This window comes from Spermophilus citellus, assembly GCF_964194105.1.
Source record: "Spermophilus citellus genome assembly, chromosome: 2".
Classification (NCBI taxonomy): domain Eukaryota; kingdom Metazoa; phylum Chordata; class Mammalia; order Rodentia; family Sciuridae; genus Spermophilus; species Spermophilus citellus.
Genome location: NC_138183.1, coordinates 192,112,110 through 192,182,884, shown reverse-complemented (window position 1 = coordinate 192,182,884; position 70,775 = coordinate 192,112,110). Strand labels below are relative to the sequence as shown.

At 46.9% G+C, this 70,775-nt stretch overlaps 2 protein-coding genes and 1 long non-coding RNA gene across 5 annotated transcripts in view; 2 read left to right on the top strand and 1 right to left on the bottom strand.

Moving 5' to 3' along the window:
* Window positions 1–25,269: 25,269 nt before the first annotated feature.
* Window positions 25,270–56,458, top strand: DGAT2 (diacylglycerol O-acyltransferase 2). The gene is made up of 8 exons (XM_081260436.1): window positions 25,270–25,617; window positions 40,726–40,854; window positions 45,422–45,529; window positions 45,913–45,983; window positions 51,460–51,664; window positions 52,234–52,408; window positions 53,611–53,813; window positions 55,321–56,458. The coding sequence occupies exons 1-8, from the start codon at window positions 25,497–25,499 to the stop codon at window positions 55,473–55,475; spliced, it is 1,167 nt and encodes a 388-aa protein (XP_081116562.1). The 5' UTR covers window positions 25,270–25,496; the 3' UTR covers window positions 55,476–56,458.
* A 4,406-nt stretch (window positions 56,459–60,864) lies between these two features.
* LOC308630439 lies at window positions 60,865–67,126 on the bottom strand. Its single transcript, XR_014017944.1, has 2 exons — window positions 66,609–67,126; window positions 60,865–64,628 (listed from the first exon to the last, which is right to left on the bottom strand). It is a non-coding gene; the product is annotated as an uncharacterized lncRNA (long non-coding RNA).
* Window positions 67,127–67,302: 176 nt separating this feature from the next.
* The window catches only part of UVRAG (UV radiation resistance associated), a 320,231-nt gene continuing 316,758 nt past the window's right edge, over window positions 67,303–70,775 (top strand). For 2 of the 3 annotated variants that reach the window (XR_014017941.1, XM_081260422.1), the window contains exon 1: window positions 67,303–67,594. Coding sequence is in view for 2 of the 3 variants with exons in the window: in XM_081260422.1 (XP_081116548.1) it covers window positions 67,478–67,594 (117 nt within the window). In the remaining variant the exon portion in view is untranslated. The remainder of the gene's footprint in view (window positions 67,595–70,775) is intronic. The other variant, XM_081260421.1, reaches the window with a different exon arrangement.

Genomic DNA, 70,775 nt, shown 5'->3' with positions numbered 1-70,775 from the left:
CTATTTACTTTTTCCCTATTTCTAATCCTTCACGGGCCTATCCATTTTGTGAAATATAAACCACAAGGCCAGGTATGGTGGTGCATTCCTGTAATCCTAGTGACTTGGAGAGACTGAGGGAGGAGGATCACAAATTCAAGGCTAGCCTCAGCAACTTAAAGAGGCCCTAAGGAAGTCAGCCAGACCCTATCTCAAAATAATAAAATAAAAAGGGCTGAGGATGTGTTCATGGTTAAGCACCTCTGGGTTCAATGCCCAGTACCAAAAATCAAACAAGCATGTATTTATATATCTATCTACTATCTATCTACCTATCTATCAAAAGAAAAATGGAAAAAAGAAAACCAAGCTATAGTAAGCTTTTTATTATTAATTTCACTGGCCATAAAATTGCCCTGCCACCTTTCCCTTAAGCCTCTGAGCAATCCTTCAGTTCTGCACTGATTTCATCAGGAACCAGTGACAAGCTGTTGGTGGATGAACCAGCCCCAGGCCACACAGGAGTAGCCCTGCCCTGGAACTCATTGCTGTGACTCATTGTTGGCTTTCTAAGGTTGTTGTGAGTTGAGGGACACAATATGACTTGGTAAACTTGGATTGGTGGGACTTGTCATCTTAGCCACTTACATCCGGGTAAGTCGAGGAGACCCCTCAAGTCGCACAGCTGGGAGGTGGGAGAGCTAGGACTGGTCTTCTGGCTCTCACCTGGAGCTCTTTCCACTGGCGCAGTGGATGGCAGGATGAGGAGCAACTTGTTGCTTCAGCTACAGGAAGTGCCTTCAGCCCCCCTGATTATGCAGTCATTCCGGCCCTTGGTAGGGTGGCTCTGAAGGATCACTGAAATTCGTCTTTTCCCTTCGGGCCACTCTGCAGCCTCCACTTTCTTCCACCACTGTTAATCCCAAGATGTCCTTAATAAACAACTTACACGCTACACACCATCTCTGAATCTGTTTCCTGGAAAACCCAACCTGTGACATGTGCTGCGTATCTAAAGAGTAAAGTCCTAACGTAAGGCTCAGAGAGGTTCACTAACTTGTTCTTGTAACAGTGGTCCTCTTTATGATTTGAATATAGCTCTTGCTGCTCTGCCACTGTGACTTATTTTCAAAAAAATGTGTTTCTCTTTTTCTCTCCCTCCATCTTTTAATCTCTCCCCTTCTCTCTCTTAATCTCTCCATTTCCCTAGTCTCAGGGAAAACAGTATTACTTTTCTTCCCCATCCTAGTTTTCTGTCCTTGAACACACACTCATCACAGGGACAAAGTAATCCAGACTTTGGGGATGACACCAGAAGATCTCAGAAATGTCTATCTCCCAAATTAAAAAGTGAATTACAACCGATTAACAAATTACAAGTCAGGGCTGCTTTCTGCTCTGGAGACGGCCTGCGTTCTCCCCGGAATGTGTATCTACCTTCCTAAATAAACCTCTGTCTCTGCCTTTGTCTGGCTCATGCTGAAATTCTTTTGCGACACATAGGCCAAGAACCCCTCTGGTCCAGAGTTGTTCCCCCTCTCTTCTGGGAACTCCTTGGACCTTTCTCTGGAGTCATCCCTTCTCCCATGGCTCAGTGAATTCACTTGGTATTGTAGTGCTATCTATATGACATGTTGTGTTGGTTCAAACCCCAAAGTGAACCTTAGTATAGAAGTGACATTTTAAAGATCAATCATGTTGGGGAATCCCAGGGTGGGATGCAGACTATGGTGATGAGAGAATATTAATTGTCATATAAACACATGAGGAAACATCCTAAAGGGAGTGGGAGGAGGAAGGCTGAGCCTAAGTAACTTTGAAAAATGTATTTTGATGGGAAAGTGTGTGACAAATGTACATAAACACTGAAACACAGTTGGTAGTGTTGAATTTCTCGTGGGCCGTAACTTCACCATTCTGAAACTGGACGTGCATATGAGGTTTAACAAATAAATGACTGGATAGTGGCAGCCATGTTCTCACTGCTAGAGAGGGAGAAAGGCTCTATTGGCCCATGTGATCAGGCATTAGTTTATGAAGATACAGAAATAGTTACAAATATGTATATACCCCCCAGTCAGTACACATACATGCTTTTCCTAGCTCTGACTTCTGAGAGAAGCAATGGCACCCAGTAGCAACTAGCACACCTAAACCTCAAATCTTGGCTTCTAATACCACTCTCTAAAAATGGGGAATTCCTGAGATGCTTGGGAAAAATGGCTTATTCTAGAACGGGGGCTGGAAAAATACAAGATGAGTCTGAAGAAAATAAAGATATGCTTAAAACTCAGAAAATAGGTCATCCCCTACAAGAGCTGAATTGAAAGGCTCCCAATGATGTTGGCAGGGACAATTTGAGCAACAAAATTAATGACATAATATTGGGATTATGATCTAACGTATAAAATACACATCCATGGGCATATACTGGTAGACATGATTAAATAATAAGTAAATGGGAGAGGAGAGACAAACCTCCCTTACAGAAGAATCCTAAACTGGGTGAGGTGGTGCATGCCTGTAATCCCAGCAGCTGTGGAGGCTGAGGCGGGAGGATCACAAACAACCCAGCAATTTAGCAAGACCCTAAGCAAACTTAGTGAGACCCAGTCTCAAAATAAAAAAAATAAATAGGGCTGGGATGTTAAGCAGTGGTAAAGCATCCTTGAGTTCAATCCTTGGAACCAGAAAGAAAGAAAGAAAGAAAGAAAGAAAGAAAGAAAGAAAGAAAGAAAGAAAGAAAGGAAGGAAGGAAGGAAGGATCCTAAAAAATCTAAGTTATTTATGCAGATATTCTCACCTCAGGGAGGAGGAGTTGAGCTGTCTCCCAGTTGAATTGAGAGACCCTTAGCAACTTGTCTCCAAGGGTAGAGTATGGAAAGATCAAGGTTAATGTCACCAGTGGTGAGTCGAGTTGACAATACATACTCTTAATAGGGGGTGATGAGGGCAATGCTTCACTCCTGTGGTCTTTCGCCAAACTCCATAAATCACAGCACAATCAGGAAAACATTAGATGAATCCAAATTCAGGAACATTCCACAAAATACCCGACCTGTCTCCCTCAAAATTAAAGGTCATCAAAAAGAAGGAAAAACTGAGAACTGTCACAGACCAGAGAAGGCTCAGAGGTAACAATTGACTGTAGCATGGTCTCCTGGATGGGTTCTCAGAACAGAGGAAAATCATTAGAAAAAACTAGGAGCAAAATATTAAATCATCAGGTTGTCTCTTTAGTTGTGACACATGTACAGTAGTGATATAAAATACTACATAGGGCAGCATTTTAGGGTGAAGGGTATATAGGTACTCTGTCTACTATATTTGCAACTTTTCTGTAATATAAATCTATTCTAGAACTAGAAGTTTATTTACATTAAGAAAATTGCTGTGTGATGTGTATTTGTTTTCGGAGGCTGCCATAGCACAGTACCACAAACTTAGTTGCTTAACATACAACTAGCTCAGGGGATGAGCACTTGCCTACCACATGCTAGGCCCTGGGTTCTGACTCAAGTACAGCAAAACAAAAACAAAAAAATTATTCTCTCACAGTTCTGCAGGCCAGAAGTCTAAAATCAGTGGTAGCAGTGTCATCTCCACAAGGTCTCAGTAGAGCTGTCTGTCTTCCGGAGGCTCTAGGGGAATATCTGCCTCCTTGCCCTTTCCAGCTTCTAGAATCACACATGAACTTTTTCTCTATCTTCAAAATCAGTAATATCTTCAAATCCCTCTGCTTACATCCTGACTTCACCTTCTGCCTGCTGTGTCTGGTAAAATCTTCGTTTTCCTTCTATAAGGACATGACTACATTTAGACCCCATCGGGATAATCTCCTCATCCCAAAATCCTTAACACATCTGCAAAGGCCTTTTTTCCCTTTTTTTCTTTCTTTTTTCTTTTTCTTTCTTTCTTTCTTTTTTTTTTTTTTGCCATATAACATTCACAGGTTCTAGTGAGTAAGTCATAGGTATCTTTGGGGGAAGCATTTTTCAAACTATCAGAGATACCAAGTGAGTTATTCTCTCTGAGCCTCAGATTCCTCACTGGGAAGTTCAATGTGCTAATATAAGTATGTTAGAAAGACAGTTCTGTCACTGGACTGGTTAAAGGAGAAGGCAGGAGCCTGAGGTCTGCTTCTACTGGGCAGATGAGATAATGCTACTCCTTCTGTGTCTTGTTCCTCCCCTCCATGTTGGCTGAGATCTATGGTAAGGCCATGGTGGCATGGGCAAAGGAATGGGAGGGACAGCACTGAGGATTCCAGAGTCCTGAGTTCAAATCCCTGCTCTGTTAGCAGTGTGCACCATGACCTTAAGCAAGTGACTCTCCATACTTGGCATACAGTACAATTCCAAGAGGCATATGCATGTGAGTCTTTCCCTGGGTGAGGGCTGGAGAGGGACCCAAGTCCCTCTCATGCTGAGATGTCATAATTATAGGATTTCATTCTGGTATCTGCCTATTGACAAGAGGGTTTTGTTCCTCCCAATGACTGAGTAATGCTGGATAATGGTAGTAATGGCAGAGGTTCAGGCATTGACAAGGGGACAGTCCCTTGTTTCTTGCCCATGTCTACCCAGGCTCCATTGGTCTAGATCACGGCTCAGCAACCAATTCTGTTTGAATGACCTGTGAGTTAAGGAGGGTTTTCACAGATTTAGATTTGCAATCAATTTGGTGACAGGGAACACAAATTTGAGTCCAGTTAAGTGAAATGTTGTCCTCCATAAAAGAATTTCATCCTTTTTATTAGTAGACCTCTGTTACAAAAAAATTACACTTGATTATTTATTTTGAATTTTGTCAATTAAAATTTTGTGGAAATGTGTGTCCTCTATTCTATGAATCCGTTCATGACAACCTCAACTTTCCCCCTTGGCCTGCAAAGCTTCCACCAGGCCCCATTTAATCAGTTGCTCTATCTCCCAGTCTCCTGTCTCCCCTCTCCAGTGCATCCAGAGGCAGCTTCCCAGAAAAATTCTGACCACACCAGACCCTGGTTCAAACTTCCTGGGGTCCCCACGTGCCTTCTGGATGGTCCAGGTCCCTGGATGTCTACCATCCTCACTCTCTGGTTCCAGTCTTCCTTTCCAGTCACTCCCTCCTCTCTAGCCAGAATGCAATTCTTTCTCTGGGGTGCCTTGCTTCTCCTAGCTTCTGACGCTCATTTTGGGTAAGATGCTTCCTCTGCCTAACATGCCTTTTACCACCAAGTCTAATTCCCCTTGTTCTTTTGAGTCATCCTAGAATCACCTTCAGAAAGCCTTCCCTGATCCCTCCTGCCTTCAGAGCGGGCTGTTAGGTGCTCCCTCTGGGCTTCCACAGACCCTGCTTCTTCTTTTTTTTTTTTTAATTGATTTTTATTTTTTTTCAGACTCTGCTTCTTGCCAGCCCAGCATTGACCAGCTGATCACACTCTGTGGCCTGCACTAGACTGGGAGCCCCTCAGAGCTGTCCCATTCTGCACTATGTCCCTGCTTCCCAATAACAAGGCTCCTGCTGGTTCTAACCACTTGGAGAGGAATCAGGGCTGGTTCTGGGGCTGGGTATCAGGAAGCCCAGTTCATTTCCCTCCTGGATTGCAGTTCCTCATCTGTACAATGAGGGGTGGGGAACAGGGGGTTCCTGGCTGACTCTAAGGCCTCTAAGGTGGGGAGTCCTGTGGGCAGGGGCAGCAGCTGAACTCTCAGACACCTTTATCAGTCCTCCAGAGGCAACTCTAGACAAACAAGAGCCTGGGCTCTAGGACTGGCGTGATCTAGGCCATTCCAGCCAAAGGTCAATCCTCAGTGACCAGATGCAACTGGCCTGGCTCTGGACCCTTTCTGCCCATCCCCCTTCCCTTCCGTTCCCTGAGAGTTAGGGGGGAAAGTGCCTTGACTGGCTATGCTTCTGACTACATGCTCAGGAGCGCATGCACTCAAACGTGCATGCAGGTCTATGGACATGTTTCTGCAAGGGTGTCCATGGTACACGAAGGCTGTGTGAAAGCTTGCACATGCTTGTGCATGAATACAAGTCTGTACACTAGGGCACCTGTGCCCCCATGTGTCAGAGTATGTACAGCTGTGCAGGCTGTGTGCATGGGCAGCAGTGGAGAAGGCAGAGGACAGCCAGGTGCCCTCAGCCCTACCAAACTGTGACATGTAGTTCTTTGGGGATTTCCAGACTGTACCCCCACATTTCAAAGCTCCCATGCAGAAAAAAGTGGGGGTCCTAGTCTATACAGACCCTCACCCCTTCTCCCAGTGATCCAGTGCTCTTGGGGAGAGAGAAGAATCCTAAAATGACGAGGGTGAATTTTGAGGTAGTGCAGGGGCACTGATGTGCCCCACCAAACCACCAGACTCCCTTTTCATTTATTTTTCTTTTCTTTCTTTCTTTCTTTCTTTTTTCTTTTTCTTTTTTCTTTTTTTTTTTTTTTTTTTTGGTACCAGGGATTGAACCCGGAGGCACTTAACCATTGAGCCATACCCCCAGCCCTTTATTGTATTTTATTTAGAGACAGGGTCTTGCTGAGTTGCTTAGGGCCTCACTAAGTTGCTGAGATTGGCTTTGAACTCATGATCCTCCTGCCTCAGTCTCCCAAAGTGCTGGGGTTACACGTGTGTGCCACCATGCCTGTTTCTTTTTAAAATTTTCCTCATGGTGCTGGGCATTGAACCCAGGCCTGGTGCAGACTAGGTGAGTGTTGTACCACTAAGCCACACCCCAGCTCTCAGACTTGCTTTACCATTTCTGAGTGTCCCATTCTGTCACCCCCTGCCCTCACACCTCTCTTGAGCTTGCTCCAGACTACTGAAGACACTTTCCTCACTTGTAAAGAGTGATAAACCCCTGAGAATTACATTGCCCGCTACTACCCCAGGTGACCCTTAGTCAAGACTCAGTGGTTAAAGGCAGCTGCCTGACTTTAAGTAGGAACAAACTCCAGGGCACAAGTCACATACCAGGGCTCCCTGAGGAGTGGACTGAAGCTGTTGGACCTGGAATTGCAGTTTGCTTAGCCTCTTGCCCTTCCCAGCTCTGCTTACCCAGCTCTCTTCCAGATTCTCCTCGGGCTTTTCCCTAAAAAGCCAGTCTCACAGGGACCTCTCATCTCAGGGATGCTGCCAAAAAGGCCAAGGAGGCTGGGCCTAGAGCCATTACCTTGACTGTCTCCTGCAACCCAAAGAGGACACTGAGGCTCCTGAGGGGAGCTAGGCCTTCAGGTTCTCTCCTGCATGCTATTTGCTCACCTTCACCTCCCCTGAAGGCCTGAGGCTCTCTCTGCAACATCCTACAACAGCCCTGGGCTAAGAAGTGTTCTAGAGCCTTCTGGGGTCCCCCAATCCTGGTGGTATATCCTTAAACTATCATCTCTTCTTGGGAAATGAAGCACTTGAGATCAGAAATTCAAAAAAAAAAAAATCTTTCAGAATGGGGGTCAGCAAGGCAAGAATTCCTCTCCAATCTGATCCATATCACCACACTGCCTTCAGTGGTGGGCAACTTGGAGGCAGAGAGTGTTCCAAGTGATAAAATCTAGACCTTCTCCTCAGATAAGGACTTGCATAGCAGAAAGATATGGTTCTGGAAACTGAGAGATTTGGATGCCAACTTTAACTCTCCCATCACCTGGTTGAGTCCCTTTCAGAAGTCAGCTGAAGCTCCAGGGGACTCCATTCCCCACCTGTGGAAGGCCAGCGGTGGAACTCCAGCGAGAGCAGCACCTCAGAGCACAAGACTCAAGCTTCAGTTCCATGCCCTGCGCACACGGCAGTCTCTGTGAATGAATGAACCTGTTACGTATCACGTCTGTGACTTAGTTTCTACATTTGTCAATGGAGACATGGCCACAGGAACAACCTGGCAGACTGCTGTGAGGATTAGCTAGGATAAGGCACGTAGCACACTTGGCAGGCCCCTGGCACACGGTGAGCTTTGAAGAGCTTGTGGCTATTTTTGTTCTTGTTATGTACTGTCCCAGGGTTGTATAACTGGCTCAGTCCTATGGCCTCACTGGCTTGACACGAATCCCAGGCTTTTGTGAAAGTCAAAGGACATTGCACAAAGGAGACCTGGGTGAAGAAGAGCTTAAAGGAATCCCATCTCTTTGTCCCTCCTGCCCAGCCTCCAGTGAATGCCCAGGGTTGGGTGCCAGTGGGTGCTCAGGGCAGGAGAGCTAACCCGGGTGGGGTGGGTGTGTGTCTCTGTCTGACAGGACCCACTGTTTGGCACCGCCCAGCCTGTTCCTTTATTTGCTGAAGTGGACAGAAATAATGCAGGTTTAACCTCCCCCACACGCCCCCTGCCTTCCCCTACCAGTGTTCGTTCACAGAGGGCTTTATTACTGCTGTTTAATTTTATTTCTTCAGGCTAGAAAATGTATTTCTTTTGTCAGATTTCTTTTCCCAATGTTTTTTCTTTTCCCCCCATATTTTTACTGGTGCATTAAAATTATACATAATAGTGGGATCCGTTGTTATATATTCAACATGCACAAGATATAACAATATAATTCGGTCAATATTGTTCCCCAGTATCTTCTCTCCCTTCCCTTGGTCCTTCCTCTAATCTCCTGGTCTCTCTTCCATTTTCTTGTCTCTTTTTCATTGATAAATATGGTGAAATACAGTAACACAAACTTTACCATCCTTTTTTGAAATTATTTTTTGTTATAGATAGACACAACACCTTTATTTTATTTATTTTAATGTGGTGCTGAAGATCAAACCCAGTTGTCTCACACGTGCTAGGCAAATGCTCTAGCACTGAGCCACAACCCTGGCCCAACTTCACCAAGTGCGCAATTCAAGTATATTGTTATGCAACCACCCCCACCACCCATCTCCAGAACTCTCTCCTCTTGCAAAACCAAATTCTGCACCCATTAAACAAAAACCTTCCATTCCCTCCAATCCCCTCTAGTACTGGAGTCTCACAGACATTGAGGGTACTAGTTGTCATTTTGTTTTGGTCCCTGTAGGAACCGGGTCTGGTAGTATGATCCCTTTATAAATATTTACTAATGGCCTCCTATGTGCCTGTGAGGTGCCAGGCCTGGAACACAGCGGATACTCGAGGTTCATCACCACCTCGGAAAGTTTAGGATTCAGTAAGCCTGGAAAAAGAGAGAGAGAGAAAGAGAGAGAAATTTTAAAAATTGTTCATTCAACAAATCTCTTATGACCCTATCAGGCCAATGGGGCCAGGAGGTAGCAATGGAAGACACCCCTTCCCCTCTGGAGGTGCTTCTGTCTGGTGTGAGCCACCTGCAGCCACCTGGGCACCCACCTCCTTGCCTCTCTATTGAGCCAACTCCTACCCATCCTCTAACTGAAAGAAGTACCAGCTGCCACAAAAACGCTGGGGAGCAGGTACCCCAGAGCCTGGAGGCCCCCAAAAGAGCACTGTATGGGAAACAGGAGCCTGGAGTCAATGCAACTCTATGAAATCTCACTGGGTGACCTTGGCCTAATCCCCTCCTGGGATTTCCCTCTGCTGTCCACTTGGAATGAACAATCCCCGATTCACACACCCAAACAACCCTGTCACAGCTAAATTAGATCCTGATATGACTGAACTTTGACAATTAAAGCACTCTATGAACATGAGCTCCCCCAAGTTCTCTGATTGGCAATTTATGTGATTTGTAGATAGTCAGACACCATCTTGGTGACTGACTCCTCTGCAGCCCTCCCTTAACTCCTTCCCCACCCTGCTCCCTGCCACAGATTGAAACAGCTCCAGACAGTCAGTTCAACTCTCACTATAGAAATGGATATATGGGCAGAGTTCACCAGGGACTGGGCCAAAGGTCACAAAGCAAACAAAGTCCTACCCTCCCTTTCCCAAGTGAGTCACTGTACTACCTGGCCTATCTCTTAGCAAAATAAAGAAAAACTCAACCATGTTTCAAACAGCTAGTACTGGAGTCTTGGAGACATGGAAAGTGCTAGCAAGGCACAGTCCTACCACAACTACCTTTACTCTGATGTGCCAGGCATTATGGAGGGAGTTTTACATGGTGCCATTTAATCTTCACATCATTTCTATGAGGTTGGTTTATTATTATCCACATTGGGGACAGAGGAAGTAGTTGAGGCACAAAGAAGTCAAGTAATTCACCTAGGGTCACACAGATGGAAAGGGATGGAGCTGAATTCAATCCCAGGCAACCTAACTCTGGAATCCCTGCCTTTACTTCTTGTCTATGGAGTTGGACTGTTTTGCTGGGGAGGTTGAGGAAATAGTTACCGTAAGGCAGAGACTTTAAAATAACTCTGATTAACAAGTGAGAGGATCAGTAGAAAAGATGGACAACCATATGAACTGAGTGGAGATTATATATAATGGGGGCTCCATGGTGGTAGGGCAGGCTGGTAGAGATGGCCAGAGCTACTGTCTTCACCTAGCAGTCTCCTAATAGAACAGGACTGTCACTCCAAAAGAAGTGGGCCTCTGTCCTCACCCCTAACTCCAGAGCAATGGCTCATAGATTTTATATATAATATATATATAATCTCTATGCTAAATAATAAACCTATATAAATATAGATGCATATATATATATGTATTGAATCAAATGAAATGCCAGAAATAAAAAACTACCTATCAAAGGTGAACAAATTCTTTGATGCACTCACCAGTGGTTGGAAACAGCTGAGGAAAGAATCAGTGAATATTCTCAATAGAAATTATCAAAATGAAACATAAGGAGAAAAAAGAATGCACATAGGAAGGGGAAAATGAAGCATCTAAGAACTGTGGGATAACATCAAAGTCCAGGTTGTATGCAGTGGGCATCCCAGGAGGAGAAAAGAGGAGGAAGAGCAAAAATATTCAGAGATAATAGCTGAGAATTTTCTAAATTTAATGATAGACAACAAATCACAGGTCTAAGAATTCCAGAGAACACTAACCAGGATAAATGCAAAACAGACATGCCTAAGTATAAAACGGCCAAAGACAAAAATAAACAGCGTTAAAGGCAACCAGAGAAAAAAAATTGAAATATTATAAACAAAAGAACAAAGATAATACTTTAGGTTTTTGTCAGAATTTTTACAAGTCATAAGACAATAGAGAGAGATTTCTAGGTATTGAAAGGAAAAAGTTGTCATCCCAGAATTCTATCCCCAGTGAAAATACCATTAAAGAACTAAGGTAACGGAAGATGGAAGGAGAACCTCACTGTTATACAGAATACATATATGATGTTGTGATGAGAAAAAGGAAAAAAAAAGTGTGTCACATTAGATTGGATAGAGAGAAAGGATGGGAGAGGAGGGGAGGAGTAGGGGGGATAGGAAGGACAGCAGAATAGAATAGACATTATGATTGATGTATGTACATTCCATGTATGTATTATATGTCAAAATGCATTCTGCTGTCATGTATGACTAAAAACAAATAAAAATAAATCGAATGGTTAAAAAAAAGAACTAAAGTAAAAGAAAAACTTTTACAGATAAAGGATAAGAGAATTTTTTGGCAGCCCTACACGACAAGAAATGTTAAAGGACACTCAAGAAAGAAAATATAAAAGGTTGTTGGTTTTGTTTGTATCCCTCAGAATTCTTGAGTTGGAACTATAATTCCACAGTGCAGTGGTGTTAGGAGGGCTCTGGGTCATGGAGTGGGGATTTCATGAATGAATTAAGGCCTTTCTTCTGGGAATAGGAGAGCTATCATGAGAATTTGGCCCCCTTTTCACTCTTCCAAACACATTTGCTTGTACTTCTGCTTTTTGACTTGAATCAAAGCTGCATACGGCTCTTTCTCATGGAGCCACACAAACTGTAAAAACTGAATTTACAGTCTCCAGAATCATGAGCCACAATAAACCTGTTTTTTTTTTTTTTAATTACCTACTGTTGGGTATTCTGCTATAGCAGCAGAAAATAGACTAAGATGTCTGTTCTCATTTTTATTTATTTATTTATTTTTTTTAAAGAGAGAGTGAGGGGGGGAGGGAGAGAGAGAGAGAGAGAGAGAGAGAGAGAGAGAGAGAGAGAATTTTTAATATTTATTTTTTAGTTCTCGGCGGACACAACATCTTTGTTGGTATGTGGTGCTGAGGATCAAACCTGGGCCGCACGCATGCCAGGCGAGCGCGCTACCGCTTGAGCCACATCCCCAGCCCCTGTTCTCATTTTTAATAACTTCGAAAGATAATCAACTATCCAAAGCAAAAATAGTGGTATCAAATGAAATAATAAAATGCTAAGTTAATCTAAAAGAACTCATGAAAAGAGAGAAAACAGACAAAAGATGAGATGAAAAAAATCAAACAACAACTTGCAAAGTAGTAGATTTAGATCCAGCCATATTAATAATTTTATTAATAATGAAAAGCAGAAATTGGCAGATTGGATTTTTTTGTTTTTGTTTTTTGTTTTTGTTTGGGGGATTTAATCCAAGGGTACTTTACCACTGAGCTCATCCCTTTTTGTTTTTTTATTTTGAGACAGGGTCTCACTAAGTTGCTTAGGGCTTCAATAATTGCTTAAGTTGACCTTGAAGTTGGTGATCCTCCTGCCTCAGCTTCCCGAGGGGTAGATTGGATTTTAAAAAAAGAAAAAAAAAACCCAACCATGTGCTGACTAGGAAAACTTCACTTTAAATATAAAAACATTGACAGATTAAAAGTAAAAGATTGGAAAAAGTTACACTACCTATCAATAATCAGTGGCCAAAAGAAAATTAGGGTGGTTGTATTACTATCAGACAAAGTAGGTCTCAGAATAGTAGTACCAGGATATTATATGATGATAAAAAGAATGTTATATGATGTTAAAAGAGCCAATTCATCAAGAAGACAAAATAACTCTAAATTCACACAGCTTAATAACAGATCTTCAAAATACACAAAACAAAACCCAAGAGAATTGAAAGAAAAAAATACACAAATCCACAATTAGAGACTTTAGATGTTCTTTTTATTTTATTAGTTGATAGAACAAGCAAATGGAAAATCAGAATGACATATGATAACTGAATAATCATATCAAACAACTTGTTATTACTGACTCTTATAGAACACTATACACAAACACAGCAGAATGACACTTCTTTGAAGTACACCTTAAAGACTGGCAAAAAAAAAAAATTGCCAAGACAGACAATTCATCAAAATTCTATTCGTGAAACAACTCTTAACAAATTTAAAAGAATTGGAGTTATATAAATTATGTTTATAATCAAAATAAAATTAAACTATAAAGCAATAGCAAAAATGTAGCTGAAAATCTCCCAATATTTGGAAACAAACATTTCTAAATAAATAATGGATCAAAGAAGAAATTACAAAGAAATATTAAAATATTAACTAAATGAAAATGAAAACACAACATATCAAAATTTATGGGATGTGGCTAGAGCAGTTTTCAGAGGAAAATGTATGGCATTTACTACTTATAATAGAAAACAAGAAAGACAGAATCAAAAATCTAAGCTTAAGAAGAAGAGCGAATTATATCTAAGGCAAGCAGAAGAAAGGAATAAAGATAAAAGCAGAAGTAAATCAAATGGAAAACAGGTAAGTACAAAATATCATTAAAAAATAAAATTGATAAGCCTTTAGTCAGATTGGCCAAGGAAAAAAGTGGGAAGACACAAATTGTCAGTATCAGGAATGCAAAAGGGATATCTCTGCAGCTCCTATAGCTATTAAAAGAATAACAAATGACATTGAGCAACTTTATGCCACTATATTTGGTATTTTAGATGAAATGTCCTAATAGAGGAACCTCAGAAGAGGCCAGGCCATTTCTTGCACATAGGTCATTTGTAAAGTAATGAGTTTGGGGAAAGATGAGAGGAGAAATGTGGGCTACCACATGTGCAAACTGCAGAAAACAAATCTCGGGTCCCAAATGGGGTGGGGTTGGCTTGGCAGGGAACATCCTGCGCTAGCTGACTGGGTTCAAATTCCCCAGAGTTTATCTCAGGTCTGAGCCTATTTCTCAATACCAGGTATATAAGTGACAGCTGTGGACTTAATTCTGGGGATTTCCCAATGGCAGTGTTGTAAAAATCTCCAAATCCCTTCCTCCCTTTACCCTTTAACTTCCTTCCACTTAGGCCCAGATGAAAAGTAATAGCAAAGGCTTTGGTGTCAGAACAACCAGAATTCAAGTCCCACCTCTTCCTTTACAAGCTATCACCTCTCTAAGCCTAGTTTCTTCATTTCTGTTTTAAGGTTGCTGTGAACACATACATTCAATACATTCACGGTTGTGAAGATTAAATAGGATGCACGCCCAGCATCACACACAAAGAGTAAAGCTAGATTCACATCTGGTCTCCCCACCTAAGGACCCCTTCCTTGAAACCTCCAGTGCAGTCTATATTCCTTCCTCTCAATTTGACTTTGAACTGTGGAAGCTCCAGGAGGGCAGGGACTGAGTCTGCTCTCTTCCTAGTACCTACACAGATTTTTTAAAAAACTTTTCTTTATTTCTTATTTTTAGTTGACATGACAGTACAATGTATTTTGACATATCATGCATACATGGAACATAAATTCCTATTTTTGTGGTTGTACATGATGTGGAGTTATACTGCCTTTGTATTCATATATGAACATAGGAACGTTATGTCAGATTCATTCTGCTGATCTACGCAGATCTAAAAAAAGAGCATATATGTGATAAATGTGTTGGATGAATGAATAAATGGACAAATGGATGAATGAATGGCATCAGTTATTCTAGGTACCATAAGATTTAACAATAAGTCTCACACTGTATTTTCCAAGCCCTCAGAGTGCACATGATTGCAGAAGACAGAGTGGGCAATGAGATGAAAAAGATCCATTCCTTACTCTTTAAAGAATTAAAAAAATATATATGTGTTGATATCCTCCCTGTGGAAAATCTTGTGCTGGGTACTGAGATCTCAGAATCAGCCTTAGCCTTACCCAAGTCAGGTGGAGGAGGAAGAATGTAGATAAATTGACATAGAAATATTTGCATCTCCAAGACATGTTCTATGAATTGTGAACTTCCAGAAGGGAGAGATCCTGAATTATTACCCACAAATCCCCAGTTCAGATCCCAAAGTTAAAGTGAAATTTAAAAAACAGGGGGTGGGTGCCAGGCACAGTGGTGCACAACTGTAACCCCAGAGGCTGAGGCAGGAGGACAGCAAGTTCAAAGCCAGTCTCAGCAGATTAGCGAGGCACTTAGCAACTCAGTGAAACCCTGTCTGTAAATAAAATATAAAGAAGGGCTGGGAATGCTGCTCAGTGGTTAAGCACCCCTGGGTTCAATCCCTGGTATTAAAAACAAAAAAACATTTTTTTTTAAATTTTTTTTATTGGTTGTTCACAACATTACAAAGCTCTTGACATATCATATTTCATACATTAGATTGAAGTGGGTTATGAACCCCCAATTTTACAACAAAAAAACATTTAAAAAATAAAAAACAGGGGTGGAATATGGTTGTAAAGATGGCTTCCTAGAGGAAAATATGTGGAGTTAGGACAGGCAGGAGCGTATGGAAAACTGGAAGCTGGGGGAGGGGGACTTTAGTTCAAGGGACCCAGACATGGAAAAGCACATTCAGGGGCACAGTAAGTTATTTGATGTGACTAGAGAGTTGGGTCCACATTAGAGAGAGACAGTGGGAACAAAGCGGGGAGGGGTCCTCCTCCTAGGAGGTAAGGGGGTCAAGGAGAGAATGGCTGCAAGGTCCTTCTGGAAGTTTGGAGACAGGGGACCAGGGCCAGAGCTAATGTAGCTGTCTGTTAAAAGCAGCATGCCCTGGACAGTGGGGATGGAGAGAACTGTTTTCTGGCTGTTGGAGGTGGAGGCATCAGTGTGTGTGTTTCCAAATGTGCCCATGAGAGTACGCAACTTTCCTCAGAGGGTCAGCCTAATCAGAAATCCCAACTCTACTCAGCTTCATGACTCCCCATCTTCAAAAGCCAGCGGGAGGCCAGGGTTTCCAAAGAGAGAAGCTGAAAGACATTCAGCCAAAGCCTGACTTCTCATTTCTTTCTCTTCAATATGCAGAGTCAACACTCCACTGCAGGCTTTCAGGGACTTCTAATCCTGGTTATCTCATCCAAAATGTTTGCTTTCCTACCTTTATTTGTGTCTCCTGCATGCTCTGAGTCAACATCCTTGTGCAGGTTGCTGGTTTAAAAAAAAAAAACAACAACAAAACCTACAAGGCCAGGCTGAGGGTGGAACCTGGAGTTGTAGGAAGCCTACCCTAGGAGCCTCCTATCTGAGGCTGCCTGTCCTCCCTGGTATGGCCCGGTGGCTCCCCTGCCTGTTCAGGAACTATGCTGTATTCAGGGCCTAGGCCTAGGCCAGGATGGGGATCTCTGAAAGCCACTGGAGAGGGAACCGATGGGTGGCTGCCCCTCCCAGGTGACTCAATCCCAATGCTGTTCTGAGGGGCACAGAACATCTTTTATAGAATGCAGCTTATACCACCAAACTTAGAATCCGGCAGGGATTTTGAAGTTATTATACAGCCTGGGCTCTGAAGCCAGACAGCCTCAGTTTAAAGCCTGGCTTCATCAGCTCCAGCTGATACATACTCAAGTATTTAGCTTTTGTATGTCTCTCTCTTTCCTTCTCTCTGCCCCCGCTCCCCCATACTGGGGATTAAACCCAGGGGTACTCTACCACTGAACTACATCCCCAAACCTTTTGTTGTTTATTTTGAGAGAGGGGCTTACTAGGTTGCTGAAGCTGGCCTTGAATTTGTGATCTTCCTGCTTCAGCTTCCTGAGTAGCTGGGATCAAAATTGTGCATCCCTACACCCAGATGATTTTTTATTATATTTTAAAAATTTAATTCAAACATTTTTTATACTTGGGATTGAACGCAGGGGCACTTTACTACTGAGCAACATTCCCAGTCCTTTCTATTTTTTTTTTTTTTAATTTTGAGAGTCTCACTAAATTGCTGAGGGTCCCATTAAGTTGCCCTGGATAGCCTTGGACTTTAGACTCAATGCCTCAACCACCCAAGTCAACGGTGTCAGCACACTGGCCTGGCTCATTTTTTAAATCTGAAAAGTGGGACTAATTATAGCATCTACTCCATAGAATTGTATGAGGCTTAAAAAAATCTACCCATGTCTGGCTAGAATAGTGATGGGCAGATAAGAAATACTGAAGTTTAGTATGTATTACTGTCTGCTGTTTATGAAAACTGCTGCTGCTTCTCTTGGAAAAATGAAAATCTCTTTTTGCAATCTCCCAGTGTTTATCCAGCTGAACACTAGTGGTAAAGTGCTTGCCTAGCATGTGCAAGGCCCTGGGTTCAATCTGCAGTACTGCAAAAGGGGTGGGAAGTGGGGCGGGGGGGAGTTGAAAAGGAGATTACCAATTTCTGCTGTAGGGTTGCTGGGATGCCACTGGAACAATTTAGTGATTTATGTATTTATTTAATCTTTTACTGCTGGAGATGGAACCCAGGGCTTTGAGCATACTAAGCATAAGTTCTGCTACTGAGCTACATCCCCAGCCCATTAGAACAATTTAATACAGCAGAACACATGCTCTGTTGCGATCTCCTCACTGTAAAGCAGTTCAGGGGTAGTTCTCAAAATGTGGGCTTCCAACCAGCAGCTGCAGCAGCAGCAGCATCTCCTTTGTCAGAAAAGCAGATTATCAGCCCCACCTCAGACCTATTGAACCAGGGGGGGCGGCCAGCAAACTATGTTATAGGGTCCACCTGGTGATTCTGATGCACTCTAAAATTTGAAGATCACTGCCACACAGTATGAGCCTAGTGGATCATTTAATTAGATACGGGCCACCCATTCAATTGCCCCCTCCTCCATAAGGTGTTCCTGGTTTCTCAGGACCCCTTCTTTACTGGCATCTTTAACTTCCTCCCTCCTGTGTTACCGTCATCTGTGCCCAGAAGCACCTCCCTAAATTGCAAGTTTCCTGAGAGCAGGGGTGAGTCTGCTCTGCCCATCTCTGCATCTTCCCTATCTCTTCTGCGTCTGCCCAGCAGCCCAGAGCCTACCACAGTGGACTTTGCTTGGGGAAGGTCTTCTGAGTCAAGTGTGAAACATTTCTAGTTTCCTCTGACTAAGACACTGTCACTGGGCTCTGCTCCTTCCAGGAACCTTGCTTACACTATGTTTTCCATTGTAGTCATCTCCCAAGCTGAATGGCCTTCTTCTGTCATTTCTGCTCCTCAAGGTCCACTGGTTTCTTCCCTCCACCTTTGTTTGATCAGAGACCTTTGGAAAGTTGCCCCATCTGCAATCTAACTGGCCAATTCTTATTTTCTTTGTAATTCTTCTATTAATAGTATTTGTCAAGTATTATATACGAGGCCCTGTGCTGGGCATTGTATGTTCATTATTTCAGCCCTGACAGCAACCTGGAGGGTGGTGCTGTACTTACTCCCATGTGATTAGGGCCCAGGGAAACTGAGGCACAGTAAGCAGCATCAATAAATGCCAAGATCATGCCAGGTGCAGTGGTACAGCCCTGTAATCCCAGCATCTTGAGAGGCAGCAGGTTTGCAAGTTCAATGATCTCTAAATATTTAAAAAGGGCTGGGGATGTGGCTGAGTGGTTAAGCAGCTCTCAGTTCAATCCCCAGCACCCCCGCCCCCCACAAAAAATATGCCAAGATCAGGGCTTTTTCAACCTGAAACTCCTATCAGGGAGATTTGACATGGATTAAGAGATGTGTCTTGCCTAAGAATACTAGCAATTGTTATAGAAATGATCTCACAAACCTCTCCTGATCCCCTATTCAGTACCTATTCAGCCCAGCCCGCTAGGGCTGCACCTTCAGCTTTGTGCAGGAGCATGGGCCTCACTGACTTAAGCACTTACAATCTGTACTGTGGGAGTTTCCAAACTGTGCTCTCCAGAGCCCCGGAGACCAGCATGGGTTGGCAGGACAACTGAGGCTAACCCTGTGGATGGACCCCTGGGACCACCTTTGCTAAGGCACAGTATCACCTATCATCCATGTCACTTTTGGAGCTTCTGAACAAAGTTGTATTTGAAGAAAGTATTTCCCCATTAAAGAACCGGGGCAACTGTTGTTGAACAATAATGGTCTTTTTATTTGTCTGTTTCTTCCCCCTGGCTCCTGAAGAGCAGGGACTGCACCCACAGGATCCAGCACAGGAGTAGGGAGGGTGTCAGAAAGGATGGGCCAGATGAAAGGATGAATAAAAGGGAATGTGGAGCGCGCTCTGTGTAGTGCATGATTCCCCCACCCCCACCCCGGCCCACTTCACCACCACCCACCACCCCACAGGGACAAGGCCTTGGGAGAATTGAGTAAGAAACTTGCAGACAGAATGATGCAAGGGGAGCTTTCTGTACATATTGCAACAGAACATTCTAAAAAGGGGCCTGGGCTGTTCTGATGGCTGGTTCCCAAGGGTCTCTGCTGTCAGCCAGACCTTTCACACAAGATAGGACCACAGGCCATTACTGAGCCTAAGACTGGTCATGGAGCTGGAGAGCAGTCACGCTCTGGTTTGAAACCTAGAGTCCCCCTGCCCTACATCCATATTTCACTGAGGCCTTGAAGCCCCTCTGAACCACTCCTCTTCTCTGCCACTCCTTCACTCAGTCCCAGCTGTGACAGCGTCCACTCTGCTCCCTCCCTCTGCCTCCCTCCTTTGCTTCCTTTCTTCCACCCAGCATCACCCAAGTCCCTCCTGTGCACAGGCCCAAGGGTCTCCAGTCCTGTCCTGTGTTGGGTGCCTCTCCAGGAAGGGACAGGTGTGTAAACATTAGGAGTTACAGGTGCTCTGGACAAGAAAAGTTAGAGGTCTATGGAAACTAGGAGATGGGACAGTTCCTCCTAGGGCCATGTGTTGCATAACTTCAAGTTCCCTCAGGCCAGCTCCCCACCTCTCTCCAGCTGCACTCTGCTGGATCCTTGGATGATCCACAGGGACTGTGTCAAGCCAAGGGCTGTTTTACCCTCTGGGAAACAGGAAGCCCTGGATTAGGCTGGTGGGAAGGCAGGGTCACCATGGGTTGTGCCCATGCTTCTCTCGGGCAGCCCTCTCCACCCAGCTCCCACTCCACGGGGCTTCCTCCTCTTGGTCCTTCTGACCACATAGCCAGACAATGTCACTAGCCTCAGGCTGCACAGGCCCCATCCATCCCTGGAGTTTCTCCTATACCCTGTCCACATCTTTGTAAATAGTCTCTAAATTAAACTTTCTTCAAATTACCCAATTTGAGTGGGCTGTCCTTTCAGGGAAAGACATAGAAGGCAGAGATCATCAGGAAGGGTGCCATAGGGGTGCCAGTTAAAGGTGTTCCTTACACTTATTTTTCTGGGCATACCTCACTCCTGCTAAAAACCTCTCTGACCTCTCATTGCTCTGAGATGAGGTAGCCCGGCATCTGAGAATGTACCCCACCTGGCTCCTGACAATCAAGTAACGTGTGGACAAGTCCCCAGAAGAGGGGCAGTAGGGGGCTTGGAAATGGGGCTGGGGAGTGGTCCAGGAAGGGTAGCCATGCCATGAAGCTGCTCTGGCTGGCAAATTCTTGCCTGGGGAAGAAGGTGGGTGAGTTCTGAGCCAGAGGACCATGCCAGGCTGCCCTCCCCTTGCCTGAACCTCTGCCAAACTTCTTGTCAGGAGAGGTGATCACCTGAGTGAGTTTAACCCCTCTGGGCCCTAGCCCTTGGGCATGAGACTAGTTTAAATCCCACATCACTGACATCTGTCAAGCTCTTCCATTTTCTGAGCTTTAATTTTCCCAACTGCCAAATGGGAATAACCTCATGGACTTGTGGGGGAAGCTTAAAGAAAGCAATGGATGGGGGTTTGCTTCATCAAGGAGTCATGGTGTAGGAGGTGGTCTTCCCCCGACCCCAGCCCTGTGAGGCAGGAAAGGCGTGTGGGTTGCAGGCTCAGGGAGGCTGGGTTTAGCACAGGTTGAGTATCCCTTACTCAAAATGCTTGGGACCAGAAGCGTTTCAGATTTCAGATATTAGGGTTGCTCCGCCTGTGCTTACTGTATGGTCACAGACAAGTCACATCACTTCTCTGCACCTCATTTGCAAAGTGGGGTGATAATCATTCCTTGCAGGGTGGTTATGAAGACCAGGGAAGCTCACATAAGCCAGGGCCTAGAACAAAGCAGGGTGTTTGGTAAATGCTTGTTTCTTTTCTGGGCCTTTCATAGGGCAGGCATCCTGTCTGCCTTGTAGACCAGCCACTTACTCTCTTCTTCTGTGCAATGGAGGGACTGACGCTGCATTTACTGTAATGTGTCTCAATGTGCCTGTGTCACAACCCTTTCAAACTGCAAAGCCACACACATTCCCAATGGCAGCATAATGCTGGTGACTGAAGGTAGAAATATGATGTACTACTCTTGGTAAAGCCCACTCTGGTCAAGCCCTTCTTGTAGGTATGACTCGATTTATCTCTGGTTTGGCCAAAGTGCACACCATGCCTTCCAAACCATGGCCTGGGTTGGGAGGCAATGAAGAAAAGTTGTCCCACGTCCCAGAACACATTTCACAAATGTCCTCCTCACCCCTGGGAAGAGCAGGGCAGGTCAATACAGAAACTCAGGATGAGGGGGTGTGTGGAAAGGGGAGTGCCTCCTGCGAGTCTCCCAGGCCCACCTCAAGCAGGGGAGAAGAGCCCGGGGACACAGAAAGTTTCCAAGAAATATTCTATCTGGGCTTCTCTAATTCTGGGTCTGGTCTTCCATCCAAATCTAATCTGTACCAATGTAATGAAGCAGTTGCCTTGAGTGTAGTTGCTGGAGGAAAGGGCAGGGAAAGTTCCAGAAGTTAGGATGCCAGGGGCTGTTGACCTGTGAGGTGGCCCAGAAATATGTGACTGTGTAAGCCCTTGGATTGGCTTCTGCTTTCTTTGGTGGATGCTTCCACATATGAGGGGTCCAAACTGGGGGCTGGATTTTTTTTGGCTCTACTCCCAAGCCCCCACCTTCATAGTACCAGCTCAGCTTATCTTTCTAACCCACATATCTGATCAAGGACCCTCAGCTGCTCACACCCCTTCCTTGGTCCCTCCCACACAGGATGAAGCCCAGTTTCCCAGTGGGACTACGAGGCCCTTCAGATCTGGTCCCTGTTGTCAACCTTTCCAGTTTTATCTCTCACCTTCTTCTGCCTATATTCCCCTCCAGCCACACCAGGGTGCTCAAGGCTCCCATCTCCAGGACCTCTGTTCAAACACCTTCCCTTCCTCTTTGCCTAAACACCTTCCCTTCCTCTCTGCCTACACATCTTCCCTTCCTCTCTGCCTGACAGAATCAGGCTCATCAGCAGCAATGTCACCTCCTCTTGACCTTCCAATTTACCATTCCCCCCTCCTCTATGATTACTATTCTCATTTGTTGATTAGTCCATGTGAACTGAGTGCCATGAAGAGAGTGAGAAGTTCCTGTCCTTTGGATGCTCCTGACCCAGGAGAGACCAACACTGCAGTGATAGCACAGGAAGGAAGGACAGAATTGGGTGTAGCCTTCCATGATACCTTGCACCAGAGCCTGGTGCATCCTGTGACACTGGCTTTGGGATGTCATCTCTTGACGGGTCTCATGAAGGCAGGAACTAGGTCTGATTCCTCTGTGTCCTAATCGGCACTTGGCCCAGAGGAGGTACACAGGAAAAATGTGCTGAAACAGATGAACTTGGGATCTGAATGTTTCAAGTGGGACTTGTTTACCTTGAAGTCTTGCCATTTATTATCATTAAAATAATGAGATCTTACTTTTCATTGCAAAGTGGTAACACCACATTAGGATTTCATTGGATCTTCAAATACTCAAGTCAGCAAGATAGGAACCTCCATTTCATGATGTAGAAATTGAAACCTAGATAAGACAGGAAAGGTGACTTGCCCAAGGACACTTGGCAAGTTGGTGGTAGAGGAGGGGCCAAAACCCAGGCCTTCTGCCCTCCAGTTCAAGCTCTGCCCCTTAGATCATTCTAGATGTGAGTGGGTAGGTTCCTCCACAGGAGACCCTTCATGAGCAGGCACAAGTCACACAATGACCTGGGGTCTTCCAGTCAAAACAGGAAGTCTGGTCTCTCAGAATGAGACGGCGTAACAATCCACTGGCAGATTTGGCATCCCACGGCTATACTCTTCTTTGCCCCAAAAGTCTACTTCACCTGTCTCCATCCTCTAATCTTTGAATATACCAGTCCCCTTTGTCCCCCAGTGATATGGTATGCCTTTAGCCTTCCCTTGATTTCCTAAAATACACTGAGCTCTTTACAGTCTCAGGGCCTCACTGCATGCTGATCCCTCTGCCTAGGATGCTTTTCCTTCTACTTGGTTGACTCAGTCCTCAGGGTTCAGTGACATTTTCTCAATGAGATTTATACCTGTGGCTGTAAATTGAACAAATGGGAAGTGTTTCTAAGTCTCACCAGAGGTATTAGTAACAAGCTGCCCTGTGGCTGTGACTCCTCATTCTTCTCCCCTCACCTGTGAAGGAATGGGAAAGACCTTAAAATCAGAGGCTTGCTCTCCTCTCATGCTGTGACTCCACAGGCTGCTTGCTCAAGCTCTGCCAAGGAATCCTCTTCTCACTGACATGCTGTTGCCCCCTCCCTCCGTTGTCCAATAAATCACTCCATAGATTCTGTTAATTCTCATCTCCTCCTAGGGGTGTTCTCTCCCTCCCCCCTCCCTCTCCCTCTCTCTCTGGTGGTGCTGGGGATCAAACCCAGGGCCTTGGCAGGCTAAGCACATGCTATACCACTGAGCTACATGTCCAGCCCTTCTGTGCTTTTCTTTAGATCAGGCTTTCCCTGGATTCCTTCTACTACTGCCCTAGCTTGAGGTGCCCTCCCTCACCCAGCTCTTTTCCTCATCCTTCACACTGCCCTCCTGTCCTATAGCCCCTCCTGACCCTTTCCCATACTATGGCTACAGGGCTCTTAAGACTCATCTGACCAGTGTCAGTTCCATATTTTAAAAAGTCTCCTCCAAACACACTCCCACTTCAATGTTTCAAGAGTGGCACACAAAGGACTTCCTAAGATCAAACCTCAGGCTATTTCACTTTGGCTTCCTTTCTCACAATTGCCTGGGCTCCTGCCACTCCAGCTCCCTCTTCCTACATGCTGACTTTTCTAAGACTTTATGCCTTTCCTTCTACCTTGCCCTCACACCCTCCATCTGAAAAACTCCTACTCATCCAGAGACAATGAAAATAATTTCAGAACTCTATGTGCAGGTACTAGCAGTGCTCATTTCGAGTCTTGTTTGGTTCTTAAATCACCTCCAATAATAATTATTATTATTCTCATTTGTAAATGTGAAAACTGACATTCAAAAAGATAAGACCAGGTCTGACGTTAGACACAGGTCTATAATCCCAACTATTCAAATGGATGAAGTAGAAAGAGGGCAAATTCAAGGTCATCCAGGACAATTTAGACCTTGTCTCAAAATCTTTTAAAAGGGGTTGGGGTGTAATTCAGTGTTAGCGTGATTGCCTAGCATGTGTGAAGTCCTGAATTCAATCCTCAATACTAAGAAGAAAGTATGGGACCGCGAAAGGGGGTACGTTTGGGCAGGACTAGAACTGAACTCTAGGTCTGATTCCACACCTTCCATGCACGTCTCTGGTCTCTGAGAAGTGCATCCAGTCCCGAGCCTGAGGAAGGGTCCTCTCTTCTCTGTAGTTCCATAGCCCCCAGCTTCTCTTTTGTCCCACCTTTGTCACCAGTGTACATGTCTATCTCTACTGTTCCCTTCCCCCCTGTAACGTGAGCACCCAAAGGCAGATCCTGATCTCACCTACTGGGTCCCCATCACCCAGCAGTATGTACAGATGCTCTGTGAAGTTTTCTGATAAATGGAAAGGCAGAGGCGTTTGGGGTGGTTTAGGAGTTCAGGCCTAACATAATTTCGATATCCCTTACCCCAGACGAGACCTCTGCATCTGCAGCCAAAGGGAGGCACTGCCAAAATAAGAACACACTTCCCCACACGCCCTTGCCGGGTTCCGCACGTGCTCAGTTTCCCTGCCCACGTTCTAGCTGTCGGGCGGTACCAATCTCTGCAGGGGAGTTCAAGCGGCCAGGCTGAGGGAACAGCTGAAATAACCGGATGTAGCCCTTGGAACGAAGAAACCATCTCCCCTTCCCTCTTTCAGTCGGCTGAGTTCGCGTAGGGCAGACCTCGGCGCTGCCCTGGGTCCGCACCGCGCCGAGAACCAGGAGCTTCTCCCCCGCCCCCCGCGCAAGGACATGGTGTGGGCCGCACAGTGGAACGGCCCGCCTCGCCCCCGCCCGCGTCGCGGCCCGCCCCGTTGTGAGGTTATAAAGTGCGCGCTCCGCGCTGCGAGCGCTGGGGTTGGTGCCTGGCTCTTGTTTCTCCTCCACCCAGCGCTACGCGCGCCGCCTTCCTCTGCTCGCAGTGCAGTAGCCACCTCCGCTGGGCTCAGTCCCGGGCTTCAGTGCTCTGTGCGAAGCCCTGGCCCCGGCGGCCGGGGCATGGGCCAGGGACGCGGGGTGAGGCGGCTTCCCGCAGGGCCGTGACCAGCCTTAACTTCAGCATGAAGACCCTCATTGCCGCCTACTCTGGGGTCCTTCGAGGTGAGCGTCGGACCAAAGCTGCTCGGAATGAGGGCGCCAATGGAGGATCTGCCCTGTCCACCAAGGGCTCTGGGAGATGGGGTGAGTGTCTGTCACACCTGGAGGCTTTCATCCTGTGGGTATGCAACTGCAAGATTTTCAGGAAACGGTTCTGAGGCAAACTGATTCGGAGGAATGGCCACTGCAGGTTGGGATCCCAGTTCCCTTCTTTTATTTTGGGGACTTCCTTTTGAGGGTCTGGGATGAGGGAATAATCATCTTTACCTAGTCTGGTTACCCAGTCAGATCCACGTAGCTTGGCATCCTACTCAAGTCTGAGTTCATTCTGTATCCTGGCACTCATCAATTTTTGCGACATCTGTTGCATCACTTCCCATTTCCCATCTGATGAAGGTGACACCACCCACCTTTCTCAGTTATTAGGGATATTGGAGAACTACTCGCCAGTCCCCAGTACTGTTTCTGACCCCTGATGGTTCCCTCCCATCACCCTTCACCAGGTGGAGCAAGCTTTGGCAACCAGAGACTAGATGGGACTGGGTGGCAAGGGTTTTGTAATCCCCTGAAACAGCCGCTGGCTGGGGAACATGCCTGGCTGGGGAACATGCCTGATTTGGACAGGTGTGCCCCCACTGTCCTCTGCCTCACACCCATCTGCCAATCCGGGGGGTGGAGCCCACTCATTAGCAGTTCTGAACCTTGGTGTGTGTGTGTGTGTGTGTGTGTGTGTGTGTGTGTGTGTGTATGTGGTGGTGGGGTAACCCTGGGTGTCCTCCAGGGTGGAACTGAAGCCTTCAGTGAATTAGGGGTGAAATCAAATATCATAGCTTTTTGCATGAAAGGAAAAACATTCCTTCCACCCCCCACATTCCTTACCTATAGCTGGAGAAACTGAAGTGGGATCATACATGTTGCTTGAGATTTTCTTAACAGATGCCTTATTAGGGGAGGGGTGTTAAATACAAATACTGGAGATCCTGGGAGGTCATCACGCTGTCCTGTTCTGCCAGTGTTTCATGCATGAAGCTTCTTTCCTCCTGAGTCTTTATTCTGCTTGCTGAACCTTTCCAACTTGGGATTTTTCTTTAGTAACCAACAATAGCCTGGTCTCACCTATGTTATAAAACATGCCAATTATGGAAATCTAGAAAAATATAGACAAACAGAAAAAAAATAAAAATTGCTGGTAAATCAGCTATTTAAAGATAGCTTCCTATTATCATTTTAGTATATTTCTGTATAATTTTCTTTATACATATTATGCAGATTAAAGTTGAGAATATGCTGTAGATATAGTTCTGAATCCTGTTTTTTTCTCTCTTAATAATATGTCATCAATATATGCTGCAATAATCAAAATCATTTCTAATATGCTAATAGCTGCAAGTTAGCCCCTGCTGGAGCTGTATCAGTTTTAACTGTCCTGTGCATTGGTGTTGTTCCTTGTTGATTATTGCTGTGGTTTTCTGCCCTACTTGGTTTGGGTTCCGCTCATTGCCCTTAAAGAGGATACTCAGCTGTTGTTACCATCCAGGGAGAAGCAGCCTGAGCTATCCTACGCACCAGCCCACTAGCTTCTGTCTGCCTCTTCTCTCACTTAGAGTGTTTTGTTGTTGTTGTTGTTGTTGCTGTTGTTATTTGCTATGCCCTTTGATGCCCTTAACAGGGGAAAGAAGGGACTTGCCCATGTTCCCACTTTTAAACTGTGTGTATCTCCATGTCATGAGATAGAGGTACTCTCTGTGGCAGTCCTTCCTAGAGATCCCCTTCCTGGGCTCTGCTGTCTATGGGCTGTGAGCTGTGCCTTCCAGGAACCAGTGACCATAGCTCTTATGTTTTTGACCTAGAGTTACTCAGGAGAATCTGTGCTCTAGCAAATGGTTTTGATCAAGTCATTTAATATACCAGGAGCATTTCCCCATGAAAACATGACTTTACAAACTGGGTTCAAAGAATTACATCAAGGAATGTAGCAAGGGCTAATATGAAATGCAAACTAATCAGTTTAGCTCTCTGGGATCTACTTTGGTGAAAGACTGGGTGGGGTAGGGGAGGGTGCTGAAGCAAATTTTGTACTCTCTCGGCATCTCCACTAAACCTGCTTGCTACATCCTTGGTCCTTGAAGACACTCCCCAGTGGCCTAGTTTGCCTCTGCAGATAAGTTCCCACTGTTGTGGGTGGTGAACACCCTGTTGGTGGTGACTCCCTGTCAGCGGCAGTATTCAAGGAGAGACCATGGATTCTGTGAAGGGAAGTCCTATGATGGGTGAGAGATTTCAATAGATACCTTGGTGCCGGGTTTCTCGGTAGGAGCATGGCTGGGTTCGTGCATGTTGGAGAGGAGGTTCTGCATTGGTGTTTTTTAATCTCTGAAGGACTGTGCTGGACCAGGTGTGGAGGCTGCAGTGGTAGCTGTGTCTGTAACCTGCCTCTGTCCCTGGACTAGGGGTTCTTCAGAGAAGAGTCCTTGGATGCTTGCCTATATCCTTAGGGTTCAGCACAGGCCCCAGCATGAGATGGAGGTAGTAAAATTTTGAGCTGATTTATTCTGTGTGACTACAAAGAGTAAGGCCAGAAATTGGGTGGGACTTGGGGGACAGGTTTTGGTACAATAAAGGAATCCTTTCTAATAGCTGTTAATGACTTTGTGGGTTGGGGTGGTAGGGTTAGAGTTCCCCATCCCTGGGGTTATACAAGTGGGGGCCAAGTGGGGGGTGAAACTAAGCAGTTAGCTTTTATTATGGAACTGAGACTTAACTGTGGGGGGGGGGTAACTGTGGAACTGAGACTTGGCAGTCACTTAATGCAATCCAAGTCATAGAATGAGAACATCACTCATGTCCTATCTCCTTCAATTCTTGGTAACTGAATGATGCTAGCCACAGCCTGGAATATAGATCTGAGTTCTAGCCTGGCTTTGATACCCCTGGATGAGTCTCTTCTCTCTGGAGACCTTAGTGTTCCCATCTGCACTATGAGGGTTGGACCCTCCTCCCCTACATTGGGTTAGTTACTAAGGGCTCATCTGAGTTGGGAGAGGAGAAACAAGAGTAATAATTTATTAGTGGACTGGATGACTCAATGGCCAGTGTGGAAATCCTGCCCCCCCCTCCTGCCCCCAAATTCAGCAGCAAGTACTTGAGTCAAAACTTAGATATCTGTTAGCACTGGATCTGGCCCAACCCTTATGGTACAATGGAAACATTGAGGTCCTCAGAGAGAAGGGACTTGTCCAGGGGTATGACACCTAAGATGCATCTCCCAGTCTGTGGCTAGCCTCCGTAAATAAGAGAAGAGTGATGAGGCTGGGAAGGACTGAGAGCTGCGCATCATGGGCACTCAGCAGTGTACTGAACAAGTGAAGGTTGCTCCCAGTCTCCATGATGGGAATGGTGGCTCACCCCTTCTCAAGCTTTATGAGGAAGTGCCCCAAGCTTGCCTGGTGGATAGAGACACCAGCAGCCCCAGGACTTCAGCTGCCAGGTTAACTGCTAGTTTATCCCCACTTTATACTTCCAACCTTCGAAATTCTTTTCTTCCTCCATTGCCATGGTCATCTTTGTCTTTTTTTTTTTTTTTTTTTTTTGGTACTGGGGGTTGAACCCAGGGAAACTTGACCACTGAGCCATATCCCCAGCCCTGTTTCATATTTTATTTAGAGACAGGGTCTTACTGAGTTGCTTAGCACCTCACATTTGCTGAGGCTGGCTTTGAACTCACCATCCTCCTGTCTCAGCCTCCTAAGCCGCTGAGATTACAGGGGTACACCACTGTACCTGGCACCATAGTCTTCTTGATCCTCCAGTTGCCCCCAGTTCAGTCCTATCTCAGGGCCTTTGCATGCCTTCCTGCCTAGATCTTTGCATTGCTCACCTTGGAACATTTGGTCTTCTCTCAGGTCTTCCCTGGTCATCTTGCCTCGAAGCCACCCCAGTTGCCACATCTTGTACCTCTATAGCCCTTATAATTACTTAAATTCTCCCATATGCTTATCTATTTAGGTAGTTGTCTCTGTCTTAAGAATGTCATCCCCAGGCTGGGCACAGTGGCTCTGGATATGGAGGCAGAAAGATCACGAGTTCAAAGCCAGCCTCAGCAATTCAACGAGGCACTAAGCAACTCAGTGAGACTCTGCCTCTAATAAAATACAAAATAGGGCTAGGGATTGGCTCAGTGATTGAGTGCCCCTGAGTTCAATCCCCCTGGTACCCCCCCCATAAGAAAAAAAAAATAGAATGTCAGTCCCTTGGGAGCAGAGACCTTGTCTATCTTTCTCAGAATTGTGTCCCTATCATATACAGTGCTGGCAGGTAGTAGGTGCTCAATAAATATTTGTTGAATAAATTGTTAGTGGGACTTCCCTGTTCCTCTTGGCAGTAAGCCCTGCTTTTAGCTTTGGTGTGATTCCTTAACTCTTTCTCAGGCCTCTATACTTGTCTCTGCTAGGTGCTGGGGCTGCAGCTGTTCCCCGTCCTGGAGACACCCACAGCCTGGCCAGAAGCCAGCCCCTGGGGCTGAGTGCCAAGTGGGTGGAGCCAACTCCTTTATGACTTCCAGAAGTCAGAAAGCCAGAATCTCAGCTCTGCCTTTCCCTGAGACATGGTTGGGTGGCTCACTTCCTCTCACTCCCCCATCTCAAAAACAGAATCAGAAATACCAAACTCTCGGGGGCTGGGGTTGTGGCTCAGAGGTAGAGCACTTGTCTACCATGCATGAGGCACTGGGTTCGATCCTCAGCACCACATAAAAATAAAATAAAGATATATATAAAAAAAGAAATATCAGACTCTCATTGGAAGGCACCTCTGAGAGTACTCCCCAGGCTGGTGGGGGCCTCCCTTTCATTCCTGGCCCTGTGTGGCCCTCTGTTCTTGGTCCTCCCTGTCTCAGAACATGAGGAAGTGAGTTAAGGTGAGTGGAAGGTGCCTTGTAAACTAGCTTGTGACACTCATGTGAATGAGTCCTTGTCATTTGTGCTGCGTGATATGCAAGTGGGGACTTGGTATGGGTCCTTTGTTCACTGACTGAGCACTTCCTGTTTGTCAGTTAAGATCCCCACCTTTGAGGGAGGGAGAGACCAGGGGGATGTATACAAGATGATGGCACATAGTGATTCAAGCAGTGACAGGGGAGGAATAGGGGCAACTGTGGAAGCCCGGAGGGGCAGTAAGGGAAGCTAAATCACCCTGGGGTCAGGAAAGGCTTCCTGGAAGAAGTGACATTCATTCTGAATCTTGAAAGGTGCATAGCCCTTAGCAAGGCAAGCAAGAAAATTTGGGTGCAAAGAATAGCATTAAGTAGAGGCATGTGATTTGGGTGGGAGGGGCAGTCTGACTGTAGGGCCTTCGAGTGTCCAGCTCGGGCTGAGGGCTAGGTGTACTGAGAGGCAGAGGCAAGGGGCACAAGATGCTGTGTCCAGGCCTGCAGTGGCTCACCTGCATCTACCAGGGAAGGAAGCCTTGAGAGCCTTGGGAGAGGAGCTTGTGTAATCAGAATGTCTTGGCCTCTAGCACTCCCAGGTACTCCTGGTGTGGAGCCACTGTTGGCTAAGTTGGGGGTCAGGACTGAGTCTGGCCTAGGGTCTATGGAGTCCCTTCTCTGCCATGGAATTGCTCTGCACTCAGCCTGCAGCCATGGCTTCCTGACTCTCTGTTTCCTGTATATAATGGATGATGATGTGATAAGAGTATCTTGCAAGTTATGGTGCAGAACCTGTGAACCCTTGAGGCCTATCAACAGAAGCAGAAAATGTGAACTCCGTGTGTGGGTGGTACTGGGAGCTGAACCCAGGGCCTCATGCATATCACTGAACTACATCCTCAGCCCCTTTTTTCTTTTTATTTTGAGACACAATCCCACTAAATTGCCTAGGCTGGCCTTGATCCTCCTGCCTCAGCTTCCCCAGGCACTAGGATTATAAGTGTGCACCATGATACTGGCTGAACTCCTGTTGTCATTAGAGCAATTAGTAGTCCTGAGCCTAGGCCAGAGCCTGCCTCTGTGCCTGCTTCACATGTGGCCTCACTCCCCATGGGTGCAGTGAGGAGGTCTGGGTGAGAGGAGCCCTGGAGTTCCTTCCAGCTCTGCTGGAGAAATGTGAGCCATTCCTACCCCTGACGGCTCCAGGTTGACCTCTTCCTCATTCTTGGCCTCAGCTTCTCCTTGTGAAAATGGGGATTATGTCCTTCTTGGGGCCCAGGTGAGTGCCCCAGAAGAACCTGTCTCCCCACGCTTGCCATTTATTGTCATAAGGGACTATTCTGGGGACTCCTTGGTGATGCACACGCAAGCAGGTGGCGTTGCCATGGCAACCCCTCCCACTACGATATTTTTGAATGTGCTAGGTCAGAAGGTGGGGGTGGAGAAAGTGGGCTGTTTAGGGTCCTCAGCAGTCATGTCAAGGGTCCTGGTTGTAGCTTCAGGCTCTCAGGAACATGGCATCCTAAGAATCCCACTTTCTTGGCCTCACCTTCCCAGACTCTACTTCATGAAAACCAAATTTGTGAAGAACCATACCTTTGAAGTATCCTGAAATGGGGATCATAGTCCTGTTAGGAGGATCTTTTGTGGACAAACATTCATTAGTGGTTTCTAGCAGAGCAGAGAAGGCCCAAGTTGATAGGACCTCAGACTGCAACCCCAAGCTCCAAATGCAGGGTCTGGGGAAACAGAGACCTAGAGAGGGGAGGAGGCCGAAGAACTTAGAGCCTGATAGACACACAGGTCGGTCAGGACGGCCAGGCCAGGTTTGTCTTCCCAGCCCAGAAGGTATGGCTGGGGGTTGGCTCTCCAGTCATTTGGCCTTCCGTTTGGGACGATGTCCCAGTGGGCCCTGTTTAAGGATACCTGATTTCTAAAAGAGAGGCCTCAAAGGAGACTATTATTCTTTCCAGAAAAGAACTCACCAGTGTGGTGGATCCTGGTGAATGGTGGCTAGCCTCCCTGTCTGAAGTTGGTGGAGGGAATGGGGCATTGGCTGGCTCTCTTCCTGGCCTTCAGGGTGGAGGACAGCAATCTGTGACATTCTCCCCTCTCCACTTTCTCAGCTAGACCCACACAGTCTCTGCGTTCCAGCGTGATTGAACTTTTTGCACTCAATTCCTCAAAATTATGCTCCCTCTCCGGTTCCAGGCCTTTGCAGACATTGTCTGTCGGACTCCACTTCCTAGGGTCCTGACCCCTGCCTTCCTCTTGTCAGCATGGCATCTCACCCAAGATATTTGTTTCCCTGGGAAGGCACCTCTGAGAGTACTCCCCAGGATGGTGGGGACCTCCCTTGCATTCCTGGCCCTATGTGGCCCTCTGTGTATAATTGTTCATGGTCCTGTCTCCTCAGTCACATCTGGGGTGGGCAGTCCAGTAGCCTCTAGCAGGTGTCCAAGCCGGGGGGTAGGGTCTGGGAGCTCCCCGCCAGTGCAGTAAAGGGGACTTGGCACACATTCATGAACATTAGCATCCAGGCTCTACCCTTTCCTCCTTTCCTCTGGAGCTGTCACTATGGCCCTGACTTTAACCCACCCCTCCGGCTAGAGTAAGCCTTTCCTTCTTGGTTCCCCAGGATGCTCCCTTTGACCCTTTAGCATGGCACAGCAGTCAGCTGGGAAGTGGGCTTATCTCTCTTCTTGTTTGGGCCCTGTTCATTCATCAAAATCCCCTCAAACATTCAGTCATTCAGCAAACATTGACCAAATACCTTCTCTGTGTCTGACCCCATGCAAACACAGGGACCTAGTATGAGACATGGTTCTTGCAAACACACACCATAATGAGAAAAGCGAGTATTTCAGAGAGGTGGGGAGGGGTGTTATGGGGGTTGGCTGGTGGGAGATAGAAAGCTTCCCAGAGAAACATTTTTCAGGCTGGTCACCAGGAGGTCAGGTCATCAGGAGGTAAGTGACCCTCCAGAGCTGGCAGCTTCACTGTGTCTGATCTGGTCATCATTACACATGTGGTCTTTTTGCTGAAATTGCCTCCCTGGGGGAGCCTGAAAGATAGCTCACTTCTGTCCTTGAAGAAGCCACATCTCTAGTATTTGGCTTGGCTTCCTGGACCTCCCTCGTGCTAGAATGGTATGCCAGGGGTCAGTATGCCTAATCTTTGCCCCCATGCAACTTATACCCAGCCCTTTGGAATAGCTTAAGGGCTACTTCCTCATTCACTTACACCCCAGGCAGTACTTGGAACCAGATAGGCCCAGGTGTAGTGTCCCTGGGCCAGGTGATGGAGCATGATGCTGCCCACTCAGAGAGGCCAAGAGCCTGTTCACACCTCTACTACCCCCTGGCTCTTTCTGTCTCTAACAGACCCATGGCCCTTTTCCATGAGTTATTTAAATTTCCTCACAAGGATCCTGCATCACAAGGATCCCCCTCTCAAGGAGGGGAGGTAGTAGTTTTTAAGATTCCACAGTAGGAAATTTCAGAGCCAGGGATTGAATCCTTTCTATCAGTCACCAGCACCTCTTCTCCAAGGCAGGGAAGGTGTTGTCATACTCATTAGACAGGAGAGGACACTGAGACTCACTTGATAATTAACTAGCATTCACACAGATCTTTACTTTTTATGAAGCTCCTGCCTATCCATTTTCTCATTTAATTCCTTCAACAAACTGGCGAGGTAGGTATTAGCCCACTATACAGATGAGGAAACTGAGGCTTACACAGGAAATGACTCATTGAGGTCACACTTCCTGAGCATCAGGGGCCAGGTCTTCCTGATTCCTGTTTTCTGCATCTTCTCCAGGCCAGCACATGCTGTCCCCAGATGCTGATAGTGGAGGTGGCAGAGGAAGCTGGGTGGGCTGTTCAGAGGCATGACCTGCCCACCTGCTTTCTGCTCGACCATGCTTTCTCACTGTGCTCAGTGCCTCTCCATGGGCAGGGACCCTTTCCCCCTGGAGTTTGTTTCATGGCTCCAAATTATTTTTCTTCATGGCTCTCATCCCTGTCTGAAATTATGTCATATGTTTACGTGTAGCTGGTTTATCCTTCCCTCAGACTCACTGTGTATCCCTAGTGCCCCACTTCAGGCTTTGGGTCTTATCTCTGCCCCCACCTGCCTTCCCCTGGAAGCTACCTCTGACTGCTCATTCTTACTTCTCCATTCTCAGTTTATTTTGGGCAAACAGAACCTTCCCTGTTTCTGGACTAGTGAGCATCTGTCTTCAGGCCCTTCATTAGAACTCCTTCTGAGTCTGGCAGTTCTTCCGAAGGCCCACAGTCCCTTTCTCTTCCTCTGTGCCTCCCTGACCTTGTCTTTAGAGACATGGGGAGGCCTCCGGGGGGGAGCCTCCCCTACAGTTCCACTCACCCTGCTGCCTCTTCTTATGATGGATAGCCTTGTCACCTGCTCCTCTTGCTCATTATTTATATGCCTTTCTAGTAGATGGCAGAAGCAATACTAGTGCCACCTAACAAACCCCAAATGTACCTTACACACAGTTTTCATTTGATCTCCCTAAAAACCTTGAAAGGTGGGGATTCTTGCCCTCACCCCATTTAGAGATGAGAAAGGTTAGTGACATGCCTGAGGTCACAGAGCCGGGCAGGGGCTGAGCTGGCCCAGGTACCCAGATCTGGGGTGCTGGTATTCAGGCTCTGCCACCCTTAGGCAACTATGAGAGGAAGCCCATGAAGCTCTGCTTTCGTCAGCCCTGGGGTGCGGCTAGTCACTCTATTATCAGATGTTGGGCAAGGAGGTTCCAACATGCCTATTGCCACTGCCAGCCCTGGGCTGGGTCCCGAGACTGTGGTTCTTTGGTCCCACTATTGCAGGAATCTACGGTTTTGCCTTCACAGCAGGAGATGATTTGGGGGAGCATCTGGGTGGGGTTCACACTCCTTGCACAGCCAGTCTGCACAGGATTGTCCCTGTGAGACTTTGGGCATGGTGTGGGCAGAGCAGGCAGCCCTTCTTAGCTAGGGTATCTTCCTGAAGTCTGGGTGTGGACTGGTTTGTTATATAGGGATGTCCCTTAGTGACATGGCATCACAGAAATGGTGAGGGACTTGTGGCCCAAATACTTGCCTTGAGTCTTGGCCCCTGATACCCTGAACACAAGCAAGTGGCTTCACCTCACCTCAGTTTCCTTCTCTGTGAATTGGGGCTGCTGCTCTCTGCCTTGCCCACCTTCCCATGTGATGCTGTGGGATAGTGACACACCATTTCGTCCTGGGGGTAGGGGATGCTTTCTGCATGCTAAGAATGCTGCCTGGGGCCTCTCAGCATCTCTATTCCCTCTCCCCTTCTCAAATGGTGGAACAAGTGAGCTGTGTAAAATACACGGTATCCAGGAATGTCTGTCTGAATTGGCCACAGGGAGTCTTCTTCCAGGATTGGTCAACTTGCTTTAGAGCCTATCATGTCTCTTCCCATGAAAAAAGGACATCTGTAGATAAGGGGTTGGATTCCCTTCCTGAGTAGGGAAACTGGGAGGCAAGAGAGGCTCTGGGGACCTCAGTGATGGGGCTGGCTTGGCCTCCTGGTGGGTAGCCCAGTCTGACTTGGACACATAGGCCTTTGCTGCCTTGGGACTCCTGGGCCTTTACACACAGAAAACCTTTGAGCTCTTTTTCTAGGCTGGCCCTGTGTGAGGCTCTGGGCACACATATGAGTCAGGTGCCCAGGAGAGTAGACATGGGCTGCAGTGAGACTGGTGCTGCGAGAGAGACAGAGAGAAGGGGTGTGTTGAGGGAGGCTGGGGTGGCAGGGGAGCAGATTGCAAGTGGGGACTTGGCTGGGTGCTGAGGCTCCCTGCTGCCCCACCCAGGAGTCAGGAGCAATCAGGCTGGTGTGAAGGTGGTGGCATCTGATTGCAGCATTGGCATTCCCACCAGCTTCTGCTATAGCCAGGGCAGAGGAGGTGCTGACATCTGGGTGGCAAGGCCTGGCAGTGGGCTAGGGGTGCCCAAACTAACCCTCACTTCCTAGCTGCCCAGGTGATTATCCCAGGGCTGCTGTAAGGTGATGAGCTCTAAGCTCCAGGTACCTGGCCTAGAGCCCTCAGGAGGATGGACATCAGAGACCGTGGAGTTCATCTCCTTGCTGCCATTTTATAGATTAGGAAGCCCAGAAAGGTGAAGTGACTTGGCCAGTCTGACACAGGAATTGATGACAGAGTTGGGACTGGAATCCTGCCATTATACTTGCAGCTTAAGGTGCTGCTGGCGGCCCATCTGTCTGGAGGAAAAAAGGGCATTCATGTCCGTTGTCTCCTCCCAGCCTCTCCCAGCTTCACTGTGAGAAGAAGAGAAAAAGAACTTGGGGATGGGGGCAGATAGGCCTGAATGTTGGGTCTGAATTGAGTCCAGCTCTGCCACCTTCTGGCCCACAGGCCTGAGGGACAGCCAGACCAGAGAAATCCTCTTCCTCTCTCTCAGGTAACCTTTCTGAGTACCTGCTCTGGGCCAGGACCTGGGAACCCAAATGTAGATTAGACCCAGGCCTGGTCCTCAGGCGGCTTCCAGTCTCATGTGAGAATCGACTTGAAATGGACAGTTAATACACGAGAAGGGGCTGTGGGAGCCCAGAGGGAGGGCTCTACTCGCTCTTATTCCTTCCTTGTGCTGGTATCTCCTGACTTCATCTGCAAACAGAAGATTGTACTGGGGTGGCAAGATGGTCCCAGACAGTTCCAGACTTGCATGGTCCAGAAAAAGGAGAGGTTTTTTCTCTCCCAAGGCTTCCTGTAGGATATAACTGCTTTCTTTCACTGTCAGGGAATCTCAGGTGAGGGGCCTTCCAAGCAGAGAAGTGACTCAGTATCTCTTAGCTTGCTGGGAGCTTCCACTGGGGCCTGGGTTCAGCATCACAGACAGGCCAGCCTTGGAGCTGGGCTCTGGCCCTCCAGGTGGGGCTGAGGGAGTGGGCCTGACTTAAGGAAGGTAGAGTTGCAGCCCTCCCGCAGCCTCCCTTTCCCGGTGGCCCACACTCTAGCTCCCATGGAAACTCTGCCTCTCCTTCCTAGACTGCGGTTCCACTTGGCTGGCAGAGTGAGCTGTGGGCCATGGTTTGGGCTGGATAAGGCAGGATGAGAACAGCCTGGGCTCTGCTTTGGCTGGATGTGGGACTTGTGTGAGCCCCTTAGGCACTTGGTTTCTATATGTATCAGGGATGAGGGTTAAGTGCTTGAACCTCATCAAAGTCCTAATAAACACAGAGAGGAAGAATTTTTAGGTTTTCTCAGTTATTTCCACCGGGGACATGTCACCAATGAGGAGTTTTGGCACTCCCTCCCCAAGTGGGAGTGCTGCCACAACCATAGTTGGCTGGTCCTGTCTCAGAGGTTGGGGGCGAGATAAGATGACTCCAGCACACCTATCTTTTTTTTTTTTTTTTTGATGGGTTAATATTTTTTTTTATTTTTTTATTGGTTGTTCACAACATTACAAAGCTCTTGACATATCATATTTCATTTAGTTGTAGATGAATATACAGTGTCTTTATGTATTTTTATGCAGTGCTGAGGATTGAAGCTAGTGCCTTCACATGCAAGGCAAACACTTTACCACTGAGCTACAGCCTCAGCCCCAGTATACCGATTTTTTTTTTTGTTTATTTTTTAGTTGTAGCTGGACACAATACCTTTATTTAATTTATTTATATGTAGTATTGAGGATCGAACCCAGGGCCTCACATGTACTAGTGGAGCACTCCACCACTGAGCCACAACCCCAGCCCCCAGTACACCTATCTTTAAGCACTCCTCAGACTGTTGGCCTGGGGGTCCATCTGTAGTCTGAAACAGACAGCTGTGAGAAGTTGTCTGATGCTGTGTTCCCTGTCACTTTTATTTTGGGCCCAGCAGAATGTGTTAGTCTCAGCTCTCTTCCTTTGCCCATTTTTAAATAAATTTTTTGTAGTTGTAGATGGACAGCATGACTTTATTTTATCTGTTCATTTTTATGTGGTGCTAAGGATCAAACCCAGTGCCTCACACATGCTAGGCAAGTGCTCTGCCACTGAGCCCCCTTTGCCCATTTTTAATCTACCTGTCTTTAAACTAAGGAACTTATAGTTGTATTTCTCAAATTTAATCACATGAGTGGAGGTCTTTTTAAAATGCAGATTTGACTCAGTAGATCCAGGCATTTCTGACCAGCTTTTCACGGGTGAGGCTGATACCACTGTTTCAGACCACGCCATGGGTAGGAAAGTGCTGGAGGATCCTTTGCTTTCTCTCCAGTGAGGGCACCTAGCCTGGACCAGATGAAGAAGGGTCTCACCTCCCTTCATTCTGCCGCTCATAGCATGGCTCCTCATCACTGCATCCTGCCCAGCTCAGGAGGCAAAGCCCATTATGGCTGATGACATGGCCAGTCAGCCTTGGATCAGGGATTCAGTCCTGGACTTGGGCCTCACTTCCTTCCCACATGTATTCACCCAGGCCTCCCTGCACATGTAGATCAGGGTGAAGGTCTAGAACCCTCAAGGATGTATTAATGTAACTAAGTCATCTGTCCAGGCCCCACTGTGGACAGGTCCAGCCAGAGTCCTTCACACTCAGCAGCTGCTGCGGGGAAGGGGAGGTGCCTGAACAGCAGTGAAAGTCCTGGGTTCCAACTTTGTCACTTACTACTTGGGTATCCCTGGGCCAGCCAGTGCCTCTCTCTAGGCTCAGTCTCCATGAGGCTTTACTGGATGACCCTGTAGGGCCCTTGGGCTCTAGGATGGATTGTTGGGCAGGTCTGAGATAGAAAGGGCCTGTGGTGGTTGGACTTTGTAAAAGGGGGTGAAGGAGTCAAACTTCTTGGGCTCTGGGGACCAGTTTCTTATTTGCTTTTGTGACTTCACACACTGCCAGCTCTGCCTTAGTTATGTCTATGGAGCATTGGATGCTACTGAGCACCCAATATGTATGGTTCATATTGGGTGCTCAGTAGCATGGTCTTGCCTGGGCTCTTGTAGTGAGTGGAACAAAGTCCCCTCCCTCTGCTGCATCAGATAGGTCAAGGGGACATGACTGATGTGTCCACCTTGAGGCCTGGCATTTCCCACCTGCTTTCTAAAAGTCAAAGCAGTTGTTAACTTCACTGAGGAAGGGTAAGTCTCTTTCTGAACCCTGTTATGACCTTGTTGCCCTACAGATTTTGTTGAAATGTGAAGGCTTGAGTGTAAGCCCCTAAATTCTCTTTCCTGGTTCCCAGCTTCAGGCCAGAGTGAAAGGTCATGAGACCCTCAAGGACAAGATCTTGACGGAGTCATCTGTGCTGGGCCTTACACAGTGGGTGGTGGGGAAGAATGTTCTGGCAGCACACAATAGGCGCTCAGTGAAGATGTGCTCAGCAAAGGGCAGGCAGCTGAGCTCAGCAGTGGAGGAGTGTGGGGTGGCCGCCTGCTTTAGTCTAGTGCTGAATAGAGTGGGCATGGGTCAGGGCCTTGCCATGATCTTCTCCAGTGCTGTTTCTCTAGCAGCCTTCCCAGCTCCACTGCCCATAGTGCTGAGTTCAGGTTATCATTGTAAGGGCATAATCACAGAGCATAATCTTGTCCTCACCTCCAGGTTGGGTGCTTGCTTGATAGTAAAGATCATTCCAGCCCTCTGTGTCCTCCAATTTGCTGAAGTTATCTGACTAAGGGTCCTTCAGGGAAGCAAAGGCTCCTACCTGGCTCCCTTTGGGCCCCAAACTGAGATGAAGTTGACAGTGTAAATCTCTCTGCAGATGGTGGCGATGTGGTGTTGGGGGTGGGAATAAGAGGCGCTACTCCTTGGAAAAGGGATATCAGTCCCTGGGATAAAGGGGGTAGGGCAGGGATTGGGGATGCTCAAAGTACACTTGGAGAAGAAAACATTGCAAATTGGATGTTGAACCTCTGTCCTTGGCCTCACAGACACAGATAGCAAAGATTAAATATTTGTGCTAGATCCAGATAAAGGATGACAGGAGTTTGGGACAGAGGGGAGGGAAGCAAACTGGCTGTTTTAGAGGACCTGGCCAAGACTTGGATCCAGAGCTAGCCTGGAAACCATTTCTATTGTGCATATGTAGAAACTGGGGCACAGAGAGCATCTAAACACCTTGTTATAAAGCCATTTAGTGATAGGGCAAGGATCTGAACCCAGGTATGTCTGATTCTGTAGCCCATGTCCTCATGTCTAAGAAGGCACTCACCTATGGGAGGCAGGTAGTGTTGGGGCTCTGAGACTGAAGGGAAGGATGGCAGTAGGCTCATGTTTCCTCCTGCTGCAGGTACTGGTTCCAGCATCCTCTCCGCCCTCCAGGATCTCTTCTCCATCACCTGGCTTAATAGGTCCAAGGTAGAAAAGCAGCTGCAGGTCATCTCAGTACTACAGTGGGTCCTGTCCTTCCTCGTGCTGGGTAAGTGGGGCTCATTGGACGGGCAGGCAGGGTCTCCCTACCAACAGAAGTTAGAACAGGAACATCCTCTCCATAGCCTCCTTCCACTTACTCCCACTTTCTGAGACCTTCCATGTAAGGTGGAGAGCATCCGAACAGTGGACTTCTGCTTAAAAGATCATATTTGCAGAGCAGAGGGGTGGGGCAAATCCCATAGTATGCCAAGCCCTGACATGTCTTTCTCAAATCCCACTTCACAGGAAAGGAAGTGGGAATTTACAGAGGTTTAGTAACTACTGAGATTATCATGCTTATCAAATGATTGAGTTGGAATTTGAGTGGAAGCCAGTATGTTTCCTGGGGAGTTCACTGTACCAGGGAGCCCAGAATTAATGGACCTGGTTGGAATAGCCAGCTAGTCTTCAGTGTTAAGCCAAAGAATCGAGCTCTAGAGAGTCCTTAAACCCATAAAATTAGATTAAAAATTATATATAAGACTCTGTATGTTTGTGTATATATATTTATAAATATATGTATATGTATTTTTTTGTTGTTGTTTAGTACATGGGATTGAATCCAGGGGAACTTTACCACTGAGCCACATCCCCAGCCCTTTTTTATATTTTATTTAGAGATAGGGTCTTGCTGAGTTGTTTAGGGCCTCGATAAATTTCTGAGGCTGGCTTTGAACTCATGATCCTTCTGCCTCAGCCTCCCAAGCTGCTGGGATTACAGGTATGCACTACCATGCTTGGCTGACTATGCACATTTTTGTGGGGAAAGGACCACAGATAGCAGTCTTCAGGAGTCTTTCAGAAGTGTATGGCCTCAAAAAGATAAAGAAACATTGGTTTGGAGAACAGAGCAAATTAAACCTGTTCCTTCAGAGCTCAAACCCTGATGTTTGACTTGCATTTGGCCACTTTATTAGAAACCTGAAGTAGAGAACACAGTGCCCCAACACCTCATCCCCTTATTCAATTAGGAATCAGAAGCTTAGTGGGAACAGGTTCTTTCTCAGGATCACATGAGAAGAAAATAGAGGGATCAGGACAAGAACCCAGATGATTGCCTGTTTATTCTTCTACAAAGCTCTCCCACTTAGACTCAGACTCTCTCTGTCTTAGTAGGTCAGGACTTGGCTTGTAGAACTTTGACCCACGCAGCATATAATGGGGATGGCCCCAAGCTGTAGGTTAACAATTGATCAAGCCCAACTCCAGCCCAGAAACCAGCCTATTGTGTCTTCTTAACACCCTTGTGTAGGTGGAGCGAGACCTGGTGGGATGGGCAGGTCTGCTTAAGCTGCTGCTAATTACTACCCTGAGCAGCCCTGCAGCTACCTCCCACTGGATCCCATACCTGCTGGCAGTGGCTCACAGCATATTGTGAAGGCTGCTGTGGCTGCCCCCTCTAGGCCTCCCTCCAAACCACAGAACCCTCTGATATTCTGATGAAGAATACAGACCTTTTCAGTGCTTTTAAATTTGTAGTACAAAGTACATTGACTTTCATAGGGAACCAATGATATTAAAGTGCAAATGTGGGGCTGGGGCTGTGGTTCAGAGGTAGAGCGCTTGCCTAGTGTGGGTGAGGCACTGGGTTCCATCCTCAGCACCACATAAAAATAAAATAAAGGTATTGTGTCCACCTACAACTAAAAACTAACTATTAAAAAAGTAAATGTATATTTAGAAACCTAATTAAACACAGTAATACACTTGTTGTTACATTAAGTTAAAAAAAGATCTAGTAGCAGGTATATGTAATTCTGAAGTAGGATGAAAAGAAATGATTTTTCAAGAATCTGCAACTGCTGCACTATGATATGAAAATACCTTTGTTTACTGATGTCATGTCAGCAGGCACTGATACTTGTGTGGTTTGTTACATTTGTAAGTGAAAGATGCTAAATTTCCATTAAAGGTGAGTGAAAATTCAGATGTCATTTCTTCCCCCATCCAAGTCCATGAACACTTACTGTCTGCCAGGCTGTGTGTTCAATTTAAACATCATCACTCTTCATTCCCAACCCTAAGGAAGCAGAGTTTTGGGGATGGGTTGAGGCCAGTACATGGCAGGGCCAACTCTCAGGTCTCTTTGGTCCCAGAGTCCTTATTCTTCACCAGCCCTGCTGCTACCTCCCCTGCCACCAAACATCCACACACTGCCCTGCATTACAGGTCTCAGGTGCTAGGGTTTTTGCAACATGAGCTGCTTTGTGGCCACCAGAATGGTCAGGAGTGGGTGATGTGTGAAGGTGGCCCTGAGCCTCCCTGTGTGGAACAAGCAGGTCTTTCAGGCACATGGCTTATATCTCTTGGGCCCGGTGGCATTGGTTCCTGTTGCACCCATGACCTAAGAAGATGGGACAGGGGCTCTGAGAAAGGATGACCATCTGGTGTGTTTACTTCACTCTTTTGTTCAATAAACCTTCCTGTATTTGAGGCTAGGGCTGGACCTAGTTTCAGCTCTCAAGGTGCTCAGGGGCCAAGTGATGTCAGCTGGAGGGAATCTATTGAGCGAGGCAGATAATGATAAGAGAGTTGACCTATCTGTGAAATAGGGCTTTGGACACACTGGTGGGGAGTGGCCCCACTGAGAAAGAGACCAGCTGCAGTTTCTGGACTGCTCAATAGTTCTCTTCTCCATCTAGGTGACCTTAGCCACAGAATAGGGTATAGGGATACCCTCCTTCCCAGAGATACCAGCCCTCCAAGCAGTGGGGTCAAAGGCTCTTAGCCCCTTCCACCTTCTGCTCCTCAGGAGAGCTGGGGGTTGCTGGCAGCTTGGTCTCCAGACTGTTTACACCCTAGTCTAAACCATATAGGACTGGCCCAGTCCCACTTGGAGCATCACTGAGCCTCTACAGAAGCTTGGATCCCTATGGATATGGGAGCTAGAATAGATCCCTTTCCAGGCCCAAGATAAACTGCAAATCAGTCTTAACATAGACGTGGCTCTTTGCCCAGCTGCCTTAAGGATCCCACAGTTGCCTCTAACAGGTCTTATAGCCTGCAAAAGCTCCCTTAGACTCAGCTTCCCTAAGCAGGTCCTGAGAAACAGATGTCTGGTCACTAGTCACTGTCCCTCCCAAGGTAGTTGTGCCCTGGGGAAAGGCTGGCTCAGGAGTGTAGAATGTGACCGGATTGGGGATGATAAGGGCCACCATTTCCTCTAGGTTCACCAAGAGTCTGCATCTAGCCATGTCCTCTCCCACATACACCCAGAGGAAGGTCAGTGTGGTAGGAAGAAGATGGTATGGAATTCTTAGGCCAGGAAGCTCAGTGTTCAGGAGAGAGTGGGCACACAGAGTTGGCCTCTCATAACTTTCCTATCAAGCATGAGTCCTACTGCCCCCTGGTCTTGTGTTGAGTGCCAGGGAACAAAGATCTGGCCCCTCCCTAATGAGGAGAGTTCAGAGATGAGAGAGTCCTGTGGGATGGTTTGGTATTGGAGAGCACTTCTGGAAGGGTTGGAAAGAGAGAAGCCCTGGTGTGGTTATCTAAGTGTGAACCAAGAGATAAACCAGGCTACCTATCAGCTTTCCTTCCTTCCAGTGCCAGCTCATTCAGACTTATGGCCAGCAGGTCCAGAACACAGTGACCAAATGGAAGCTGGCCCCCAGGGGAGTCTTCAAGTGTCCTGTTTTTTTCTTTTTTCTTTTAATGTAGTGCTAGGAATTGAACCCAGTGCCTCACGTGTGCTAGGCAAACGTTCTACCACTGAGATACAACTCCAGGCCCTGTTGGATTTTTGATGAGAGGAAGGCTGACAGGGTCTGAGCTTTGGCCTGGGACTCCTTGTCTCTCTGTTGTGTTGGAAGGAGGACAGCCCTCCTCTTGGAGCAGGAGTCCCCTCTCTCAGGTTCCTTCAGTGACAGTCTGAAATTTCTCATTTTTGGTGAATTTCTAAAGCCTAGTGCAGACTATGAACTTTAGAATCAGACTTGAATTTGAATCCTGGCTCTGCCACTGTCCTGCCAGGTGACCTTGGGCAAGTTACCTTCCCCCTCAACCTTCAGTTTTCTCCTCTCTAAAATGGGCTAGGGCTGGGAATATAACTCAGTTGGTAGAGTGCTTGCCTAGAATGTACAAGACCCTAGTTTCAATCCCCAGCACCACAATGAATAAATAAGTAAAATTTTAAAATGGGGAAAATGTCACCTTAGTTCAGTGACTCAGTGGTTCAGTTCAAGTCTTGAAAAGTTGAGAGAAGCACTTAGTAGATATTTCCTCCCTTTACCCATAGTAACTTTGTTGGGCACTTGTGTAGGCAGGACTTACAAGGAGGGACAATAAGAATAGCTTCAAGTCTCCTTCCTCTGATGCTACTTTCCAGAAAACATGGAACCCAGGTGCCTGTCAGTGCCAGGACAGCCTGTCAGAATCCGAGAGATGAGGCTCACGTCCTGTGGGCCGGGCATCCCTTTAGCCATTGCCAGGGGTAGGGTCTGTGGGCCTCCATGCTGTGGCTCTGTCTTTGCCTAGCTTAGTGCCACAGGAAACACTCCACCAGTGTCCAGAGGGGAGCCTGAGACCCAGCCAGGAGGACAGGGCCTGACCTGTGGCCATCTGCCCCCCACCAGGAGTGGCCTGCAGCGCCATCCTCATGTATACCTTCTGCACTGACTGCTGGCTCATAGCTGTGCTCTACTTCACTTGGCTGGCATTTGACTGGAACACACCCAAGAAAGGTAAGTGCCAGGTCTCCTGCCCACTCCCTGGCCCTGGAAGCCTGCCCCTCCTGCACCGCTGCGGTTCCTCACCACGGGCTCTGCCTTTTTCTACTTAATTCCTACTTTATGAAAAGCACTGGGCTAGTCCAGTGTGTAGTTTTGGGTGAGGGGTTAAAAGCTCCTCACAGGGTACCATCCTGGTCCCTGTGGGTGCTCCCCCTCAGTCAAGAGTTTGTATAATAGGGGAATATGTGGGAAAGGGCCCAGTGGGCAAGGACAAAGATGCCACATGAGCTGACAGTCCCCTACCTCAGGGTTTCATACTGGCTCTGTCTTGTCTGCCTTGTCCAAATGTCCCCCACTCCTACTTCTTCCCAATACTGTATTTTGTTTCTTGGAAGGTGGCAGGAGATCACAGTGGGTACGAAACTGGGCTGTGTGGCGCTACTTTCGAGACTATTTTCCCATCCAGGTAAGGACTCATTCTATCTTGGGAGGGTGGGAATTGGTGAAAATCTCAACTCAGACCTTAACCTACCCATGCAGAGTGGCCACTTATGTGGTGATGAACGTGTGGGCTTTCCCTGCACCTGACTTTATGCAAGATTGGAGGCAATTTCAGATATGTATAATGCCAGACCAGGTGAAGAGAAAAGTTAAGACTTCAGGGAAAAGTACTAATATTTCAAACACAAGGGGAAACAACAGTTGAACTTCACATCCAGCTCTGAGCTTTCTGGCAGCAAAGTCAAAAAGACAAAACATGATCGTCATTGGCTTCATGTTTTGAGAATGGAAGATATGTGTGTTGTTCTTTGGGGAAACAAGACTTGATCTAGCCTTTGGATCTGAAAGATCACTGAGAGCCTGAGTGACAGAAGGAGCAGGTATAATAGCATATATTATGACCATTGTTTGTTTTCCCTTCAGTGAATATTAAGGACATAATTTAAAATGGAGGTGGTTTATCAAGAGCAATACTAAGGTAGTCTAAGCTCATCTGGCCTGAACCAAGGATCGAACTGAAATTAGCCTGTGAGAGGCTTTGTTTTCTTCTGGGGTCTTACAGAGTATTACTTCTCTCAGCCAGTTACTTAGGTCCTGGCCATGGGAATTAGGGCCCAGGAAATTTGATGAACAGTGAAAGAAGGATGAGACCCCAGGTGCTGAAGTGGTTGGAGAAGGCTTCAGGTGGGGGCACCCAGCACTGCCTTAGGAGCACAGCAATGAGGGGGCGGAAAAAAAGGGAGAACATAAGCCCCAAGTTTGAAAAGTTGGGGGAGAGGAGCTGTTGATAGGAACAAAGGAGAGGAAGGACCCAAAGAATCCTGAAGGTTTTCTCCAAAGGATAAAGACCTGTCCAGCCGGCTCGCTCAGCACCCAGCCTGGCACACTCTAGCTGCCAAGCCGCCCAGCAGATGCAGCACGTGAATGTGAAAGTATGGTGTGTGATGCAGGATGGTGTGCGTTTGCTGTTGTGAGTCAGCCACTGGGACAACCTGGAGGAGGTGGCTGGGCAACCCTGCATTCCTCCACTGCCTTGCATCTCATGGGGACGGCCCCAGGGCCAGCTCCTTCTGTCCACCCCAGTCCTTTCAGGTCCTTCCTGTTCCTCCAGATCAGGGCTCCCTCTCCTCCCTCTCTTGAGCCCTGTTACTCTGATTGTAAACAGTTGGAGGCTGTTGTTGCTGGGAGGATGTTGCATCATTGGATGCAACCCTCTCATTTTGGAGGTGAGGAAACTTAAGTCCCAAAGAGGGGCAAGGACTTGTCTAGGCTGCACAGCAGGTCCCCATGTCCTCACATCTCTTTTCCAAGAAGTCAGCTGGAAGTTGGAGCCATAGGGCATGTGCATGCTGGCCCTCTGAGGGCTCATGGACACCAGGAACAGAGCTGGGCTGGGCCTGACTCAACCTGGGACATTAAGCCTCCACTTGAGGCCTTGTGCTGAGCTCTGTTCCTGCCCTTGTGGCCTCAGGCTCCCCTCTGTTCCAGGAGGATTTGGCCTTGGAGATTGACATCAGGTCTTACACTCTAGGGTTATGTGTGAAGGCTCCCCTCTGTTCCAGGAGGATTTGGCCTTGGAGATTGACATCAGGTCTTACACTCTAGGGTTATGTGTGACCCTCCCATCCCACCTCTTTTGCCTGGCCTCTTGCCACAGGTTATGTACTGAGGATCTCCAGTTGTACCACCCACCCCTCTTCTCTTTCTTCTCTGTGTGGCTCTTAGATCTTTGTCACCAGAGCAGCTCAACTGGTCCAGAGACTATCTCTTTTTCTGGCACAGGTGGGGCTCAGCTGTCAGCCATAGCTACCTATACTGCCGGCTTCCTGGAAGAGCAGCAGCCAGTTCCCTGTTCCCTCTCCCTGAGGTAGAGGCAGGACCTTTGGAGAAGAGACTGGGAAAGACTCTGTCCAATTGCTTTCACAAATGGGCAGAGCAGGCCAAGAGAGGAAGGACTATCCCAAGGTCACAAAGCAAGATGGTATAGGAGCCAACTTGCCTGCTTCATGGCCCATGTTCTTACTCCTCTGTTCTTACTCCCTCTGCTTCAGGGCTCATGTTCTTCCATTCTTCTGCCACAGGGCCCTGCTGTGTACGCTTGGGAAAATCCTTGCTCTTTCCTGGGCCTAAGTGTCTTCCTCTGTATGGGGCTAGGGTAGGAAAATCTATTGGAGCACCTTCCTAGCCTAGGAGGCAGGGCATGAGGAATGACCTGCCAGGAATGTGTCCCAGGCTCATTTTGGCCCACAGACCTGGCTTGGCCCCTGTTGGGCTGGGATTTTGCCATGGGAAACAGGGAACATGAGAGCAGGCAGTCAACAGTCTTCAGCTGTGGTGTCCTTTCTCCTCCAGAGTGGACCTTCTCTCCAGCACTGGGGGAAGACACTGTGAAGGAGAGCTAGTTCAAAGCTGTATCAGGCTGAGCATGGTGGCGCATACCTGTAATCCCAGTGATTTGGAAGGCTGAGGCAGAAGGATCACAAGTTCCAGGCCAGTCTTGGCAACCTAGCGAGACCCTAAGCAACTTAGTGAGACGCTGTCTTAAAATAAAAGGGGGAAAAAAAGGGTGGGGTGGGGTGGGGACTTGGTTTAAAGTGCTGCTGGGTTCAATCCTCAGTACAAAAACAAACAAACAAACAAACCCAAAACCAGAAATGCTGTATCAGTTGCCTGCATTCTTCTGGGGTCCCCACCAAAGGCCATTAAGCTTCACAGTGCCCCCAAGGTACCTCATTTAACCATTTATGCCATCGGAGTCCTGGGGAGGGATGAAATGATTTATAAAGCTAGCTGGGCTCCTACCAATTGACTCCTACATCTTCATTATATGACCAGGGAAAAGCACAGTTGGGTGGCCTTGTCCAGACAGAGATGATTCACTGTTACCTCCTCAGGGAAAGCAGCAGCTCTTTTCTCTGAGCCCTGGTTTCCACCTTGTCATCCAAGGAATGGCCTGGATCTTCAGGTCTCTGCTGACCCCTTTGGGACACACATCCAGCCTGGAGTGTTTTCAGTCTGTAATGGCTGCCTTGGCTCCTACCTTGATACCTATCTTTCTTTCTGTGGAAACTGGCTCAAGGTTTAAATTCTGGCTTTGCTGAGCCCTGTATAGGTAGGCAGAGCTCTTTAGGAGGCCAGACAACAGCCTTGCCCAGCTCTTGTCAACCTGGCTCTTTCACATGCCCTTGCTGCCCTCCACCCTGGTGGTGGAAAAGTCCTCTGCTGCTGCTCATTTATTTGGTGGGCAGCTAAGAGCTGGCTGGATTTGTGTGTGTGTGTTTTGTTTTAGTACTGGAGATTGAACCCAGGGGCACTTTACCACTGAGCCACATCCCCACCCCTTTTTATTTTCTATTTTGATACAGGGTCTCACTAAGTTGCTGAGGCTGGCCTTGAATTTGCCATCTTCCTGCCTCAGTTTCCTGAGTCACTGGGATAACAGGCATGTGCCACAGTGTACCCAACCTGGTTGGCTTTTTGAGCAGCTTTAAAAGGCAAATGTGGTACAAATGTTCCACACAGCAGGGACTAAAACTTAGGGATTCGGGCTCACATGCACACATATTGGCAGCTGTATGTGGCCAGTGGTGTCCTGATATATCCCCTTTAGTCCTCTGTCACCTGAAGATTTAGATTTCTATTTTCTGAGGCCAGCACCAGCACCAGCACCTATACCCCCAAAACTGATCACAGGGACCCTCACTGAGCCAAGAGATCCCCAAATCTGGAGTCACAGAAAATTCTGATGCTCTGCCAATGGCCAGGGACTTTGTTTCCAGCTGGCTTCAATGCAAGAAAGGGACAGTGACAGGCACTCAGCTGGGAGTGTGCTTGAGGCTGGCCAAGCTGAAAAGACCCACATGTTCATATTTCTGGAAGTTTATCTCATGAAAACAATCAGATATATGGGCAAAATTAAGGTATTTTTTGAAGCACTATTTCTTTTTTAAAAAAATATTTTTAATTATAGATGATGGACACAATACTTTTATTTTATTTATTTACTTTTTGTGGTGCTGAGGATCAAACCCAGTGCCTTACTTAGGCTAGGCAAGTGCTCTACCACTGAGCTACAACCCCAGCCTCTTGAAGCACTGTTTGTAAAAGGGAAAGTTTAGATGCCTTTAAAATGTCCCTCTACTGGGTTTGAGTTGGTGCTACTACACATACATAGCTGTGCAACAACAGGCCAGGCAGCTGCAAGGAGACCAAAGGATTTGGGTCAGGACCAGTAGTAGCTCGGATGTATTTGGTAGAAAATTTTTAAAAAATGATACTCAGCCTGTAAGTTCATGTTTGTGGTTTATGAAAAGAGGCATATGCATTTTTAAGTAAAAAATAAGAACACTTTGTCAGAGTGGTTTATCTGGATGGAGGGGGAGGTATTGCAGGGATTGTTTTTCTAATGTGAAAAAAGTAATGTTTTATAAACAAAATACCCTTATCTTCCTCCCTCTCAAGAATCTCTGCCCCCATCATGTTCCCTAGGTAGGTATCTCAGGCCTGGTGACTCTCTCTTTTTTTTTTTTTTTAACCTTTATTTTATTTATTTATTTTTATGTGGTGCTGAGGATCGAATCCAGGGCTTCACACGTTCTAGGCGAGTACTTTACCATTGAGCCACAACCCCAGCCCGCCCCAGGCCTGGTGTCTCTTGTTGCTCAGGGTTTAGGGACACTTTGTAACACCTACCTCTCATAACACCAGTTTCAGGGTAGGCAGTAGACCCTGAGGAAGCCAGTCAATGTTTGGAGCATCTCAGGACAACTTTGTTGACAGTACCACAGGCCAGGTCATTGACTGCCACAGCCATTGGGCTAGCCACCTCTCCCCTCCACACACCTGGGTCTGGCTGGAACAGGGCTGATAGTCACCCTCTCTTGTCTTTCCTACCCCAGAACCTGAGCTGAGCTTGGCTTCTGGCAGGAAGTTTCCATTTAGGCCAGCTGCACTGCCTCTTTTCTGGGCTGGAGGAGTAAGAGCTGGGCTGTACTGGGAGCAGCTGAGGAGCCTCAGGCTGCAAGGCCAGACAGACCCTCCCTCCCAGGGCTGGAAAGGCTGCTGGTACAGGCAGAACTTGCAGTTGAGACCTGCTTGCCTAACTAAGGATTTGGAGCTTCACCCTGATAGAGTGTGGACCCCCTCTTTAGTTTGAGAGTGGCAAGGGTTGGATTTGGGCTTTAGAGCAGTTGTTCTGGCTTTGGTGAGGAGGAGGGACCGAGAAGAGAGGAAGACAGGAGGCCAGGGGAATGTGGCTGTGGAATGAGGGAGAAGACTCCCCACTCCTAGTCCAAATGGTGGCTGCCAACCACCTGTGGCCCAGAAATGAGAGTCTGAAGTTAGATGTGGAATGCCACTGCGTCCTTTGGGCATACCTTCTAAGTGGGTCCCTTTGTCCCTTTCCTGGCCAGTTGCCTCTGACCTAAAGTTTTCCTTGGCAGCTGGTGAAGACACACAATTTACTGACCACCAGGAACTACATCTTTGGATACCACCCCCATGGCATCATGGGCCTCGGTGCCTTCTGTAACTTCAGCACAGAAGCCACTGAAGTAAGCAAGAAGTTCCCTGGAATAAGGCCCTACCTGGCCACACTGGCTGGCAACTTTCGGATGCCTGTGCTGCGGGAGTACCTGATGTCTGGAGGTGAGAATACACCCCTGCTGGCTCTGCTGCCCAGGGCTGAGCCTCCCCATCAAGCAGGGCAACACAAGAGGCTGACAGGGTCCTGTGTTGGGAGCTGCAACTTGCTGCAGACATACTGGGTCAGGGCTGAGCAGGAGAGTCTCCAGGATTCATCTTGGTTAACAGCCTCCCCCTGAAGTCTCCTCTTGACAGTCCTTTTTCTGGGTGCCCAGCCTTCTTATTGTCCATTGTACAGCCTCCTCAGGGTTCATGGCACTGTTGCTGTCCCCTGCCAATTGACACGTTGGGATTCCTAGCATCTGGCATCAACATGGCAGAGTTAGAACCTCAGGGAAAATTTGCTGAATTAATGAACTCCCCAAAGAACCTTGCATCATGCCCACTGAACAGATAAGAAAGCCAAGACTCAGGAAAAGGGATAGCTTACATAGGGTAATACAGCTTCTACATGGGTGAATTAGGTCTGGGGCCCAAGTACAGGGTTTTGTGTTTTACACTTGACTGTGCACAAGTTGGTGGGGAGTGGTTCAATGAGCAATCCTGACAGTGTGTCCCTTCCTGTCTAACAGGCATCTGCCCTGTCAACCGGGACACCATAGACTACTTGCTTTCAAAGAATGGGAGTGGTAATGCCATCATCATTGTTGTGGGGGGTGCAGCCGAGTCCCTGAGCTCCATGCCTGGCAAGAATGCTGTCACCCTGCGGAACCGAAAAGGCTTTGTGAAGCTGGCCCTGCGCCATGGGTAAGTATACACACACACATCCAGCATTTGCTTCAGCCCAGGGCAATAGGATGGGCTTGGATTCTCCTTGGCCTTTGGAGACAAGGCCCAGCCCACCCCCACTGAAGGCATAAAAGCATAGAAGGGGAGGAGCATGTTGGAGCCCAGACAGCACAGTTTAGTCCAAGTTTGCCCAAGTGTAGACAGGTGTCTGGGTGGAACAGAGCTGTAGCTTGTGGCCTCTTCCTCACTTGCAGGACTACAGAAAAACTTACCATCTGGGGCCAGATGGGCTGTTAGGAAAGCAAGAGGTCAGGAGGAAGATGGCCTGGCTAGAAATATCAGGGAATGTTTGTTGGAGGGTGACCCTGAGAACAGGCAGAGAGGAACTGGGCGACTTGGGTCTCTGTGACCCCTGTGTGGAAAACCAGAGGCATATTCTGTGTTGCCACCTGATCAGCATATTCCATTTACCAAGCACATCCAGCAACCCAGAAAGTGAGGAGATAGAGTCCCCATTTCCCACTGAAGAAGATCAAGTATGGCTAACGGACTGGTGGGGACACATTGTAACATGCAGAGTCATGCTTCTTGTACTCCAGCTCCACTGCTTTCCGCCCAGATCTGGGTTCCAGGCGACTCAGGAAGAGGGTCCTGGGGTGACAGATCTCCAGTAATGCATAGGCCAACAGATGGAGAGAGATGTAGCCTGTAGTCACACACAAGTTAGGGAAGACACTAGACCATGTCATCAAGGTCCCATGTATCCTGGAGTGTGATATATGGACAGGAGAACAGCCCTCCTCTCTGTTCCATTAGGACCCTGTCTTTATGCTTTGTAAGAGGCTGCTCTGCAGAACCCAGTCCTGGGGATGGTCAGATCAGACCCTGACAAGGAGCTCTAATGGTAGGGAAGGGAGTAGGGACAGGTAGTGACAACACAGTGTGCTGAGGCTATGACACAGTGATGAGTTTAGGGCTGAGAGACCCCTGGGGTGGGGAGGGACGGGGAGGCAGGCCTTCAGGAAGAGGGTGAACGTAGGCCTTCTGGAGCAGGCACTGGCAAATGGGCAGGGGTTCATCAGAGTCTGTTATGAGGCACATGTGGTTCTGGTCTACTCCAGGCCTGAGGGCGCTTGGCTGGGGCTCAGGGCCTCTAGGGCTGACAGTAAGAACTGAGACCAGTGGTTGGAGTGTGACAGATCCTGGCCTCTCCCTTCCAGAGCTGACCTGGTTCCCACCTACTCCTTTGGGGAGAACGAGGTATACAAGCAGGTGATCTTCGAGGAGGGCTCCTGGGGCCGATGGGTCCAGAAGAAGTTCCAGAAGTACATAGGCTTCGCTCCCTGCATCTTCCATGGCAGAGGCCTCTTTTCCTCAGACACCTGGGGGCTGGTGCCCTACTCCAAGCCCATCACTACTGTTGGTGAGTCCCAACCTATACACCAAGGGCTGTCCTGAACACATCAAGATCCCAGAATAGGCCACCCAGCTGTGATGGCCGTGCTCTTAACCATGAGGACCTTGATGTGTTGGGTGCCGATGGGAATGGTCAGTGGGGGTAAGGGGTATATGGATCCATTTCTATGAACCTAGTAGCATGACAGGTGAGGAAATAAGACCTGCAGATGGTTTGCAGTACCCACTGGCCCATCTGGGAAGATAGTGTTCCAGCAAACACCTCTGGGGATGTGATGGGGACGCACAGGTACTCTAGGAGTTCCTATCAGTGGGGACCTTACCTCACTGCTGATAGGAATTATCAGTAAAAGAAGGGAGAAGAGAATTTCTGACAGAAACAATAGCCTAAGTGAAGTTAGGGAAAGATTATGTGGTTTTTTGAGGAGCAGAAAGAAAAAAGTGAGTCGCACAGACCTGGGAGAGATGTGGCAAAGCCTGGCCACACTCAGCCCTCAGCTGCATCGATTCAGGTGTATTCAGGACAATTTATAGGATTGCAAAGAATTGCCTGTTTTTGATATTTGCAGAGCTGTGCATACGTGCATGTGGGCATGTGTTAAAGGTTACAAGTTGGTGATGTCACGGGAGCTTGTGACCCTGAGCAGTAGATTTGACGGGCCAAAGCTCACACAGATACTTTGCATTATCAGAAGCAGGTGTGTGATTTGTGCTGTGGTCAGAGACAAAGCAGCAGCAAGGCAGCAGGCACGCTTCCCTCACAGGCGCTGCAGTCGGACAGGTCCTCTGGCAGTGCCAAGGAGGGGCTCTTTGCCTTGAGGATGGAAAGCTGCTGGAGAGCATTTGGGAAGGGAGATCCAGATTTGCATTCTAAAGTGATCCCTGGGTCTGCTGGGGATGGGCAGAAATGGACAGAGAAGGTCAGTCTCCATGCTTTTGTGGTAGTGTCTTGAGCTGAGGGAGTGGCAGTAGAGATAGAGGAGAATAAGTACAGGGATTTGGAAGAAATCTCAGAAATTGCACTGCAGGACTTTAGGGGTAGATTGGTTCTGCAGATGGAGCAAGATACAAAAACAGCGTAGCAGTGTCGGTTCTTCCTCTCCTGCCCTTACACGCTTTTCAGAGCTGTCACATTCTTCACAGAATCCTTAGAAAGACCCCATGAGGAAGGCTTCCCATGTGACAGACCCGGAACTGGGGCTCAAAGAGTCAATGTGGCTCACCCAGAGAAGAGCAAAAGCAAAGCCATTTTACTTGATCCTGTGACTTTCACAGGAACTTCTATCAGGGTGCAGTGGATTAATTTCGTCCACTGTTCAGGGCTGTGTTGTCTTGGGCAGGGCCCTTCCCAAGTTCCTGGGTCTCAGTATTCTCATTTATAAAAAGGGACAATCTGAGACAGGTAGTTTCTGGTGTGTGGTCAGCACATTGCACAGTCATTGAAGTCAGTAGATACCCGGAAGGGGTCGCCCAAGAGCACTGACTAACCAGCCGCCTTTGCCCCATCCCTGCAGTGGGTGAGCCCATCACCATCCCCAAGCTGGAGCATCCAACCCAGCAGGACATCGATCTGTACCACGCCATGTACATGGAGGCCCTGGTGAAGCTCTTTGACAAGCACAAGACCAAGTTTGGCCTCCCAGAGACTGAGGTCCTGGAGGTGAACTGATTTAGCCCTTGGGGGCCAGCTACTGGAAGGAACCGGCTGCAAATCCTGCTTTTTGTTCTGTAAATTTGGAAGCGTCATGGGTGTCTGTGGGTTATTTAAAGAAATTATAATTTGTTAAACCATTACAATGTTAGGTCTTTTTTAAAGAAGAAAAAATATTTCAAGGTCTTTTACTTCCAGTCTGCCCTGCTCTAGGTGGTGGTCAACACAGCTGGGCCTTTATGGTTTCTCAACCAACCCTTCTTCTTCTTCCCCTCCCAAATGACAGAGAAGGCTCAGTTCTGATTAATTGGGGGAAGAAGGACAGCCATTAATGACTCAGGCCAGTTAGATGATTTGCTCTTTGCTCCTAGGGATGAGAGGCAGAAGCCACTTCTGACCAAGACACCTCTATTCCCACCACCCCATGCTTGACTACAGGACAGGTCCTTCTTGATGAGGGGAAGATGCAGAGGGTGCAGTTATTTGGGAGGGCAGTGGTGGGCATCTGGAATGCTTCTCTGCCTGCTTCAGCCTACCCCCAGTCTCTCAAATCTGAGCCTGGACTGGCCTCCAGTGATACTGTGTTGGTGATAGGGCTGTCCCAGAGGCACCCTATCTTGGATTATCCAGTCACACATGCAGTTGGAGTGACTGTTGCTCAGGAGGCCAATGGCACAGGTTCCATACACTCAGCTTCAGCCTGGAGCATGTCCTTCCCAGTGGCCTCACTCTACCTGAGTCATGCCCCAAGTTTGGTGTGAGGAAGAATTCCTCTTCTGTTCACAGAGGGGCTTGGCCTCCTGTGCAACACTGGGTCCAGATTGAAGGCCCCCAAACTCGATCCTCACATATATGTGCCTTTCTGAGGGGGGGGGTGGTCTGTGGAGGAAACCTAGCCCCTCCTTTTTGTGTTATGTTTTCTCTCCATGAGATTATTGTACCATGTCAGTCTTTTGTATATTCCTAGACAAATAAATGGAAACAAGAACCCTCAGGCGTTATTGCTGGGGCTTTGTCTGTGTCCTGCTGCCACATGTGGGGAGGACCACGCCCCAGCTGGGCTGCCTGCCGGACTTCTGGTACACTATTCCTCCATGGCTATTTAACAAATAACTTCAGAACTTAGTGGCTTCAAACTTTATCTCTTGTGGTCCTCAGAGTCAAGAGTCCAGGATTTGCTGGGTCCTCTGCTCAGTGTCTCTGCCAAGGCCACAATCTAGGTGTTGACAAGGGCCTCAGTTGTCTCAAACCCCAAGAGAGGGAGGATCCACTTCCAAGGTCATTCATATGGTTGATGGCAGGATTCACTTCCTCACTGGCTGTTAACCAGAGGCCTCCCTCAATTCCTTGCCATGGGTGCCTTTCCATACGGTAGCTTGTGACATAGCAGTGGGATTCATAAGAGAGTGAGCAAGAAGGGTCAGTTGGTAGAGTGCATGAACAGGTCAGAAGTCTCAAGAGCTTCAGAGCCCAAACCTGGAAGGTGGTATAGGTTTTGCCATTTCTTTTAATTAGATGCAGGCATCTAGGTCTAGCTCATGCCTGAGAGGAGGAGTGAATACCAAGAGGCAAGGGCCATGGAGCAGCTAGACAAGCTACCCTATGTGATAAAGGACTGCTGTCTAGCAGGAGGGTCCTAGAATGACTGAGCTGGAAATTCCTTACAGATCACTTATCGTGTTCCCTGCCCTTGGCCCAGCTACACCAAAAAGGGGGTGACCAGGCCTGCTGCCACCTTAGTGGTTACAAGGTCTCAGAAGATGCCACTTCTCTATGCTCTTGTTCCATTCAGTTCAGTGAATACTAAGCATCTGGAAACCCCTCCCAGCTGAGGCCAAGAGACAACATCTCAGCCCCATTACTGCCAGAATACCCGTCCTGCCTGCCTTTGCCATTCCTCCAACCTGGAAGCTGCTCATCTGCTGGGAGCTGTGAGTGGTCTGCAGAGACTAACATCCTGCTGAGGACACAGATGGTCAGGGCTATGACACAGACACCTCTAACCCAATCTGGGGTGTCTCACTAAAGAAACAGTGCCTGAGCTGGGCCTCGAAGGGTAGCTGACAGTTTTCCAGGCAGGATGGAGGAGGGAAGAACAGCAGGTGCAGGCGGGAGAGCTGGAGTTGCTGATTGGACAGACCAGGAGGTGTAAAGTCTGCAGAAGCACCTGACTTGGAATGGCAGGGAGTTGGTTTCTTCAGAGTTTCTAGAAGATGCAGTGAGAGGAAGTGCTCTGGAGAAGCAGGGTTCTATAGCACAAGACAGGCCTTAGGATGGAAAGTGCAGATCAGAGAACAGCAGTTCCCTGGGGATGGAGGCAAGGCCAGATATCTGACAGAAGATCAGCTCCATTTCTACCCCTAACCTGAGGCTGGCTGAACACTGGATTGCCAAGCTCAGCCTCTGGTTTCAGGTCAAGCTCTGGTTCTATTGAAGGCCATCCCATAAGGGGAGGCCATTATTCTCAAGCATTAATTTTGTGAATAGTGATAACCTGTGTGTATTATGGAATTCTACTACCTCTGCCTAAGGAGAGCATCAGTAATAACCAGATCCTAAATTGCAGAGGGATACCCTTTCCATGGCAATGTATGTATTGCAGCAGCCTTTTCAGAGCAGAAGCCAGCCTGCTCTCAAACTGTGGCTGGATACTCCAGGTAGATGTTGGGAGTTTTTACCTCAGGAGAGGGAGATGGAAACTTTTACCAAAAGACCCTGCCCTTGCATGGTGGTGGGGGCTGCAGCCAGACTGAAAATTGTCATTTCCATGATTGCAACTGTGGTTCCCAGATATGACCACAAGGGGGCACCAGGGATGGTTCTGAGGCAAAGGTCACATGACTCCCTGAGCTTCTGATAGTTTGACATTTGTCCAGCTCCTACCCTCAGCTAACTAAAAATGCTAAAATCATGGATTCGAAATGTTCAGGAGTAGACAGTAAATTTATAATCCTCTGGAGCAAACACTCCTAATCTTGGGAACTTGGTACAGAGAAGCCAAAGCACTTTTCTCTACTCACACAGCTAATCAACATTGACCTTGCTTCCTCTTTATAGAGCATGAGAGGCTTCTTACTCAGACCTGATGCCCACAACACATTATTCTACATAGCCACAGTAAATCCATGAACACCAGGAAATTATCATAGAATTATTACTACCATCTAGTTCTCAGACTCAATTCAAATCTTAAAAGTTTATCAAAGTTTATCTTAAAAATGTATGTTTTTAGCAAAAGACTGAAGTTCAGAGCCACTATTATTTCAGTTTTCTTTGATCTTAAAACAGTTCCTCCATCTTTCCTTCACTATTATGACCTTGATAATCTAGGAGATTATGGTCAGGTTCTCAGAATTCTGTTCAGTTTTATTTTATTTTAGTTTCTTCATGATTGATTCAGGTTATCCATTTTAGCAGACATATCACAGACATGATGATGGCTCTTCTCACCACATCCTATTAGGTGGCAGATGATGCCAGTTTAAATATCAGAATAAACAATGAATAGCACAGCTTATAACCTGTATGATTCCAGTATGTCCAATTACTGATGATGATCATCATCACTGGGTTAAGATGGTGACCACCCCACTTTTCTACTGTAAAGGTATTTTTTTTCATACTTTACAATTATGTAAATATTTCCTTATTTCTATTGATAAAAACCTCAGGAATCCTTATTTTTTCATTTTTGTGGATCCCATTTTATTCAGTGGGGCCATTCTGTCATTATTTATTCTGATACCTATACAGATTTGGGGAGTTGGGGCCTTTTTAAACTGGCTTTTGTGTCCTGTTGACATCATCTTCCTCCATCATTTTTAAAGGAGTCCCTTATTTTCTGGCACAACTAGATATCTCAGGATCATCTTGTGATTTATTTTAAATTTTATTGTAGTTGTATATGGACAGAATGCCTTTTTTTAATCCGTTTTATATTTATGTGGTGCTGAGGATCGAACCCTGTCCTTCACACATGCTAGGCAAGCGCTGTGCCACTGTTACAGCCCCAGCCCCATCTTGTGATTTTTTTTTCCTAGCCTAATCTTAGAATCATCTACCTCTCCAGTGTCCTGGTTTCCCCTAATGGAGATGATACTTAGAAACAAAGATCTGGGCAATTTGTATCGATGAACTTCAGGTTCCATCCTAGTTCTTTTTTCTCATATTATGATAGAAATAAAACTGTCTCCCTTTACCCTTCACTTATTTATTTATCTAACTAGCTGCTCAGCCCCTGTGTAAGGAGCCAATCTCTATTGTTGCCATTGCCCGCATCCTCAATCCTGGCACTGGCAGGACCAGCTTCTTGGGGCTGTTACCTATGCAGTGGTGCAGGGTCCCATGCTTAGATGGGCCCCATGCTTGATTTAACACTATCACCACCTCATAATTCTTAACTTTTGAACAAGGGACTTTGTATTTTCATTTTGCACTGAGCCCCCAAAATTATGTAGGCAATTCTCATCCTCATCTTGCTTGAACTCTGGCACCTGTGCCACCTGGCTTCAGAGGGCCCTACCAGGTGGACAACTCATCACCCACTTCAGTTCTGAGGCTTGCACCAGGATCCTTCCTCCCACCCTCCTGCCCCTGCATGGAAGCCCTCCTCACATTGCTCTGGTTCTGACTTTCTGCTCTGGAACTCCTCGCCTCTAAGCTCCCCTCACAAGGCTTTACCATTTTGTTTTTGGCCCCTCCCTATGGGGTTTTGTTTAAAATTATTTTTTTAAGTTGTAGATGGACACAACACCTTTGTTTTATTTATTTATTTTTATGTAGTGCTGAGGATTGAACCCAGGGCCTTGCATGTGCAAGGCAAGCATTCTACCGCTGAGTCACAACCCCAGCCCCTTAAATTATTTAGGAAGAGAAAGAAGAAGAACTGCTTAGGGAGTTTTACCCTTAGGATTTTTTGCAGCTATACTTTTCTGTGGATGGGAGAGAGGTTCTCATCCTCTTGGCAAAATTTAGTCTTACATAGTATATTCTAATTAATAAAGGAAGTGTAGTATAGGAGACCTGGGTTCACACTGTCAATTTGCCCCAAAGAATCACGTGACTGCGGGCAAATCATTTCTATTTCTGAGCCTCTTTGTAGGGATCTGTAAATCTAAGAAAATGCCTGCTTCATAGAATCCCCTGGAGATTGACCAGAGTAATGTATGTATGTAAAGCACTTAGCAAACATTAGTCTACTCTTGCCCCAGAGAAACCTGGAGGTTCAGGGAAGGGAATCAGTTTGCCTAAATCCATGCAGCTAATAAGCTGCAGGTCCACACTGATCCAGGGCTTTGATCCCAGCTTAGAGGCTTCTAGCCACACTACTTTATATCTAGGGTGTTACTTTCCAGAAACTCAGTAACATCATGCCTGCCTGGGGAGAGTTCCCCAATCATAGAATCAGCCTAACAGGAAATCAGGCATCATTTGAGCCCTTTTATTCCTGGGAACTTAGTGATATTTCTTTGTTCTAATTGTCCTCAAATTCAATGAAGAAATGTCCACAATTCAGTGTTACCATTTTCACTTTTCCTACCCTTGAATTCACTTTTGACGCAGTTGACAGAGTGACATTTCTTTCCTTTTTGGGGGGTGGTGGTGGGAGGGGGATCCTGGGGATTGAACTCAGGGGCACTTGACCACTGAGCCACATCCCCGGTCCTATTTTGTATTTTCTTTAGAGACAGGGTCTCACTGAGTTGCTTAGTGCCTTGCTGTTGCTGAGGCTGGCTCTGAACTCACCATTCTCCTGCTTTTAGGCTCCTGAGCCTCTGGGATTACAGGCATGTGCTATACCCTGCCTGGCCAGAGTAACATTTCTAAACCATAAATTGGGTCACATCACTTCCCTGCTTAAACACTTCAACAGTTGTTGATATACCTCAAAGAAATCCACATTCCACTGTGGCTTACAATGGCGGGATTTGGCCCCTGCCAGAATCTCCTATTTCATTCTGTGCTGGATTAAACTTGAGAAGCTCCAAGCACTGTAAAGATAGTATTGCTTCTGCTATGCAAAATTATGTATAGAAACAATACCAAAATGTAAAAGAAATGAAAGGAGGTCTTTGGTTTTGCTTTGTTTTTGAAATGGCAATTCTTTCAAAAATGTTTTCCTCCTCAGCACTGGTTGCTCTCTGCCCACTCCTGCCTGGCCTTCTCTTTTAGTTCCCTTAGAGCTCCCTGTGCCTTCTTTAGGCCATTCCTCCTTTTCCCCGAGCCTACACTGCTTCTCTTGCTCACATTAGTCTTTGTCCAATTGACTCCTTGCGTCCTTCAGACCTCATTATAAAAGCCTTATTCCTGAGGAAAGTTTGCTCTGGATGCCTTTTGCTAAATCAGCCCCCTGAGTTAGATGTACTATATCCATTGTGTCTTACCCTGGCTGGCCTGGACAATCACAAGAGCCTGTGTCACATTGGCCCATGTATAGTCGGTGACAGCATGAAAAACCATTGGAGCACGCTCATAATCCCAGCAGCCCAGGAAACCTAGGCAGGAGGATCATAAGTTCAAAGCCAGCCTCAGCAATCTAGCAAGGCCTAAAGCAACTTAGGAGACCCAGTCTCAAAAAATAAAAAGGATTAAGGATATGGTTCAGTGGTTAAGCACTCCTGGGTTGGGTTCAATTCCCAGTACCAAAAAGAAAGAAAAAAAGAAATAGGTGGGGGGAGGAAGGAAGGTAGGAAGGAAGGAAAAGAAAAGAACAGAAACAAAATAAAAGAAAGCAACACCTCTGGAATTGAGGAAAAAGCCCTGGTCTCGAGGACAAGAGACCCAAGTCTTTGTCTCAGCTTTGCTACAAGCTTTTTGTGACAGCCCAGAGAGAGTTTATTTCCTCCCTCTGGGGCTGTTCCAGTTAGGGAGCTAGAGGGGTGCTACAGTTTGAATCTGAATGTTCCCGAAATTGGTCTCCAACCCCTGACATCACTGGGAGGTGGTAGCACCTTTGGGAGGTGGGGGCCTAGTAGAGGAAAGTCAAGTCACTGGGAACATGCCCTTTAAGTGGGTATTTGGATCCTACCCGCTTCCTCTCTCTCTTGCTTCCCAGCTGCCATGAAGTGAGTGGGCCTCCTCTGTCACATGCTCGCACCATGATATACTGTGGTGTCATAGGCTCAAAACAACAGGGCCAAGTAACCATGGCTGAAATCTCTGAAATCCTGATCCCAAATCAAGCTTTTCCTTGACTGATTATCTCAGGCATTTTGTTAAATAGTGGAGAGGTGACTTCCATAGGAGGCCTCTGAGTGACCCCAACATTTACTTCTGCAAACATTTATCTACTGACTACATTCAGTCAATTTCTCACTGAAGACTTGTTCCAGGTCTCCTGGTGTTTGCATTATGTCCTTTACATCAAGACGCTAGAGACTCAGAGAGAAATCAAAAGCAGAGGTTCAAAGAAGAGAGAGAGCAACAAACAGATTATCCCATAGGACTAGGCACATGGATACGCATACTGAAGAGAAATCAGACAGATGCCGGGAGCCCAGAGGAGGCCACAATTAGTTCAGCTCTGGGAAGAGTTTTTAAGAAAGTGACCTTGGAGGAAAAGGAGGAGAAACGCTGCCCAGGGACCTGCCCCTTGGCCTGTGCTCTGTGGATTGGATTCTTTGGGGGAATTGCCTCTTTGGGGTTTTATATTTCTCATTTGGCCTTCTGCAAAACTCTGGTTAAAACCTTCAAAGCTGCCTCTCCAGGGCTGCCTGGATGATCTTTCTAAAAGTGACTTCCTGTTGCCCAACTTCAAACTCAAGTTCTTCAGCCAGGTAGTCAGGTTCTTCTCAACTGGCACTGGAGGCTTCTTCCAGCCTCTTAGCCGGTTACTATCCCTTTGTTCAGCCACATTAGACTATGCTAATGTCATGTCCTCTGCTCTGAGCCTCTGCTTACTTGTTCCTTCTGCCTAGAATGCTCTTTTTCCTCTAGGAAGCCTTCCTGGAAAACAGGCTGCAGTTAGAACTTCCTCTTATGTGCTTTCATAATACTTTATATGTCATTTCAATTATTACATCTAGCACTTTATACTGAAAGGATCTGTGAACTCCTTTCAGTCAGGAATTCTATTTGCATTATTTCTTAAAATGAAGAAGGCCGGCCGCTTGGCAAAGGTATCATTACTAAGCAAGTAAATGAACGGAAGAAAGAGCTCTATTGAAAGGAAGAGGATAGACTTAATTTAATTAAGTTCAAGATATTAAAATATTAACCTTTCCTTTATTACTCTTATTTACCCAATGCATTAGGCCCATAAGGTGGGAAAAGGAAGAGGAAGCAAAGTGGATTGGGGTAGGTTTGGTTATTTGGCCCTGCGTACGTAATGATTTCAGTACTGTTTTGATCTGTTTTCTGTTGCTGTAACCAAAGAACTGAATCCAGCTAATTTATAAAGAACAGAAGTTTATTTGGCAAAGGGTTCTGGAGGCTGGGAAGTCTAAAAGCATGGCTCCAGCTTTTGCTTGGCACCTATTAAGGGCCTTCTTGCTGCATCATAACATGGCTGAGCATATCACATGGCAGAGAAAGCCACTAATACCATCATGGAGGGCCGCCCACTCTCATTCTCTCATGTAATCTTAATTATCTCCCAGAGACCCTACCTCCAAACAGCATTAATGTATAAATGTGGGGATTAAGTTTCACTTGTAAGTGGCTTAAACTAGTTTTATGTTAAAACAGTCATATAATAAAATAGATTCAAATCCAAATAATGTAAAAATTTTTAGAATAAGCCATATGAAAATAATGACAGGTAATGTTTATTGAACACTTACTATGTCCAAGATAGTTTATAACCTTTTCTTGAATGTTTTGCAAGCAATAGGCTATTTTATTTCTCCCCATATCTCCAGGGGTGGGAGTTCCAGGTCTTCTAATTTTTGTAGTATGTCTGAGTTGGGTTGTGTACTTGAAGCCTGCATTTCCAGCAACCAGCAGTCAGCCTGTGCAGAGTTGAACCTCAGTAAAATCTTGTAGAGAGAATTGATCCTTCAGTCTCCACTCCACTGTGAAATCTGACTCTCAACTATTTTTTCTTTTGGCTTCCACTGCCCCTGGGCTTCCTTCCAATCCAGCACTGAGCAACTGGAGTATCACTTTTTGTATACTTACTGGATCTTCAAACAAGGAGTGGGCAGCTCCTCTAGGATCTGGGTTTCCCAGCACCTAGCAAAAGGTTTGACATAGAGAAGCTCTCTTGGACATTTGTTGAGTGTCAATTACTATTCACAAGGGATCCTCCCAAAGGAGGAAGTAATTCTGTGCACTCTTTCTAGGCCCATTTTCTTAACTCAGTAGAGTGGGCCGAATGATGGCACACTCTGTTCTAACCCCTGGGACCTGTGAATATGACCTTATTTGGAAAAGGGTATTTGCCAATATAATTCAATTAAGGATCTCAAGATGAAATCTGGATTATCTGGGTGGGCTCTAAATCCAATAGCAAATATCTTTATAAGAGAAAGAAGACACAGGAAGAAGAGAAGCTCATGTGGAGATAGGGGAAGAGATTATGTAGACAGAAGCCAAGGAATTCTTGGAGCCACCAGTGGATAGAAGAGCAACAAAGGAGTCTTCCCTAGAGCCTCTGAGAAAGCACCTTGACACCTTGATTTTGGACTTTTGGCCTCCAGAACCCTGAAAGAATAAATTCATTTTAAGCTATCTAGTTTGTGGTAATTTAATTTGGTGGCTTCAGGAAATGAATACAGCTTAGAAACAGCTTAGATTTCTGTGAAATCCCACCAGATCCTGGCACCACAGAGTTGAACTAAATTGAGATTTGGGATTTCATAACTACTTTCTTCTCAACAAACACTTGACCACACACCCTAGGCTCCCACCATGATTCAGAATAGGAAGCGATGACATCTGTGTGATGCAGCTCTGAGATCAGATCCAAGGTGTTTTTCAGATAGTATGTTTGCCTTTTTAATTTTTTTTTATGGTTCTCTGGTTTGAACCCAGGGGCTCACACATTTTTAGCATGTGCTCTAGCACGGGGCTACACCCTCAGCCCACTGGGGGAAAAACCCACAAAACTTAAATGCATCTATTATATGTCAGTTGTTACAGGGGCTTGTGACATACATTAATAACTTAAACCCCATAGCAACCCTATTACTATTTTACAGATGGGAAAACTAAAACTGAGAGTGGGAAATGGACTTTTTGTGTCACCTAGAGGGTGGCAGAGCCAAGATTCTCAAAGTGCCTGATTTCTGTTGTGTCTGACTCTAAAGCACTGTGTTCTTTTTGCTACAGCAGTCCAGGTGGTGTAGGAATTCAGTCTGGGGGGAGAAGGCACATCAGTATCCTGCAGAATGACTCAGTGCTATTTATTTTAGAAGCAATTGCATATAGATTCTACCATTAAGATCAAACAAATCTTCATGGAAGAGAAGGCATTTGAGCTGTTTGTTTACATCGAAAAAACATTTCCTTATTCTCTGTCAGCACTGAATCCAGGGATGAATAAGGAAATATCTTCTTGCTAGAGGGATGAGAGAGAGAGGAGAGAGGAGAGAGGAGAGAGGAGAGAGGAGAGAGGAGAGAGGAGGGAGAGGGGAGAGGGAGAGAGGAGGGAGAGGGAGAGAGAGAGAGAGAGAGAGAGAGAGAAAGTGTGTGTGTGTGTGTGTGTGTGTGTGTGTGTGTGTGTGTGTGTGTTGGGGGGGCGCTCGGGATTGAGAGTAGCGATTGGTAGTATGTGTTAAACATGCCTATTAAAGGACAAGGCAGCTGGGCGAGGTGGCACAAGCTTGTAATCTCAGCAGGCTGAGGCTGGAAGATCACACGTTCAAAGCTGCCCTCAGCAACTTGGCAAGACCCTGTCTTAAAATAAAAAAAAGGCCTGGGGGTATGACTCAGTGGTTAAGCGCCCCTGGATTTAATCCCTGACACTTCCCCCCCACCCCCCTCCCGCCAAGAAACAACAAGAACAACAAAATCCCACAAAAAACCCAAACCCCCAAACAATGCAATAGAATAATCAGGACTATGGTATAGGAAAGGTTTCTAACTCAAGGTCCCAGCAAAGATTTGGTGGGTAAGCAAGTTTTAGGGAAAGAAAAGTAGCAAAGGGTTTCCAGGGACAGCAGAAGCAACCCATCGGTATGGACGAAACAGCGTTCAGGGCAGTTGGCACACCTTTTGGCTCCAGAGTACTAGTTAGTGGAGTGCGAGGAGGGGCGTGGACTCGAGGGTAGAGTTGGTCGTGAAAGACTGGTGGGACTGCCGGACAGGACTCTGGTTTCATTCATCCTGCGTGGTAGTTCTCTGCTAAACTATAAAGCATTCCTTTTTCGTCTTCGCACGTTGATTATAACACCTGGGCAAAAGACTGCTTAAGGAGCCTGCAATGACTCTGCTCTAGCCTAGAGGATCCCCGCCCTCGACTGGAGGCCTGTTACCATGACAACTAGGTCAGGGCGGAAGTGGCTCAGAAGACTGATTCTCACTAATCAGGTGACGCTCCAGCCTTCTGCACGTGACTCCGGAGCTGAGGCGCGCGCTCTACCTAATTAAGACTCCGCCCCTCTTCCTTTACTGGCAATTGGCAGCAATCTTGAGCAATAGCCTTTGCAGCACCCCAGGAGGCTCCGCCCCTTACTAGTGAAAGAACCAATAAAAATAGGACAAAATGAAGCAACGCCCCAAATTTCATCCTGGCTTGACAGACGCAATTGAGGCCATCCTGGAGCGCCTCCGCCCCCAGCCCATTCCGGCCGGCGACGGACTGACCTGTTACCCAATAGCAAGTCCCTTCGCTGCCGTTGGGTCCCGCCCCTGTAAGAACAGAACCAATGAGTGGGCCAGGTCTCAGCCCGGTGGAGGGGGTTGCACTGCGGTAATATGGCTCTTCCTTAGCCAGCGGCAGCGGCCAGCGCGGGGACAGAGCAGTCCTGCCTCTCGGGTGGAGGGTTGTAGGCAGCAGGGGCTCGGAGGGTCGTGGGTACGAAGCAGCGGCGGATGCGGGAGGAGCGCCCGTCCCGCCGCCTGGCGGCCGCTGGGTCAAAATGAGCTCCTCAGCGTCGGTCGGGGGCCCGGTCCCGCCGTCGCCCCCGGGCCCGGCCGCCGCGCTGCCGCCAGGTTCTGCCGCGCGGGCCCTGCATGTGGAGCTGCCGTCTCAGCAGGTAAGCGCGTCGGCTCGCGGTGCTCAGTAGGGACGGGGAAAGGCCCGCGTGGAGACTCGGTGGCTCCGACTGACTCTGCGTTTGCCGGGAGACTCTGGGAAGGGGCCGGGGAGCTGAGGTGGGCTGTCAGGAGGTCTTGAGGGGAGGGGTCCAGCGATGGCCGAACCTCTGGGAGATCCCTGTGCCCCTGGAGAATCCCAGCACCGCAGATGAGCTTGTGAGAAGACCGCAGAGAGCCAGCCAAACTCCTCTAGGGCTGCCGGGCCCCTCTCGCCTTGTAGGGATGGGGGATTCCCTTGCACAGACCCTCCCCTCGTCCCTCCTGGGAACGCACCGGAGAAGCCCTGTGCCCCAGGAGATGCGGCGAAGCGCTTTCCCTTTCCGTCCCCACCCGGAGAAGCCAGTTGGTGTTCTGCTGCTGGAACAGCGAGGAGTTAGGGTTTCTCGCACTTACTCTCATCTCCCTTTACTACGAAGTGCTCTCCTCCGTCTCTCTAGAGAAATGTGATTGGAACTTGGAGGTTTCCTTTCTAATTCTCAGACCCCCAAGGAAAGCGACTTAGTAATAAAGAGTACTCTTTGCTACTTCATTCCCTCCAGTGACTCTCTGGATGGAGGGACTTCTCTTTGAAGGCTTCTCGATCCACGTTGTTGAAGGATAAGAAAGAGGGAACAAAAAATTTGGGGATCTGATAAAAATCTTGTGACATCCACAAATCTGTAGAGTTTTTTTTTCCTCCTATTGTCCTTCTTCTGTTCCCCAAAGGGAGTTTTTACAGAAATCTTAGCATTAATGAGAGTTAGAGTGTCTTTCACCTTCCCTTTATTCCTCCTTCCCAGAAACGGACCAAAACAAACTGTCAGTCATTGAGAGTTTACCATGCTGGGTTTGAGCAGAGTGCTCAGTGGTCATTAGCCATTGAATCCTCATAACACTGTGAGATAGCTGTTTCTGTTATTCCCATCTTGCAGTTAGAGAAATGGAGGCTTTTTCCAAAGCCTTCCTGTTAGTAAAGGCAAAAGGTTTATACCATCGGAGAGAAACCAGAGTATAAGCCTTGCTGTTAGTGAGTGGTGGGACTGGCTTTCAGAATCCAGTGTCTGACTCTGTAGTCCCTGCACAGCATTGTTTGCTTGAGGCTTGAGCCACCTTCACTCATACCTTCACATAGGACAGAGCAAGTTCCTTCATACTCTTTCTGTAACTTTCCATCCCGGCTCTGGGGCCTTAGGAAGGGTTCCTAAAGAAGAAAGCAGCAGTTGTGGGGAGAGGGTGAGATTGGAATGAATCTTATAGGAAAGCAGGGGACTAACTGGAAGAGAAAAGTTGAGATAATAGTCACAGTGGTGGCCATTGAGTAGGGGGGTAGAAATGTTTGCAGAAGCAAAGCTGTGGTAGGAGAGGATTTAAAAGAACAGGGTAGCATGTGCCCTGGTTTTGTGGTGGTGTTGGGCAGGGAGTTTGTGGAGGATCTTAGGAGTTTGAGGGTAGTGAGGTTTGGATTGTATTATGAAGTCTTGGGAGAGGGTACAAATGTGGCTGGGAAGATAGGTCTCTGAATTTAGCTTGAATATGAATTTTTATGTGTGTGTGAGAGTGAAGGTGGACTGTAAAGGTGGATATTGGGAGAGGCAATGTTGGGTACTTTTAGAAAAAGCATGGAGAAATCCTGAGGAGTTGGGATCAAGAAGGGTTTAATTTGGGGGAGATTTGAGAATTTGTGGGATTAGAAAAGAGAAACCATCATTTACTTGATAAAGTCTGTTTTCTGATAACAGTTCACAGTTTAACACTAGGAGAATAATCTGAACAAACTGTTCATGGAATAAATTGGTCCGCATTTGTTAGTGTTTATCACAGTTTTGGATTGATGCCAAGGGATATATAGTGGCTTGAGTGTGCAGCTGAATGCTGCAGGAGTGCTGAGTATGCTATTTACAGCTTTCTGGGGGTGTCATCCTCCTTGAATTCTTGGAAGGCAGCCTATATAACAAAACACTTTTACTTTTGTAGTTGATATTAATTTAGCTTTCTGGATCAAAATGTTCATCTTTTTAGGGTATGACTATATACCATTAAAAATAAACATTTTTTGTTGATGTGTTATCTGTATAGAGTTAAGTGCACAGATTATTAGTATACCCCTTGCTGAATTGTCACAAAGTGAGCACAGTTATATAACTATTACCTAGATTAAGAAATGCAGAATTATGAACATTCCAGAAGTCGTTCTTGTGTTCTCTCCCTTTCCTTTCTCTCCAAAGGAACCACTTTGATTTCAGAAATCAGTTTTTGCCTGTCTCAGAACTTTATGTATTATTTCAAAAATGTAGATAAATTGAAGAGTCAATTATTGTCTTTAGAACAACACTTTGAAAATTGTGCATGTCAATACTTCCCATGCTTGCTGACAGGGTGTCAGTATTTCTAAACAAATAAACAAAGCTTGTTGATTTAGGACTTCTGTGATAATCTCAAAGTAGATTTCAGTGGTCCCCTAGCCTACTTGAAGGTTGAGTTTCTAAGACATGGCACCATCAATGTTTTGGAACAGAGCAGAGGATATAAGATGTTTAACCACATCCCTGGACTCTGTCCATAAGATTCCAGCAGCACCTCCCCAATCCTGATGATAAAAAAATGTGTTCACATGTGGCCACGTGTCCTACAGGGAGACAAAACTACCTCTGATTAAGAAATACTGTTCTAAGGCATATTTTTTATTTTAGGATAGAGTATCCCTGCTATTTTATACTTATTTATTCCAACTTTATTAAGTCCCATTGATTCTAAAAGTGATTGTAATATTGAAAATATTAATTTACTATATAACATGAATTCCAAAAATATTAGACTTCTCTTGCCTCATCTGCCTAAAGAGATTTGTTTTTGCTCACAAAACTATATATAAGACCTGATTTATTTGTCTTATTTTAATTTGCTTATCTTAAAAAAGTCACCACTAACTCCTGGACCTTTGTCTTAACGTGTGAGTACTAGCTATCATGCAGATCAGCTCCTCTACTAGGTCAAGCGGCACTACTACTTTGTTTCCCTTTGCTTTGGTATGTTCTTACTTTTAATTGCAATTTAAGCATGAAGTAGTCATACAATTTGAAGACTCTTTTTGCTCTTTAATTTTTGGTTGAGGTTTGTAATTAACAGGTGAATGAACATAGG

Coding starts and splice junctions, on each gene's coding strand:
- DGAT2 (XM_081260436.1), top strand. CDS start 25,497: ATGAAGACCCTCATTGCCGCCTACTCTGGGGTCCTTCGAGGTGAGCGT. Junction 45,530..45,912: donor CTGGAACACACCCAAGAAAG/GTAAGTGCCAGG, acceptor GTTTCTTGGAAG/GTGGCAGGAGATCACAGTGG. Junction 45,984..51,459: donor GAGACTATTTTCCCATCCAG/GTAAGGACTCAT, acceptor TTTCCTTGGCAG/CTGGTGAAGACACACAATTT.